The 66,952-nt window shown below is 47.6% G+C and overlaps 1 protein-coding gene across 1 annotated transcript; it reads left to right on the top strand.

The window, feature by feature from the left end:
• The first annotated feature begins 6,670 nt into the window (after positions 1–6,670).
• Positions 6,671–33,666, top strand: LOC135903626 (uncharacterized). Its single transcript, XM_065433932.1, has 4 exons — positions 6,671–6,953; positions 20,473–20,916; positions 21,933–22,254; positions 27,775–33,666. The coding sequence occupies exons 1-4, from the start codon at positions 6,875–6,877 to the stop codon at positions 27,818–27,820; spliced, it is 891 nt and encodes a 296-aa protein (XP_065290004.1). The 5' UTR covers positions 6,671–6,874; the 3' UTR covers positions 27,821–33,666.
• The last annotated feature ends 33,286 nt before the right edge of the window (positions 33,667–66,952 follow it).

Genomic DNA, 66,952 nt, shown 5'->3' with positions numbered 1-66,952 from the left:
GAGCTGTCTCACGTGAAATTATCCACATATCGCTGCTGCATGTCGTTGTCTTCAATAAATTGAAATTTTCAGAGTACAGAAGGCAAAAACACGGTCGTGAGCTTAATTGTTGATCACAGTCAGTAGTGCATATTTACAAGGCAAGCACGACAAGCATGCATGAAGCGCATGCCTGCAAGCACCCGCCGAAGTGCCATCCGACACTCGAGTTACTTCTCTTGGTGTACTTCGCTTTTGCATCACATTGCTTAGCTTCGAGATGAGTTCTTGAAGATCGGGAACAATTATGTCGCGGAATCGCGCCGTGCACCAGCTAGCGTTCATATTTCCGGCAAGGATTCAATACAACATTTGTTCTCAAAAATAAAAATATAGGGCATCGACCTCAACATGACGTTCACACACGTCAGACGTGCGTCATACTTATCTCTGAGGTATTCTTTATTTCAGCAGAGCATGTGTTTCCATATATAAAGCTCTCTGCCGTTGTCGCGGTGCGAAAAAAGAAAGTTAGCACCAGCATCAACGAGATGCTGGTGCCCACTTTCCGGCCATTGGAGCAGCCTTGGGCAAAGCAGAACCGCATATGAAACTTCTTCCTGTTACGAGACACCGGCACACTTCTGTGCGAAACGTTTCACCGGAAAAAACGCCACACAACACACGGCACAAACAACATGACCACAGTAGCTATACCTACAAAGCAGCACCATCGAAACGAATGCAGAAGTGAAAGTAGAAGCGAAATCAGAAGTTACGAAAGTCGCGATTGCAGCGCCACTAGTTTGCGTGACGACCACTTCGGTCTTCACGCAAACTAGTGGCGCACGGAGGAAGGAAACTAAGGAGAGGCCCTGACGTCACTCTTTGTGAAGCAAAAGTGAAGCTGGAAGTTGGCGTTGCTCATCGCAATGCTCCGCCTTTTGTGCCACCCTCCTCTCTTGTTTACATCTTTCGCGAAACCACGCCGCGCTGCGCGTGGTATCGCGCGCGGAGCGCGCGCGCTCGCGCAACATCCGGCAGAGCACGCTGCAGGTAACACAGCGCAACAAGACACGGTGTCTAACGCAAACCCGCCCACACAGCGCCTTTGCCACGGCACGAAACCTACCAGAGCAACACGTGTGAGCGCTCAAAAAATCAGAACAACGCCGCCATTGTGGCCCAAAAGGCGTGGCCATGCAGCAAAAAAATAAAAAGGCAGCAAAAAAATGAGAACCTATACGTCATTTCCGCCACACTTTTCTCCTAGCGCGCGGAGGGGGTAGGGCCTCTCCTTAGTTTCCTTCCTCCGTGTAGTGGCGTTACGACCGAACGCAGCCTAGAGTCACTGTGACTCTAACGCAGCCTGCCTTAGCAAGCGAACGCTCCATGAACGCAAGCCCTTTGCCAGTGATGGCCCAACACGTGATCACTTGCGTCAAGATCACGGAGCAAGAATCGCGGTTTGTGGAGACATTTGGTTCGCAGTAGCTATGCCAGTAGCTTTTATTTGGTGCGCGCTTGTTCGGCTGCCCTTTCGTGGCTCTACCTGCAGAGCGGTAACACTAAACTCAACCGCACACTTTGACGTGCGATCACATGGTGGACCTACAAGTTTGGCTTCAATCGCGTTGCAAGATGCATTCTACTAACTTTTTTCTTCCTCCATGGGTGGGATTGGCTTTGTTATTTTCCCGCCATGGTGCGTCGAAATAGCAATTTTCGTGTATTCTGTCTGCATCGTGTGCATTTCGCGAAGGTTCAAGCCACAGAGTTTCATATTAGTATTTATTTAGAAACTCTATGGTTCAAGCGTTCTTCGAGAATATTTTGCTGATCCAGTTGAAGCGGCGTTACTTAAGTTCGTTGCGAAACCCAAGCGTAGTCTGTTACGGAAAATCACACAGCCCACAAATGTTGCCAAGCAGTTTTTCACCGGTGTACGTTTTTGAGAGCCTTTGGATCTGGTGCTACGCATATGAGAGCAGTCGAAAGGTGCTTGCGTCAGTTTTTCGCCACGCTAATTTCCGTCCTTCGCCAATGCATTCATTATGTTCTTTGCTACGAAACACGCGCTGTTACGAGGAAGCTTTAGCTCAGGCCCAACTTCGACGCGGCCTATTCAAGTAAATGTAAAACGCAAAAACGTTTTTGTTGACTGATTTTAATGAAATTTGTCGCTTTTGAAAGAGAAAGTTAAATTCTAGTGACTGGGGGAGCGGAATTTCAATTTAGGGCCTGAATTTTCTTAAACAATTTCAAATATTCGAAAGTTTGAAAATGAAATAGAAGCACGAAGTTTACAAATTAATAGCTCTGCATCAAGAAAAGATATCGTGGTTCCGTAAACGTCATCCAGTAGATCATTGAATGCAGACAAATTTAATATGTCATCTTACATCTTACGCGAATTTGTTACGTTGCGTACAAGGGTTCCGCAAAAGCTGTATTTCCATATTACTGATTTTTTTTAAGATTAATATGTAACATATCAATTTTGTCCGCTTTACATGTACTACTAGATGCAATTCACATAACTGTGATATCATTTTTCATTGCTGAGTTACAGAATTTTAAGCTTGATAGTTTCGTTCTCCGAAAATTTTCGATTTTTGCGAATTTTTAATAAAAAATTGTGGACCTACATCAATAATTCGAAGCGAATAGTCACTATATTTTAAGTTTTTCTTTTAAGCGCAACAAACCTCGTCAAGTTTGGTGGAGCTGTTGCCTAGAAAAACGAATCCTCCTTTTACATTAGATAGGAGCAACCGAGCTAAAGCTTCCTCTTAAATTGCGACAACCTTAAGCTCGGGATACATGGAGCGGAAAACCGGCGTCCAGGCGGCGAAATATCTAAACTCCACGGTAGTCAACAAATGCTGAGCACGTGCATAATGTTACGACGTGGGAAGCTCAACTTGAACTTATTAGGCTTTTAATGATTGATTGAGTAAGTAATTAAATTACATAAGCAGCGATCTCTTGTACACTGACGTACTACGTATTAGTTTCTCGTGATTCAACCTTAATCAAAATACGATCCACCAATCGAAGCGCAGTTTAAACGCAGTCACGCAGTGTTGCAGCAATGGATGCAGCGTTGTAATAAACCAATGTATCACCACTTGAATGAAGTAATCAGTCGTCTCTGGCTGGAGCCAGCCTTTTGGCTTGAAAACATGTCGAAAACAAGTACCCTTGTGAAAACGTTGGTACACCCCTTGTTCGACTGCTGTTCACTTCAAGCCTCCATTTTCCTGTGGTCTTGTTTCTTGTTTCGACCATTTGAGATATTACTTGGAACCCAGATGAAGAAACTCATCACTAATGAGACAGTAGTGTGACCTTTATAAACTTTGCGACAAGTAATTGTACCTATGTTAACACTGCATGCATGTGCACATCTTGTACATCACCGACAGCTACTGCACCTGCGAATATTTCTCAGTCAGAGGATGGACTATACGCTATTGTGGACTGTACGTCAGTGGTAAATTCTGCATTGTCTTTCAATACTGAAAAGTTAGAAAACCTCATGACACCATGGGAGCTGTGGTATGATCCCCGATCTAATTTGGATTGCTTAATTAGAGCAGATGATTTGAATCTTAATTGAGAATAAAGCTTTCCATGGCAGTCCGTCCTTCACATTACATGCAACAGATTCTCGTGGAGTGACGAATAGTGGTCAAACCACGGATGTCACTGGTGAAGTCCTGACGGGAGGAGTTGTTTTCACCAGGCCCTGACGAAGACAATCAAGTCTCGTTGTCGAAACATTGGCTTCAGAGACATACCTTGTTCGGCTCCTGTTATTACACTAAAGTCGCCATTTTTGTGTGAGCCTGTCTTAAGTTGTTTAAATGCTCGTTGAGCAACAAAAATGTGTGCAAGTCATTATGACTGTATTGCGCGACGAAGAGTGCGAGTTAATTCTTTCGGGACAATAAGATGCACCCCAAAAGAGTGTAAACTTTTCTTCGGGTGTAAGTCTGCATAAAACTATTTTTTTTTGTCCTAGCATGGATGTAATCTGCAGAAGTGAACATAAGAAAAAAAAAGAGCTTTTAGTTTTGGAAATAACCAAGCTTTTAAGAACGCGATCATGGAGAAAACGTAACATATGTTAGAGTATGTTATTAAGTGTGGTCTATAAGACAGTGTGTGGATTACATAACCCACACACACACACAAAAAGCTTCATGACGAAAAGCGCAACACCTACTTTGGAAGCGCTATGTGAGATGAAACAAATAGTACGGATATATATATATGTGTGTGTGTGTGTGTGTGTGTGTGTGTGTGTGCGTGTTTTCATGGCACAATATTCACTCAACGCCTGAAGGAATGGTTGTTAGGCAGGCCGTACTATTTGTTTTATCTCACATAGCGCTTCCAAAGTAGATGTTGCGCTTTTCGTCATGAAGCTTTTCTTTTTCTTGACTGTTATCCTTAAGCCAGGAAACACATTGACCCATTTGCCCATCTATACCGCCAATGTCGATTACACTTAAGCACCTAAAACTACTATTACCTGCCATTCAATAACATTGCTTATGATTTTTGGTCATCGTAACTTTTCATATTTTGTTTCACCTTTCCGTTCCAAATGTTAGGGGAATTTTGACGGTTTGTCGGTTGGGGGGGGGGGGAGGCGGAGACATTGCATAAAGTGACGTAAACAGAAGACCTAATATCACGCGACATTAGGTACAGTCAGTGACCAAAGTTTGTGGACCATGGGCACAACAAAAGGGTTGAATATCTGTGCTCGGAGTGCATGGTGTGAAACTGGAAATGTAACGTGATGCTTTATATCATATGGCACCAGTTCGTTTCTAGCTCTGGACATTAATTATCAGATAATTCATTATTGTTTTGAATCCTGTGGTACGCAAGATTTTGTTCGCGACTGAATTTCCGCATCATTTGATGAAGCCTTGGTTTCACACGGCTCTACATTACCACTAATTCATAGCATTCAGTTATAACTGCTGAAAATGGGGAATCATGTTCAACACTTCTGTAAATAACAAACACTGCTGCTCATTCGGACTAGGCTATAAATATATATGAAGGAGTAACTTCATGATAAATACACGAATGAACGCAACAACATCGTAAGCATACTAGAAAGAAACATAACTACATGCTATTATCATGTTTAGAAAGGCTTTTGGGAAGTCGAAGATGCTGTCTGAAGTAATTTGCAGCATTCTTGCAATAGTGTCATTTTGTGACAAGCACAAGATCCTCTGGGCTTTTTTACATCAATCGCCATATTTCATTGTTGTAATTGCACATTATTTCACATTTTATTGCTGCGTTTACAAGTCAAAACATACCTGTTCTACTTCACCAAACAGTTAATATTAGCTGTTAGATTGTCTGAGCCTGTCGGGCTGTGGTATAATAGTTAGCGTGCATGAAAGCTTTAAATAATCAAAACTTTCTTTATGTGGTCACCTGAGGCATATGGATCGTTTGCTTTCACTTCTCTTTGTACACCCAAGTCACATGAAAAAGTTTATGCAGCTTGTATTGTGTGTATAGCGTTCATAATTTTTATTGATAGTCCAGTTTATTTAAAATATTCATTGTGATTTCATAATGTTTATTTTGCATCCAGTCATTACACTGCTGGACAAAGACACTGTCGACTTGTATGATCTTACCAGTGCGTGCAATGAAATGTCATTTTTCGAGAAATATGCCATGGTTATCTTTTCCAAACTATAGCTTTCTTTTGCAGTGATTGTAAAGGTTGTATTGTTACGAATGCGACATTTTTTTTTTGTTGCTAATTACAGCCTTCCGCAGTGTCAGCTTAGAAATTACGCTCATATTTTCAATTAACCTCAAGTGTTGCAGATATACAAAACTGTGTGGATTTGCCCTGTTTGTATACTGTATATTTGGGCTATATGGTTTACTTTGGCATGAAGGGAGCTTGTAATACTTTATTAGATGGCTTTATGCATAACTATTCTTGAAATTCTAAAATTCACGTCACTACATTACAGCTAATGTTTCCAGCTCTCCAAGCTACGAATCTCAATTTTTCTTGCTGCTGAGCACGAGAAAGCGGGTTTTATTTGCGATCATAAAATATATGTGATTGTTTTCCGTTGTGTCGTCAGAAATATAAGGGCACGCACAAGGTTAATTGAAATTCGAAGAACGCGCCATCGGCGAACGGGAATTGGAGAGAAATTCTTCGAACCAATAAACGAAGTGGTTCGCCGGTAGCAAAGGAGAGAGGGCTGGAGTAAAAATGTATGAATGAACGAGTCTCTACGGGAACTTCTTCAAAAGCGCTAGTTGCCACATCTGCGCGCCAACTCCGGTGCGTTTTGGGTTGAAAATTTTTGCCACTAGCAGGTGTATGCGCCCTCTATTAACGAAAAAAAAAACAAGCATGTTCAATTTATTTGTTCTTAACGCCCTCATGTATTGCTTTCTAGTTTATCTGTCTGCTCACAGATGGCGCGACAATCTGTAAGCATGAGAGTTTGCGTAGATAGTTGAGCGTTGTTTTTGAGCGTTGTAAGTTTGGTGTGACTCCACTTCTTTTCAATCGAAGGTCCGTCTGCATTCGTAGCCTCTGCGCAAGCGCGTCTCGGCGCTAAAGAAAACGAGTATCCACAAAAAACTTGCGCGAACTGCGAAGAAGTTGGCAACCCGCGCATACCCGCGCAGGTACTAAACTGCGCCCTGGCGAGCGGCGGCTCCAGTCTCGCAGTCGCAAAAGCAACATGGCAACGAGGTGATAGGAGTCGACGCGCGGCCTCGCAACACCGCAGATCGGGCACGAACATTCTGCGCGTCGCATCGTCGGGGAAACCGAAATGCGATCGGTCCAAACTTTAGTCCAACCATCGGCAACGCTATGGCTTGCGTCTCGGAGCTCGGACTGTGGGCGGGATTACTTCTGCTTCTTGGCTTTTCAACTTGGACGGACGCTCTTGGTGAGTTCGCCCCCCCCCCCCCCCCCCTACGACTCCCGTCCCGTTTTAACTTTTTCCTGTTTCGCCTTCTTTTTTGCTTCTTCCGTGCGTGGGCAGCTGACCTCCGCGCCGGCGTCCCGTCGGCGCCAGTCTCTCGAGTCATTAGCCTTACATCTGCGGACGGAAAATGTATCGGCGATCTTGATCTTTCGTCGCTGAATGCATCGTAGCGTACGGAGTTCGTGCCAAACAGGAAAACGCATGCCCCGGGCCGTGAGAACCTCTCTCGCGCCTGTCAGCTGCGCGCGGCGTTTTCTTTATTTACCACGCAGCGGCTGGCAGACGAGGGTCGCTACGCGTGACACGCGCTTGCTCTTCGTGAAATTTGATTTGCATACAAGACGCCTATCACTGCGAGAACTCTCCGCATGTTGCACAAACATAGGAGTAACATGATTGCTGTTTTGTTGGCTTGGTCTGGCGTACGTGCGCACAAAGCGCACAGATGCGCTGTTACGAACACGCCCGGAAAGCAATAAGCTTGGGGTTGAATATCGTTCTATTGCATCTAATGATATTAGTTGCGCGCGCCTCAAGTTAGTGATTTTTTTTTTACAATCGTGCCACTTCTCAATACTCGGGTCTGAAAGACATGCCCGTGCACGAAAGCAGTAAAATATAGCAAAACTTCAAAATTCATCCGACGTTCTTATGACCTTTTTCTTGAGCGTGATACCCGCAAGACTTGGCGAAGACGTTCGAGTCGTGTTTAAAAGTATTGGTCGGCTCATAGTATTGGCGGCCTAACTTCCGTTAAAAAACAAGGTTCGGACAACAGAGACGCGGAGCCGTGCTCGATTGATTAATCGCGGAACACGGCACGGCAGACGTTATTTTACGCTCTCGCGCGCTACGAGTTTCCGGCCGAGGGGGCCCCAGCTCCCTTGGGTAAAGACAACATGTTTGTTTACGCAGTTGATCGTCAGCTAAATTTCGCTGAACAGAATAAGCAAAAACGCCGGATCGCTCTGTGCTCAGAGCAATGACGGCGACGACAGGGACGCTTTTTTTTTTTTCGTTTTGTTTGCCTTCGATCATAGCACCTATACGGTCCCATGGACACTGTCCCCCTGGCAACCGTTGTATCATCAACGAGTAAGGCCAATATTGGATCTCGCTACTTAGAGATGGGAGAAGCGTACCGTGAACGACATGCTACCTCAATCAGTTTGACGCAGCGTTTCTGGGAGTTTTCTTTCTTTCTTTATTTTTCCCCGCGTTTTGGAAGTTGACGGTTATTTTTCTCGGCCGCGAAGTTAAAATCGCGATTTCCTTTAACGAAAGTCCCCCCGCGCTCCACGCCTTCTGCATCCACCCCCACCCCCTTTTTTATTATTTCGGTGGAGCGGGTTTATTTGGTTTATGAAATCGCACCCCTGACCTAATAGAGAAGCGTATGCTGGCGTGTAGTACCGGCCCGAGGGCCCCGGTTAACCAGCCTGGTAAGTGACAAACGAGAAAAAAAGAAAATGACTGGACTAACAATAAAGACCTGAATTTGTTGGTCCTGGACAATGTGCGATTATGGAGTAAAAATGATAACTGTTTACATATATGGAACGAAGCGATTGCGCAAGGGTTCCATAGTTCATAGTTCAGCATGCTGCTTTCATGGTTTGTATTGAAACGCAAGCCCCGTTTAGCGTTACAGTTTCATCGAATATTGACTTTTTTTATCCTGCGCTTGGAACACTCGTTGAAAGAACCGACAACCGTGCGGAATGTGTCTTTAGCGTATAGTAGATGATGGAAACACGGTAACTAACATTAATAACAAGCATAATTTTATCCCTTAATACGACAACCGTGCGGAATCTGTCTTGAGGTTACGGTGGTGATGGAAAGATCGCAAGTCACATTGATAACAAGCATAATTACATCCCTGAAGGTATTATATTTTTGAATCGGCAGTGAAACTCGGACAAAAGCGTCGGGGTGCGACATTAAGTGGCGAAACATGTCATCAGGCCTTTAAAACCGTGTCCATTTCTGAGTAAATGTACAGGCCTCAGTTGGTTTCGAATGCTACGTCTGTGAAGTCACAAAACTGTTTGTTTACTATTATTGGAAAGCATATATGTTTATCTGTGAATACGTAATCGGCACCTCCTAGCCTTACAGAGAAGTAGCGCTGCCTACGCGCAGGGAAGCGGATCCATTAATTGACGGGGCGCTGCCGTCTCGCAAGACGTGCATGACACCTGCACGTCTTGCTGCCGTCTCGCAGCGACGTGCAGGTGTCATGCACGCCAGCCGACAGCGAATTTTTGGAGCGATCACAACGTGACCCGCCGCCCACATCTCGAAGGCTGTGACGTCAAGATTGCCATGTTTTTATTCTCTTGCCGGCAGAAAGTTTTCCAAAGTACAAAAGCGTCCGTGACACCTCAACAGTAATAAAAAAAGTTGCTGCGGGAGTTTCTAGGCCGCAAACTCGGTGTTTGAATACACCAGCTATTCCGTTGGCTAATTTGCATCTGTTTCGAAGACTTCGCAGATAAAGAAGTTGCGCTTTTAATGACTCTGTACGTTTCCCGGATGAACTGTTGCGGCTAGGGGCTTTAGATAGTAGGCTTTCCATCGCGCTAAGAAGAGGGGAATGCTTGAAAATTCTTTGTCGGTCCCTTTAAAGAGGTACGTTGGTACGTCTTTTCAAAGTTTTAACCACACACTCCTCGTAATTAGGCAGGTAACGTGGCGACCGTGACGTGCGTCCGGCACGTGCAGCCCGTAAAAGCGTAACCTTGAAGATCTGTTTCTGTTAACTCGGAGGGAACCTTCGCTGGGGCGTGGATTTTAACACCACCCTATACGGTATTTCATTTTGATATATAGCTGGGGGGGGGGGAGGGAGTGGAGGGGTCTCGAAATGCCATCTCTGACATTACCGTGAAGTCATGACATGGGGAACCAGCGCTGGCCAGGAGGCGCTACGACAGTTTTGATGCATAACTAAAATATGCTGACACCGTCCGCTAGGGAGGCTACGAAGATGGCACGACATATTTAACGATAAGAGACGCGCGCCTGTATCAACGTTTGCATAGCCCGATGCGCCCAGCCAAGTTCTGTCCATGGCCATGCTCGCTGCGTTGTGCGCATGCGCTTCTACGTCCGAGCTCGTCGTTTCCCTGTCATGTTAGGAGCCGCGAAAAGTGTGCCCCAAGATGATCGGTGAATTTGCCGAGACGAAATCGCTGTATGTGCTACTGGAAACTGTGTCTACCGCTCGCTAGGCTGTGTATTACGGCGCTGCTGTTGGCACGCGAAGCTTCAGCGCTGGTTGCCCATTGAGCAAGATTTTCTTACGTTGCGTGTTAGTCTATGTAATACGATGAACGTTGCTCATAATGTATATAAAGTGCTGCGCTCGTTTCTTCTGGCTACGATCGCGTGTGGCAGTCGCAGCGATCGCAGGAACGAAGCGAGTCGGTGTATTATGACGTCATAACGAGCCCGCATCCTATATATGTATCTTTTACAGAGCAGTCTGCGCACCACGCAGCAGGTGCCACCATTGAACGCCTCCTGATTCGCCGGTTGCTCCATTGACGTCCCGCCGAGAGGCTGGGGATCGTTTACTACTATGGCACTGTGTAGTCAAAAAAAAAAAAAAAAAGAGGATGTGGTAGAGCAGAACGAAGATGTGCTCCGTCTCGAACTGCGCCAGCGACTTAAGCATGTGGTATGAGGCTGTTCGGGGGAACCTTATCCGCCTCGGCTGCAAAAAGTGATCGTTTGCGACCATTCGTCACGACCGTTTTTCCGCATTGCGGAGCACAAGCTCAGCCGCCAGCGTTTAAGTAGACATGCAGTTACCTGCAGCGATCGGCAACCGTTGCCGTCAGTGTACTGCCGGGCTAACAACACCCGCAGCAACAGCGCAGCCGCCGCGCCTGGCACAAATATCGCGGACTGTCGAAATTCGATACGCCTGCTGTAGTGAGCGCTGTGACATCCCCCATTCAAGCGCGACTAAGCAACTCGAGAAACTTCGCCTTCCATAACAGCGAAGCTGCAAACTTGAAATAATATATAGGCGGGCACAGCGCGAGCTTTCTTTCTGCGCCGCGAATCAAACAGCGGGCGAGGGATCGTTCAGCCGCTTGCAACATTTTTTGTCCACGTGTACGCGCGTGCATTTTAACATACACTGTAGATAGCCGGAAAAAAAACTGTTGTGGTCAGACGCTTATCTGGTCGGCGCTGACGACAGGAATTGCGCGGTCGGAAACAACCGCCGGGGTCGGAGCGGGTCGCAAACGCATTTTCTGCGCGCGTATACGCACGCCTATTCCAGAACGAAGTTGTTGCACAGTTAACGACAACAGGCGCACGGCCGTTAACAACCTTGCAAATCTACCGCTACAAAGACTAGAAAGTGAATGGTAAAGAGAAACATCAGGGGCCGCTGCATTCGTGGCTTGTAGCCGGTAGGCTTTCGCGCAATAAGACTGCAATGCGGGCATAACGAATAAATCAAATGTTTACTTACACTACCTCTGCAGCCATGACCTAAGTCTCGTTTAGTTTGCACGCTCACTGCTCACAGTGGGGGCCGAATAAGCGGCTGTCAGCCGTGCCTGCGGTCGCCGTGGCCGTCGTAAACAAGCGAGCAAAAGTCGATCGGAAGGCGTTCAATGGCGGGCGGTGTCACGTGATCAAATATGGCGGCGGACATGGGTATGGTGCTGTAAAAAAGTACCATAAGAGTTTCGTAGAAACAAACATTATGGTAAGTCTTTTAGGTAGCGTTTATTATGGGATCTAGACTCGGTTTGGGGCATAGATCGCCAAGCTCACTCTCGAGCATTCTAGAACGCCAGCATTCCAGAACGTTCCTCCACCAAGCCCGCCGCCTCGACTCGAGGAAGTGGATGGCAGCGCCGCACCTCAGTAGAAGTGCGTCACTACTCTAAATTGATGTTTCATGCAGATTATTCGTGAGCGTAACGTCTTTTTCAGTCGAGTGGCGGCGATGTGCTTAACTCGGTCGAGTGGAGGGAAGAGCTTCGAGTGAAGGATCGTTTGAGAATACGGGGATCATACTCCCCACTCGCTTCACAGGTGCGAGACAAAGTGTTAGGGAGTTACCAAGTGTGTGAGTGGACGCGAATATGTGAACGGGAGTGATCAGTGCCGGTTTTAACGCGGGTATGAGCAAGGGTCAGTGACGGTGAGTGTGAACGGACTCGAGTATGGACGTAAGTGAATGTCGGCGAGTGTGAGTGCACGTCAGTATGTGGGTGAGTGAGTGCCGGGGAGGGGGTGGGTGGGGAGCGCATGCACATCAGTGCTGGCGAGCACGTAGCCTGTACAAAAATATTGGTCAGCTAGTACGAGTGAGCATCGGATTTTCCTGCCGACGTACGTTTTGGGCCTTCATTAACTCAAGAAAACGACAAGTCGAAAATGTCGTGTCAAGTAAGTACAGGCCTCAAGCCTAGCGATAAGGCAACGACAATAAGACGGAGAAAAATATTTTGCAGCTGTACCGGATATGAAGAAGAAAGTCTTGCAGCTCACAGCACGCGGGTTTCTGACGCTGGTATCCGTACGGCAGTAGCCCAGCGTCAGCGACGTCCTGCTTCTGAACACGAGGTCACGTGTTCGATTCCCGCGGTCGTGAAGGCCGAATTTTGATGGGAGGGGAACGCCATAAAAACAAAAGTGATCAGAAGATAAGAAAAAAAATAAATGAAGAGCGCGAGTATAATGACGTTTCGGCGAAGGATAGACGCACCTGGTGGTCATATTTCATGATCCGGCCCGGCCTCACGGGGAACTTTCGACCGCGATCGGGCTCGATCGCGGTCGAAATTGCCCTGTGTGGCCACGGCCTGACACGGACCCTTGCGTTATGGTGCACCTAATAGCCCTCGTGCGTAGCTTGGGGACGTTAAGATAAGTCGATCAATCATTCAAGCCAATCTTGAAGCGGCTCCCACGTAGTGTGCACGCCCACGGGTTGCCGGAACTCGGGGAAAAAAAGAATACTTGTACTAGCTTTTCATTACTATTCTTTATTGTCTACGCGCCACTGATGTTCATATGTATGCCGTAAAATATTAAAGAAAGGTAACCATGATAATGCACAAGCAACGTGTTTCAACTAAATGTTTCAGCTAAAGCTACTGCGCGTCAATTAAATATTCGTAACAGAAGTCTTCAAATACTGATACGGTGTAACGGGTTTGCACGTGTTGCTGATGCTGGTACGTTTACTTATGCTTTCAGAGAGGCATCTGTCAAGCCTATATAGCCTTATACACTTAATACCTGCGGACAACTTTATGTGGCAATAAAGTGCGAATCTGGGCCGGTTTATACATGTTGCATTAAAGAAAAACGACTAATTGCACAAGAAGACACAACCACAAAGCAACGATGCGGACAAAGCGCTGTGGTAATCGCGGTAAAGCTACGGAGGCGGAGCTTCCGCACGTGTGTACTGCGCCAGGTATTCCGGCAGCGTTTGACAGCGCTTTTTGGTTTGTTGGAACAGACGTGTGGGGAATCGGCGTAGTCACCGCGGGTGACTATTTCGCATTTGCCCAAATTCGGAAAGCGGAAAGCAGAAAAAAGAAAGAAAGAAGGAACGTCGATACTCAGCACTCAGTAGTCTATGTTGTCTTATTTGGCTGTTCTAAATAATATGTTTGTACCTTCACTCTAACCAGCTTAAAATAACGCGGTTGAGAATGTGGGACTTTCTTCACGTGCTCTCTGCCTGCGTAGCTTTTCCTTTATAGTCTTAGGAATCTGTCCGCGACTGTAGTCTTCTGTGTAATGGTCTACGGCGTGTGTAACCGCCGTAACGTCACGCATGTAATACACACTCGAATGTATGGGGTGATCATTTTTAAGCTTCACAGAATTTTTAAAAATCGCAGGTGGCAGATAACATAATTCTTGTCTTTGAGCTGGATTGTTGGAAGAGGCCGACATTGCACGAGAAATCGAAATACATATTCAAGTAATTAACAGAAATCGACTAAATAACTGCTTAATTACGTTACGGCACATATTGCAATTTACGAATTGTAGCCGGTGATATTGCTAGACATATCCACTTGAATCTGCAGAATGACAACAGTTTTGACATATGATTTCCGAAAGTGTGGAACGAAATACGTGGTCGTTCCAGTTGCTTTCTTTCTTCAGTGCATATATAAACACGACTATAGACAGTGTACATTGTTCTTGGTACTAGACATCAAGAAACACGTCAACTCCTGGGAGCATTGGCACACAAACGTATTACGGATAAGCAAACTTGACGTAACAAAATACGGAACAAAACGAGCATTGTATTCGGGATTTTGCGGCAATCGAAGATTCGTCGCTTGTCGTCTCTTCGTGATTGAAAATCGAGCCGCACTTGTGCGCACTGAAGAACGAAAGAAGCATCGAAAAAAAAAATGGTAGAAAAAAAGAAAGAGCAGGCGTAACCTTGCGTTGGCATGAAAAGCAGCGAGAAACGCGGCTGGGACCAACGCCCACAGAGAAGCCCAACAAGTTGTGCCGGCCGCGTTAGGTTATAGGAACGTGTTCCGCGCGGCACGGCTTGCAATGACCTTCGGCTGTTTTGTTTTCTTTAGCGTGAACTCTCGTTCGTACTTTCTTTCGTCTGGCCCACATGCACGTTCCGCGATGCAAAATGTGCTGCGTCGCGGGGGAAGGCGCTGCCACTTTCCCAGGAGACCAGAGGCTGCGAAGAACTATATGGCGACGCCAAGCGGCCTTTTGCGTGGCGATTAAGAATGCGAACGTTCGGAGACGGAGAACTTGCGCGTCGCGAACACCTTTGAGTTGTGTACCCTCTTTCGGCTCGACACCTTGCTATATAGCCCGCTGAGTGAGCGATTCCTGTCACTGCGTAGCGAAATGAAGAACAGGGACCCCCTTAGCCACGGCTGTGTAGCATCCGCGAAACGCTTTATTGCGAAGCGTCCTTTGTTTACCCAATTAGCCGCTTTGGACGGGGTCTTGCTGACAGGATCGTCATCGGCGTCTTCGCGTCGTCTTCTTGATCTTACCGTTGTCAAACATATATACACTCGCGTTGTTCGTCTTATACAGCGACGTCTGGTACACATCTGGTAACATGTTGCGCTGCCAAGAACGAGGCTAGATAGCCTGCAAGAAGCTTTGCATAAACACATTGACTCCCACAGTGCGTCGTATCTGCATAATTAAAAAAAAAAAATTCTTTCAATGAAAGTAGCCCGTTACAATATGCACGCGATAAGCAAACGTATCGATGACGTGATGATTAGGTAGGTACATTTAGATACATATAGATAGATTGGTACAGATAGATAGATAGATAGATAGCGCTCGGAGATAAGGTTTGAGTACTTTCAGTTTTTCTTGTGCTCCGTTCTTGCTCTCCCCGCCCCTTCCCCGTCTGGAAGCAAAACATAAGTTTTTATTTCTTTGGGAGAAGCTCACAGTTGATCCACCTGTACATATGAAAAACCTTAATGCATCCTGACCTCGTTTTCTGATTTACTTGTTGTTAAATTAGTTTGATAGATCAGTAAGTTAATCAATCGCACTTTATTTCTGCCGTAAAACTGCATCACAGATAGACAGCCGGAAAATGAAACAATAGACAAATAAATAAACAAATAAATAAATAAATCGTTTTATTTTCGCCATACAAGGCGAAAAAGGGAGGAACGGTAAAAAAAAGTCGAGTACACTTGATATTTACCAGTTCATTGGAACTCGTCAGGTGATTCAGTCGTTCATCACAACAGCAGCAAAGTGTCGCTCGGTATTATTTTTTGCAAACTAACAGCATTAAAAACATCACTTTGTATAGGTGGTGATTAAACCAACCAGACAACGAATACAGAAAACAGTAGGAGAACGCGAACTTACGGCGTTACTGCGTTGTTAGGAACGACGAACCGCAGACCCGACCGACTGTGCCGCGCACTTGTGGTCGCGCTTGATCCAATTGTCCGACTGGCGGTCGGCTAATTATTCTTCGTATTCGATAATTCAGAGTAGTGTTCGGCCGCGTCTGCCGTGTTGTCTGGTCGGAAGCGAATTTCGTAGTCATAACACAACACACACACACACGTACGCGCCGTTGTCATGACGAACACGGAAGCAAACGTCGCGCAGGTTAAAGGGGCACTAAACAGGAACGTGAAGCTTCTGCAATAGCAAAATGCGTTAAAAGCAGACAATAAAACCAGAGAATGCATAGCGAAAGTTAACTATTACGTTTAGTTGAAATGTAGAAGTAATAATTGCTATCGCAATAACAAAAATAAAGTGAGGTTAAAGATGGCAGAAAGACAACTTGCCGCAGGTGCTGGCCGAACGCACTTTTCTCGTGCGCATTGTGTACGTCTATGACGTCTCGCCTTGGGGGTGTTAGCCAGCGCCATTCACGGCCATGGCGGCGGATGAGGCTTGCAGCGATGACTGGGCGAACGATGCGCACCGTGGCTTGATTGTGCGTGTGGGCGTCGACGTGTGGTTGCAAGTTGCAACAACAACAACAACAACAACAACAACAACAACAACAACAACAACAACAACAACAACAACAACAACAACAACGGGCTTCCTCGGTTCTCTTTATTCTTATTACTAATAGCAAAACGGTCGCTCTTACCATTAAGCAACATACAGGCGTCGACGCCGCCCTGAATTTTTCCGCGCTACCTCAATGGCGTCATAGATTTTGACAGTGTTTGCCCAGTTGTTTATTGCTGAATAGAGATTAAGCTGCATGTAAAAAAAGAGGAAGAAAGACTTAAGATAGCGCGTTTTAAGAATTACTCCGGCTCTGGAACGACCCAAATACGAGAAATTACTTTGCAATCCCGGAAGTCATGATAGAGAGTTCTTCATTAGGGGACGCAAGCAGCTTGCGTACGCAAGAACTAGGGCCCACGGTACTGCGCATGCTCAGTCCTATTGAGTGTCCCTAACACCGCTGAACGGTCCCTTCCGAGTCAACTCCTCGCGGGCAATCGAGCGCGTTGAGATGGTTAGCCAACGCCACCGCTTCCGTCACGCCGGGCTTGGCAGTGGAAATTTATCCAAGTAGCATGATGTCGTAAAGCAGAGTGCACAGACCTGCAATTTAGGAGGCGCAGGTTTAGATCGGTGTATAAGACATACGGCTTCCGAGCGTAGGTTCGAAACTCACTACCGCCAACGTTATAGTTTAGTTTAACATTTATTAAAAGTTATAGTTTTTTTAATACATTTATTTCTTTATAGCGATTACCGTGGTGAAGTTAGAGTGCAGGCGAGAGCTTGCGCGGATGACACAGGCTTACGAGAGCGAGGGTGACGTGGTGTCGCGAAGGCGCCCTCTCCCCTCACGCAACATCTGGCGCGGCAGCAGGCCTTCCCTTTCGTCCCCTCTGCTCCGTCGAGGCGAGCACGTGACGTGGCGCCGCAGCCAATGGGAATTTAGGTGCCGTTTCATTGCTGCAGACGCCGGCCTTTTCGCTCAGTGGGCTATTTGATGCTTTCGCATCAAAAAACGCTCGTGCACCATGCATTGAACGTTCGTTAAGGGTTCCTAGGCGGTTTACCACTACGGCGTAACTCATAATCTAATCGTGGGCATCGCACGTAAAACCCCAGAATATATATTTACTCTATCTTTAACTCTGTTTTGTTTAATTAGCCTAAGCACAAATAACGGCGGGACTTGAACTCGGAACGATACGTCTGCTATAAAGCGAAGCCTGTGTACAGATACGGCCGCGGTCATGAGTAATCGAATTGGCCTTTCGCTGAAGTGGCTCTGGCAATATCGACAAATTACTGGGTCCTCCTCGGAAAGTTGCAAGGGCTCCCCATTTTTGTGGTCCTCCGATCGTTTAGGTTTATTGGCGCCAACTCGTTGCTGACCGCAAACGAGGTTTGTTCACCGGCAGGGACAGTTTGCGAGCCATGCTCCGAGTCGATACTGGACGGGAACGGCCATTAAATCGGCGTGTAACTTTAGGCACGGCTTCCACGGTGTAGTTCGGAGCGTTGACCCGGAAATGCTATTAAGTAAATTCTACCACTGCGCGAGAAGTTCGTCGCTAGCCTGAAGGGGCGTTATCCGGTGTGCGAGTAATGAGTGGGTAACGACTGCTGCCTCTGGTCAATAAGAGGGGGTGTAACCTGAGGGGAGTGTGTACGCGGCCGGGGGTGAGGGTGAGGGGGGGGGTTGCTGAGGAGTCGCAATGGCCGTGGTTTTATTGGCCTCCACCCACGTGTAGCCAACGCGGTCTCATTCGAACGTTCTCGAGACTGCCGCATACTACAATCTACAAGCACAACCTGCGCACAGCACAAGTCGCACATGGCGCAGTGAGCTCACAAGTCATGTTAGCGCGAAGATTGTCGCTAAACTAAGCTGATTTATTGCTTCCGAGCTGGCGGATTAGTGTTTCTGGGCAGCGAAAAGCGCGTACGTTATGCTTTCCAGGTTGACGTTGGTTACGGTGAGACGTGTACAGTGAATTTTCTTTTGAACGTTAGTTGGCAGTACAAACGTGAGAGAACTTGTGAACGAAAGCTTCCTGCTTTTACTACTGCATTTTTTTTACGCGGGAGGGGTTTTCTTTCTTTGTTTGGTCGTTTACCGGCCGTAGAAGTGCCGAGTTGTGTTCTGAAATATCGCGAACAGGCTGATTTAGCGGTTTACTTCCACGTACCTCTAAAACGTTTCTTTCCAGTCTCCTTTCGCGGCCTGATTTTTAACAGGATACTGCAGTACTTTTCAAATTCACTGTAAAAAAACGTTCGCCATCTGTAGACAATGCTGCCATGAAAATAGCAAGCCAAACTTTATTCAGCTGCATGCGGCAGGAAGCCCACAATCTCGCACAAAGAATGGCTCGCTCACCCCTGCATGCAGCCTTTCGAGGAGCCTCTTATTATACCCCGCCTATGACGTCATATACTCGCGTGGCAGACCGTATACACGAGCCATGACCGCGAGTAAACTCCGAGCGAAAGCTCGCACACGCATCCACTTCCGCGGCCGGGGTGTGGGCATCGTCGGATACCGCCGTATTTTCGAATTCTGCAATGGCGGCGTTTGAGCCAATCAGAGAGGCCGTAGCATTCCTGTGGGCCTATCAGAGCTGACAAGATGGAGCGCGCGCGCGTGTTCCAGTCCGGGCATGGAACACATATTCAAGCGTTTGAGGGCGGTCGTTAACGCGTCCTACGCGTCTCGTCACCGCTCCTCTGTCGCTCTCCAGTAGCTTTGCCAGACACTAACCTTGAAGGTTTGCCATAAGTACACGAAGGAAGGAAGAAAAAGTAAGAAAGGGGAACTTGGCATGGACATAACTATCGGCGCCGCTTCAGCTGAGAGGAAACTTAGTGTTGAGAAAGATGGGAAGAGTAAACACTGGGCCGTCTATATCTCCTTCATTACTACGTATCAGTTTGATGCCAGTAGTGATGCAGGAGTCACAAGAGATGTGTAATACAGAAGAAGATCCGTAGTTAAAAACTGAATTGGGACCTTCTGTGCATGGCGACAAGGAGTAGTTAAGCATAACAGCAGTGACAGGGCGAAACTTGCAACTGTAACTTTCCGTAAAATGTTTTAACGTACAAATGATGAAAATAAAACGTATGACTTGAATGAATTGCTAGAAAGAAAAAAGAAACACTTCATAGGTACAAAAAGAAAGGAAAAAGAAATCAGTGGGAATGTATTCATTAGCTTCGTTTACATTAATTCGACGCTAGCGAGTCGAGTCAAAAGTCGAGTTGACCCAGCCGGACTCGACCCCTTTTACCCCAATGTTGCCAAGCGAGTTGGTCGAGTACTTCACCCCTTTTCATTTCATTTCATTTATTTACTCTCAAGGCCGTACAGGCATTACAGAGAGGAGTGGCAATAGAAAAAGAAAAGAAAAGATAGCTAATGAGGCAGCACATTGTTACAGATAGCCGACTTGAACACATCATGGTCTGTGATAGTGACGATGGATGCGGGAAGGCGATTCCAGTCTTGACTTGTTTTCGGGATGACGGCTTCGAGGTGTACATTGCTTTTACACTGAGGCACCCCAACCTTCATTCGATGATCAATACGGAATGACAAATGGCTCGGTGGCGCAAAAAAAGTGTCATTTTTAGCTCATTATTAGCGTAGTATATATTGTGAAACAGGCATAAGCGGGAAATTCGACGTCTAGTAGAAAGGAGAGGTAGTTCAAGCATTTGCTTCATGCGAGAACTTCATGCGAGAAACCCCTTGCAGGCATGTTGACCGAACTCGCCTCGGTGACAGCTCGGCCCGATCCACTAGCGTTTACATCAACCCGACGAGTCTGCCCAACCCGACTTTGTCGAGCTCACGTAAACGCAGCTATTGGAAAGTACTGCACTCACTTCAGTGTGCTTTCACTTTTGAGAAAAAAAAATTAAAAATCAACCGTTGCAGAAACCTATTTGGAAGTTCATTCCGCCCCTTCCCGTGCAGTGAAGACCAATGGGAGCGAGGCAGCCCAGCTGGCGGCGGCGGCCGCCGCGCAGTCGGCTGCGCAGCAGAGGGGCTCCCTGGTGGTGGGACTGAGCCGCGCCAGCGAGAGCTACGCCGAGATCGCCTGGCGCCTCGAGCAGCCCAGCTCCAAGGACCGCGGGCGCGGCGAAGAGGACGAAGACCCGACGTCCCGACTCTCGGCGTGCGAACTGGCGTACGGCCCCCTCGAGGACCCGTACCAGGTGGAGGTGATGTCCAACTTCATGCCCCGAGGCCCCACCTTCATCGTGGGTGGACTGCGGCACAACACCACGTACCACTTCCACATGGTCTGCTACTGCTGCCTCGCCGACCCGGCGGCGGCGGCGGCGCCAGACTCCAGCGGGAACTCCACGGCGAGCCCCGAGACCAAGCTCACCTCGAACGTGCTCAGGTTCACCACAGGTCAGTGGGAAGCAGCGTCTGCCGGTGCAGAGCTGCACGACAGTGTGAGGTGGCTAGCCGGGCGGCATAGACCATCGCTGTGCAGGCTCGGGAAGTAGACCTATCTACAGTGTACCCCTTCGACTTGTGTTTGCGATCAGGTTGGGTCGTATTCACGACTAGTTTGAGGCAATCTGTCGAATGAACGTGACGTACAAAGTATGGCAAAGCTTTGCGAACTTAGTCTCAGGGCTGTTAGGTAGCTTGCATATAAGATTTGCCCTGTACGCTATTGAAGAGAGAGTAAAGAAGGTGATGTGCCTCAGTTTCTTTAGTGCGGATAAAGCACGTTTGGCAAACTTGGTGTTTCTTGCGCCACAGGTATTTTGGCTGTGCGTTCTTCGCGTAGGCCAGTTTTGCCCACGTGTATACTTTTACGTCGAGATTTACCATTTAGGGGTGTTCCTCCATCAGGTCCCAAGCGTCTGCGAGCCCAACTTTACGGCTATGCCCTGTCAAAATATCTCGATCCCAAAATTTCGTGCATCTAATGTTTCACGTTTAATGTTTTCCAATTTAATGTTCCAGCTCGGTCCGATCTCTTTGTGTAACCGAATCGCCCCCCCCCCTCTCTTCTCAAACGACGCTACTAAGGTGGAGAGAGAGAGAAAAACTTTATTGGTTCTATCAAGCGGTTTAGCGGTGAGCCGTCTTGCGCTTGCTGCCTGGCTTCTCAGCACGGGTGTGCCCCTATTCCAGGGCTCCACTGAGCCTGGCCACTTCGCACGCGTGCTGCGCGATCGCCCTTTGGGCGGTGAGCTCGCTGCTGGTGAGCAGGCCCTCCCATTGCTCCGCACTCGGGTTTTTATGTTTATGGAATGTGTAGTTATGCTTACATTCCCATGTTATGTGGTAAAGAGTTGGTATTTCTCCGCACCATGGGCAGGAGTTTCTGTATTGTGTTGGGTACATTTTACTTAATATGTGTAGACTAAGGTGGAACTATACTTTCCGTTTGTCACCTCCTCGCTTTCCAGGTGTTTACGTCGGAGGCGCCGGCGACCAGCAGTCCCCGCACCAGCGGTCCTCGTCGTGGCCCAGCCAGCAGCAGTCGCGGGGCGGCAGCAGCAGCGAGGAGTGGCGCCAGCGGGACCCGTACCAGGGCTCCTACCACTCGGTGTACAAGCAGACCATACTGCGCGACGAAGAGAGCAGCAGTCGCGCCGTGCCTTCCTTCAACGTGCTCCTGGGCGCGCTCACCGGCATCGTCGGGTTCCTCATCATCAACGTCACCGTCGTGATCGCCGTGCGCCGTTGCTCGCACCGGCGCATGCGCAGGCGGAGGATCCTCGTGCTCGAGTGAGTCGGACCGCGTTCGAGGACGAACCCGTTCGATGCACTCGTACGTAGTCTATGGGTCTCGGGACTGTCGTCGTTCAACAGCTTCACCCTGAACTGGCAGTACTGGAATGTTGTTCAAGTTGATTTCAGAGCATTTTGGCGAAACGGTTCAGTACAATTCCTTACCAGTAGGGCATTTAAAACAATCGATCATCAAACACCCCCCCAACTATCTCAATTCGTGCCGTCAACCCATGGATATGATTGACCTTCACCCGCCCGCGCCTCCTGTCACGGACTTACGCCATAGAGCGACTCTCCTTTCCTTCTTTATTTAATTTTGTTTGCGTTCTCATCCCGCACTGATTGTATGTGCGAGAATTGCCAGCTCCCGCGGAATTTTGTTTCACCAACGGCAGAGCACTTCGGCTACGCACGTCACGACGTTGTTTGTGATGCAGTCGGACTGTAGCAGCAGCGCCACAGTGCCTGGCGCAGCCGCTGCGAACAGAGGCTCGGGCATTTCCTCGAACCTATGTGAAATCTCCGCGAAGCGCCTATCAAATTATATTTCAATTCCAGACGACTACGACTAGACGCTTCAGGCATCGCTTTTCTTTGCCCGTGCCTTGCGCTCTTCAGGGAGCTTCTAAGTCAGAGGGCTTGTTTGCGAACTCGGCGGTCACGTGACTGCTCATTTGTTCAGTTGGTTTCAGTTCAATTTCGAAGAATGTGGCCGCAGAGAGCCTCCGCAGTTCATATGTCAAATTGTCAAATCCAGGCCTCTGCGTAGATCAAGACACCGCGCGCCGATTTTCGAACTATGAACTCAGCCCTCGGTGACCAGCTGAGCGCTTATCGCGCTTGTGTAAGAAAAGGAAGGCCGAGGAAGGCCGCCGATAGAGAAACCGGTTGACACCGGCTCTTTGGAGAATATAACTTTCAGATTCGTTTGATGTCTGCGCCTTCGTAAATACTCTATTTGCCACCCGAGTGTTGCACATACGTGCGGGCCGCAAAACCTGCTCTAGAACATTATTTACGCAAAAGCAACGCTTGGATGAGGTGTACGCGTACGAAACCGGTGTAGCGCCAGCCAAGTGCACGCGTCTTCTCGCGCACTTTCATGCGCCAGCGAGCTCCTATACGCTGCGCCGCGCTCGGCTCTGAAAGTCGCGAATGCGTTTTCCTTGGAGCGCAGAGATCCACGTCTCCGTAAATTTCTCAACGGTATCCAGATCTCCGCCTCCTCATGGTAGATAGCCGTGTGTGTTTTTAAGTGACGCACAAAGCACGCATTGGAGCCCTGGCTCGTGGATTGGTTTACCGCCTCACAAAAACAACAAAAAATCGGATTTTTTTTCAGGCGTGCGTACATATTATCAGGACGCGCCCACGTAGCGTTTACCACGGCACCCAAGCGTGATCACGCAAGAGACCTTGCTGTTGCGTGCCTAGCTGTTAAAAAAAATGACCACCAACAACGACGACGAAAACAAAAACAAAAACAACAACAACAACAACCTACAATCAAAATTATGTGGGCTTTTGCTTTGGAAGAGAAAAAGTCGCATGCTTTTGACGGAAAGTGATACAGCCTCAACATGCTTCCGAGATTAAGCGCTAGTTGTTCCGTACGTTGCATGTCACAGTGTCGCGGTCACTGCGCCTTTCGTATCCAGACGTCGCACGCTATCGCGAATTGGATGATTAATTGCCGTGGGCCCCCGAACATCGAGTTCTGCTCTCCCGAGTGACTCACCGCTTTTCGGGTCCTTTCGTTTCGTTCTGGCTGATTGCGCTGGTCACGCGGTAAAACTTCACCGCGAAGTGCCGGCGAATCGCCGGGAGAAGGATTAATGCGATCGACGCCGTTCATGGGAGGGGGGGCGTTCAACGAAATCTCTTCGTCAGTGGCGCGGCGTGTATCACACCGTCCTTTAAGGAATGGTTCGTGTGTGTCAGAAGCTGGTGGCTCTGAGGGACCGCAGTGCTCCTTACCGTTCCTTTTTTCGTTGGTGTTGTTATCCCTTCTCTTTGGCTCGAGGCAGTTTGCAATTTGCGGTTTCCTGGAAGATGCGCAGGAAAGCGTGCGTTCAGTTCGTCGCGCATCACATTCTGGTTGGAGTGCATAACCGTTGATCGCTTACTTTCTCTGCGACAGACGCATCGAGCAGTTCCTCGTTTTTATGTTTTCCTCCCGACCAGCTTGGCTGCGTGCTGGGCCGTGCAGCTTGCTTGGACGCTGGTCCACAGGCTCGTGCTGGCCGTTTCGTGGGTTTCGCAACGCTTTGCGCTGTTTTGTTTGTTCTTTTAGTTCAACACCTCTGGCTAAAGTCTAGCTAAAAAAAAAAAAAAATGAACTTCTCCGAAGGCGTAAGGAAGAGAAATGGGCATCTCGGTTCCTCAGCGACGTTATCTGTAAACTTGTTTTCACCGGAAGGGTCATCTGAACTCGTTCGCTTCCGAGAAACTGGAAGTTCTTCTGTGACTTCCCGCGAACATTTAGTTTTCTTTTTATATTTTATCTTTCGCATCTGACCATTCTAGTCAATCGAATTCTGCGCTTCCCCTTATATTTCTTTTTTTCGATTGGCTGTTTATTGATGCGTACGTCCTGCTAAACTGACCCTTTGCTCTGGCCGTTTACATTTCGAAATCTGCCTTTCGTTTGCTTTTTATAGCGAGAGAGAGAGACAGACAGACAGACAGACAAAGAACTTTATTAATGGTCCTGAGGAACCGGCGTTAGGGTACCCCCCTTTTCAGGGAGTCCCCGTAGCCGTCGCGGGCCGCACCCACGTCGGGGTCGGAAGATCGTGGTCCTCCGCCCTGTCGCAGGCCCTCTGGACAGCCCGTAGTTGCTCTGAGAGGTCGCCGCTCTTAAGGGCTGCCTCCCAGTCGGTTAGAGTGGTTAGCGATGAGCTGCGTAACGCAGGGCATTGCCAGAGCATATGGGACAAGGAGCAGTACGCCTCCCCACAGTCTGGACAGTGGGGTTCTACGTTAGGCGCGAAGTGACTGAATCTGCCCCTGGAGGGAAATGACCCCGTCTGAAGCATGCGAAACGCCGACGATTGTGGTCTATTAAGTTTAGGGTGTGGTAGCGGAAAGGCCCGCCGAGCAAGTTGATAATGTGTCAAGACTTCGTGGAAGGTGAGAAGCGAATCCCTATACAGCCCTAAGTCGCCGCCCGTGAGTCCACCTGAACCGCCGCGGTGTGTAAGACCTCGCGCACAGTCATGGGCCAACTCATTGGCGTTAACAAGCTCAGAGTGTACATTGATTCCCATATGGGCTGGGAACCATTTGATGCTATGAAAACCAGCAGCCCCCTCGCTGCCGAGGATGGCCGCCGCCTCCTTTGAGATCGAGCCGGAGGCGAAAGCTCGGGCTGCCGATCTGGAGTCTGTAAATATATTGGAACGTAGAGGGTCCTTCAGTGCTATAGCTATAGCAACTTGCTCGGCTACTGTTGAAGAAACCTTCCGCACGGATGCTGAATTAATGAGAGTGCCATTACAGTCAACCGAAACTACGGCATAGTGATCAGAGCACTCGTACTGGGCGGCATCAACGAAACATGCCAAATTCGGAGTGGCAGCAGCCGCTTTTAACAGGGAACGAGCCCTGGCTACCCGGCGCCCTACATTGTATTGAGGGTGGACGTTACGTGGCATGGGATCTACCTTGAACGTATCTCGGACCATGGGTGATAGGGTCACGTTGCGCTCCGTGATTTCCTGGTGACCGCATCCAACGGATTCGAGGATGCGTCTCCCCGCTCGCGATGATGATAGTCGAATTATTTGAGCCACTCGTTGGGCCTCGATCACCTCTGATAGGGTGTTGTGCATGCCTAGTTGCATGAGACGCGCGGTGCTGGTAGTGAGTGGTAAACCCAGCACGCGCTTGATGCTTTTGCGCATGAGGGCGTCGATTTTGGCCTCATCCCCTTTAGACCAGCGCAACGCGGAGGCTACATAGTTAACGTGGCTCATCAGAAACGCGTGGTAGAGTCTGAGTAGATTGCTCTCGCTTAAACCCCCTCTGCGGTTCGAGACCCTGAGGATAAGCCGAAGCATATTCTCCGTCTTCGAAGTAATGCGGGCTATAGTCTGTGAGTTGAGAGAGAGAGAGAGAGAGAGAGAGAGAGAGAGAGAGAGAGAGGAAAGCGCCGCCGATTATTTCCGCCGATTTGCGATTCCTCGCAGCGTCTTCTTCGGCGAATTCTCTTCGCCCGTTCGGACAAATATTCCACGTTTTTTCGTTGAACCGACGCGTTTCTCGATTTCGCGGCTTCTCTTTTAAACACTCCGCTTGTATGCCTTGCGACTACGCCGCGCTTTTTGTCAAGATTCGCGCCCTATCTCCGCGCCTTCGATTTGCCCGTATCGCGGTCTTTCCCGCCTTCTCCACTGCGACGCCGTCGGAGCGTTTCGGTCTCCTTCGCTGCTGTTGCCGGATGTTTCGCCAGCTGTACCGGTTAGCGCACGCTACCAATCGTTTCTCTCCGGTATCTTCGTGCGGTCGGCTCTTGTGCACGTTGCGAGGAAAAAAGGGAAGTGAATGAGAGTCGTAGAGAGGCAGAAATGTCTCGTAGGTTGTGTCCCTTTGTACTTGAAAACTGACAAGAACGGCTGTTTCCTGCTAGTGAGAGATAGCAGTCATTCATTAGCTTCCGCGCATAAGTTTGCCGTATAGATATTTTTTTTTCAGGTTGGGATGTTGTTGAATGATAATTCGAGGGATGAGGTACATTAAATGTAGGTTCTTAGTATTTGTCGCTGTCTCTACGAAACCATGGATGCGATATTGCAGCTTAGTACTTGCCGTCTTATCTGCGGAGTGCCTGTTTTCGGCGGGACCCAGACGCGGGCTGTTTTCTAACACGTGGGACAGCGTTGGTGCATTGTGAACGCACCTTGGTTTAAGCGCCACGAGTGGGGCTACGTTGTTCATTTCCCATTCGTTAGCTTCGACACCATACGTGTGATGATTTCTTAGTATGATATTGGGTTTGATGCGAGAGCTGTCTGAAAAGTATGTGTATGGGTTTCCAACCCCGAGGGTGTATTTTGCAATAGTTTCTTTAAAACTATTTTTTCATTTTGCGTTATTTCGCTCTTCGGCATCAAAAATTTGCTACACGCCATTATGAAGCCCCGTCTCCTGCATGAAGTTTAAAACAGAGCGGAAACGTAGCCTGTGTATTTCGTTATCGAAATGCTTTATTGGGATAAAGCACATTATAGTAAGTGCGCTGCTATCGTTTCCTTTTGTTTTGTTTTGATGTGCTTTGCATTCAACCGCTTTCGCACAGTACAGATTTAGAACGGTAAATACTTTTGCACGTAACTTTTCTTCTAAAGGTTCGCGAGTACTAAAGCAACATGCTCTTAGCGTGCGTGCATTTTTTATTGTTTATTACTCTGTTTGCTTGTCCCTAGCAATTTCCTCGCGAACCTAATTGTGTTACTGACAGTACTCCTGTGCTCCCCTCTTCCCCCTTCCTTTCTCTTTCTCCTTCCCTTCTAGGGATCGAGACAATGAAGACTTCCCGTACCTCCGCCCGCTGGAATGAGGCGTGCGTGGCGTGACGTGACGTCACCGGAAGCGCCTTTCTGGTCTTCGAACCGCGACGGTCGTCTTCGCCGAGCGACCCTCGCCCGGCAGCCTTCGACAAACAAGCATCTATATCGGCGTCTGAACACATCGCAGAGGCATATCACAACTCGTTATCTCTCCATGTTAGACTTCTTCACGATAAGCGCTATGCACCGCCCGTTCGTATTCGGCTGTGTACGATCCCACGTGACCGTTGTCGACCTCCTTTTGACTCGTAGAGAGTCGTTAACGGACAGTTCACTTGAGATACCGCGGCACCGCCCTCAGTGCTGAACGCGTTGAGGACCCGTGACCAGGGGCTAGCAACAAGGATGTCCAGCTGCTGAGCGCGAGGTCGTGAGCTCGATCCCCGGCCGCGGCGGCCGCGTTTCGTTGTAGGAGGAAGGAAAAGAAAGGTTCCGTAAAATTTTGCGTTGAGGAATGACAGGGGTCAAAATTAATCTGGAACTTACCACGGCTCGGTTTCTATAGCGTTCACCCGCGCTGTAGAGTTTCTACCGGTCGGTATGACGTATTGCCACTTACGGAATGACGTATTACCACTTACGAAATGACGTAATACTGCAAAACGCAGAGATAAGCCACAGCGCAGGTAACGCCATCTTGTGGCCTTGAATTTAGCCAGAGAACTCATTACTATTACTTCTACTTACCTACTTCTGCTTAGGGATTGGATTAAGGACGTCTTTATCGATGATAATTAACGTGTTTGTTATTTTTTTGTTTCGGTGAGAACACGCATGCAATATGAAAACGTTCCTAACGCGTTGTAATTTAACAAAACGTCACAAGGTGTTGCCACCAACACTGTTCCTGTCGCCCTCTTCTCCGGTGTTCTGGCATCTTGTAAACGTTAGTGGCTTATGGACAGGCCGGAACTCTTATTGAACCTGGTAGCGGGAATGTTTATCAATGCTGCATTTCGATTTGTTTTGTCGGTGTCACGGTATCGCAGCCATCGACGTCATGTCGTCTGCCTGTACAACTCGTACGGGCGGCGGATATATTGAGTACAAAAAACTTGGTTTTGCGCAATTGTTTATCGCTTGGCTAACGCCAATATGGCGCGTCGAGTTCAACTATTTGCCGTTTTTGTTGTTTCGAGTTGTGACTGTTCGTAGTTGCTGGGAGTTGTGGATGAAATTTCTATTGCAATACAGTTTGACGCGAGTTGGAACACTTTGGGTATGAATTATGGCTGTTAAGTTGGATGAGCAAATGCACTGCATAATGGACGCTGTTTCGTCCATTGCGCAATCGACGAGACAGTTGGGCGTTCGCCATTTTGATGCGAGAAGCAGTAGTGCACCAAGATGTTGTTACAGACGTTGCAGAGCGACGGGTGGTGGAGATTTAAGTCGCAATCCTCGAGTGGTGGTGCCGATTATCGCATGATTGTTGTTTCCGTGCCTGTAAGATAACAACGAAGGGCTTTTAGAAAGGCGGATATCCACCCACGCACAGTTTTCCACGCAGACTGCTGGGTGGAGATTGAGTGAGCCGTACAGTTTTCAGGAGGACATTTGTGTGAATGACATTTTCGAGCGCTGTTTCGAGATGTCATTTTCTGGGAGTACAGGTGCTGGAAGGGCAGCCTACAGGGCAAGCAGAGCGCAGAGAGGTTCCAAGGAAGTCGACCTAATTCCATAAAGAAAGAAACATTTTGACTGAGAATAGCTCTGCAAGAAAGTTTTTGCTGGAGGGCGATTCTCACTGGGTCTTCAAAAAGCGTGACTTCAGCTATGTTTGCATGCATCCGATAAAGTGAAGTTGAATCGGCTTGTCGGGCTGAAATATGACCGTCTATTTCATGTAAACGCTAGCGGTTCGTACGAAGTGAGCGTCGAAGCGAGTTCTGTCAAGCCTGCAACACGCATGGCAAGATAACCGTATACGTGGTCGGGTCGGGGCTGGGTCAGCGCCGAGTTCTAGTAAACCAAACTTCTGAAGTCCGTGCACTTTGTGTGGCGACAATATCGGCGACGTCAGCGGCGCCGCTTAGTCATCTGTTGCGCAGTTGTACTATATTCCGCGTGTTTTATCTTGTCGAATGTAGTTTTAAGAAAGTTGAGAAAGATAGCTTGTTATTGATGACACAGTTTATGGAATTGTGCCGCGAGGTTGTGCTGTGTTGTTTTATTGCCGTTTGTTTGCCGGCCTCTGTAGTCAGTCGCGAAGCCGTGCCCGATATTGCAAGTCTGGTTTGGGGCCTTTTAAGTCAAGTGTAGCCGCGATGTATGCAATCGTTCGTAATATCCATGTGTTCGTGTTAAACGTCCATACTGCTTAATTTTGGGCTAAACAAGAGAGAGAGAAAGAAAAATAAAACTAATCCGTATATGCTAGAAGGCAGCTCTTTTTTCGTATTTAATACATTCTGACTTTAGAAATACTAGATTTAGTGTCACAAATTCTATGCTTTCTGTTTGTGCCATAATTTGTTTAATGTTACTCTACACGTGCTCGTCATGTTGCGTGGCGTCGGTATTTGATTTCGTAACCATTGCCAGTGCCATACGATCCCCAGGAGGAGGAGTACAGCGCTGTCAGCGTGGTCAATGTTGGCGCAATGTTGGGCTAACGTTTGCACAGTGGTGGGCACACACGGGCCCCGATTGCAGCGCTCCTAGGAATGGCTCCCACCTATATCAGATTCGTGTACTTAGGGCGTTTATTTATTTGGCTCCACATTGAGAAGTCGTTTGGTGTCGGTTAAGCGTCGCACGCCGCATTTGTTTAAACGTCTTGCGCCAGTGACCGTTTCATACTCCGGTCTGCTCCTTGATGCGGACAGGTGAAGGAATAGGGAAGCTCGCCGAGATATTGCAACTCTTAGGAGGATGTGTTCAACTTAGGCTAATGCGATAGCAGATACTTGGAGCAGTTAGACCGCTCATTTAGCAATGTGCTGGGTTTACGCGCACAAGTAGTAAACGTGCTAATGAATCGGAATACGCACTTGTGTCAACAGAAGCGGTGTGTTTTCCTCTCCCACACAGAACGAACCACCGTACTGCAAGAGCCTTGTCCGCATATACCGTTTCATCGAATCTCGACACGTCAGGTGTGTTGTCTTCGCACAACCGACGAGGTATCTCCGAATCGTTTGGGTAATGTCCTCACAAATTTACCCGCCGTGGTCGTTGTGCTGCTGAGCGAGAAGTCGCGGTGGCCTTGTTCCGATGGGGCGAATCGAATGCAAACACACCCTCGTGTGCCGTGCATTGTGTACATGTTAAAGGACCACAGGTAACCAAAATTAATTCGGAGCCCTCCAACACAAGCCTTCCTCGTAATCCAATTCACTCGTTTACATTGTTTCAGCGTATCGTGTCCAATGCGTTGGTCGCCCCGTAGTTCTTCCTACATGGTGTCTTTTCTCTTGACTCGCGGCCGTATTGTCTAGAATGTTTCGGTCACATGGCGCTGCGATCGACGTTTAGCTCTGCTACACGACGTCGCGAAAAAGGTAACAGAAACGCCTGCAACGCCACATTTTTTCCCTTTATTTTTTATTTTTAGGATCCTGCGTGTCATCACGACGAGACCAGTGAATGGTCTTGTCACCCGCACAATTCTTAACATAAAATTTACGTATGTTTTAGGTTGGTGGCGATTGAATGATACAACTTAATTAGCTACAAGTTTTTCGTCGAGATAACTTTAATGCTTGGCGACATTGTTGACGACACAGTTTGGCATTACTGCCTGTAGCCGCATAACGTAACGACGTTGCTGTCGTATAAGTATAGTCAGTTGTGAGTTATATCGTACAAGGCGAGCATGTCAAGGATGGCGTATTAGTATACCTCAATATTTCCCCTTGTCACATCGCAGCCGAGCTTATACTCCCGTGTTCAGAAGTGTTCATTTATTCTTTCATCATTTTTATATTTCTCTCGGAACTCGTATCTTGTAAATGTATTTTGTCTACTTAATACCTACTTAAGAGTTTGCCGCTCTTATTTGCGGTGCATATATTTTACATCCCTGCTTATTTATCTTTAATTATTATACGCGTGCGTACGTACGTGAACGTTTGTGTGTGCGTGTGTGTGGACCTATTGTAGTCTGTCATTGGTGTGAGCTGTCACGTTGGCGACCTCATCAGAGAGTTATATCGTGCTGTCAAACTATCGTCGTGAACCCCAGTTAGCCGAAGGACTCTTAGCCCACAAACTGTTTCTTCAATGTACTCATTGGTTTTCTCGTACAGTCGTTGTTCAGGGACCAAGTCCATCGCGGAAGAGTATATCATCTAGCGTATAGGGTGGTTCTTGGTTCGCAAAACTCGGCAACAATCGTGAAGTGTTGAGAGAACGTTGTAATTGGATGTTATTGGAACGAAGGCTTAATGAGAGACAGTGTAGAAGGGGTTCGAACGCGCTACCTCTTCGTGCTTCGCTCCGCTCTTCATCCCACGCGCTTTGTTGGCGGCACGAGAGGTGTCTCGTTTCTCGTTGAGCCTACTTCTGCCGCTCGTAGCCTGGCTTAATTGCGCATGGTTATACTTGAGATGCATGAATGGAGAGTTCATTCAGTTCCGTCTGAGCGCATGCAGCAAGGAGTCGTAACGAAAACCCCTTACGAGTTCGTGGGATAGAAAGCTTCGTCGTTCGGAAAGGAATCGTCCTGTTGAGAGATTCGAACCCAGGACCGCCGCCTGACCACGGCAGTCGCCATACCAGCTGAGCTAACCAGTGGCCTAGCGGCTTGCAGCTCGAGGACGAATACTTGAATGGTTGCTAGCCTCCCAGTCAGCTCAGTTGGTAGCTCGCGACTGTCCTGGTCATGTAGTGGTCCTGGGTTCGATCACCGGACCGGGTCGAGTCGTTCAGCTACGAAGCTTTCTTTGCGAGAAAGCATATGAACCCCTCTCGTGAGTATACATTGACGTCGCACGTTTTCACATGACTCTAGGTGTTTGTATCTTCGTCTCTTCAACACTAATGAGACTTACGAGTATGCCTCCGTTACGTTTCATCTTCTGTTAGTCATCACGTCGTTGATTGGGGCTTTGCGTTTGCTTGAACAATCAAAGAAAAAAAAGAAGTCGCACGCACTGCAGCTTTTGCCGTACTCACCTCACCGATGACTTGCACTCTGAAGCGTGTTCGAAGCACGCGCAATACTGGCAGTACCACCGCAAAGTAAAATCATTCTCGTTACCAGCGGCGCGCCGCGGTATGAACGCAGAATTGGTGCAGCACATCGATGGTTACGCCGGCTAACATCGACTCTACGAAACTCCCTTCGCATTATCACGCTAACTTCGCTCTTATTTTTATCTTGTTATTGCGTGGTATGTTGCGTTTCCATTTATATTATACCGAAGCGCGCTAACCCGACGAAGGCTATACACGAATAAAATTCGTCCTTGTGAAAACGTTTTTAAGTCGTATATTTATCGTTCGCCCGTTGTATTTTGCTCTGACATGTGAAATCTGAATGTCATCCGTATGTCATACCAAGTGGGAACGGGTAACTTAGTAGAGTCCAGCTTCCAATTGATGCGGATACTTAGGTACACCTCTTTTATATCGCTGTCTGCATGATGTGCTATGTCTGCGCATTAGATGTATAGAGAGGTGCCGGCAGTCTTTTTTAAATTGTCACTAAATAGAGATATTGCGCTAGACCGCTGGGTAACGCTTCTTAAATTGCAAATGGTCAGGGCTAAATAAAGTGAAAAATTCGTACGCCGTAAGTGACGTAACTCGAAAGAGGAGCGCCGACTTTTCCGTGACATAATTTAGAAATCGTATGCGTGAAGGTTGATGTTTCCCGTGTACTTGGATTTAGGTGCACGTTAAAGAACCTCAGGTGGTCAAAATTTCCGGAGTCCTCCACTACGGCGTGCCTCATAATCAGAAAGTGGTTTTGGCGCTTAAAACCCCATAACTTAAGGTTGATGTTTCTTAGTAATGTAATGGCCACCATTGTATTCTAGAGTATCTCGGAAAACGCAGCCTATAAAATCTTAATAAATAAAGCGCATTTTCTCTTGTTCTTTCTACTTAAAAAAAGGGAGAGGTTATATGGATAAATGTATTTCACTTGAATACATCTACAACGTTCCCTCTCAGTATGGCACGCGCTGTATTTGCCAACGAGGCTAACGTTTTCACATCCGCAAATGCACCACATGGGACTGGCACAATTTTTTGCATATCCTTCCTCTTTTCTTATTACAGCTGTCTCGGATGCAGCTAAGTGGTACATCGAGCTTACGTTTAAACACTTATCGTTCGCGCCATCAAAGTAATGCTGTGCTGCAGACTTTACAGACTTGTGCTTGTCGAATCTACGAGTCTCTTATTGTCATTTGTTGCCCAACTTCATACTTTCACGTGATCACTTGCAGAGGGATGACAGCGACGCACTACGAAGTTGAATGCAAGCGAACCTTACGGTTACTGCTTCTTTCAGGAACTTCCTTTGCGTAAGATTATCACAATGACTAAACGCTTTTAGCGCGGCCATCTTGTAATCGCTCCGTGATCGCATCAGTGTCCTGTTTTAGCTACTCTCTGAAATACCTAGCCTTAGATCGTCCGACGGGGGCTTTACCGTGTGCGCGTATTTTTTGCCTGTTGTGTGCGCAAAGCGATGCTGGTTTGCCGGAGCCTTGCGTCGGGCCCATCACTCTTTGAGCTATACATACTGTGTGAAGTGTAAGTCGCGACGTCTCACTTAGACCGTCGTGGCCTGTGTTCTCGCCGTAATTTGTGTGCTTTGTCGTCGCACGAAAATTGTGCTGAGTTATGGAAGGCAACGAGGTGGTGCCAAGTGTTCATCACAATGCGGAAAAAAAAAAGGAGACGCCTCGTTCGGCTGGTTATACGGCGTCTTCATCAGTCAAAACGTATGTCGACTCTGTTCATCTGATGCCACCCGTTTTCCAGTATCGTCTGCTGTGCGGTTGCCAACAGCAGACGACACAGGGCATGGCTCTGCCGTGCACAGGGAACGGATTGGCAGTGCGATATTACACGCACCTGTCTTAAAATTAGCTGAAGCGAGCCTTTCCTTCCATAAGTCCGCACGAATTTAGTGAGACCCATTGTATAGTTTATCCTTTACTTTTCTTTCTCGTATTTTAATCCTATCCTATCAACAAATTGGCACCGTGTTGTGAGCCACTTCTCCGGTGAATGCATGCCTCGTGTAGTACTTGTTTGTACGAAGTGGTCCAACATTCTAATATACAAGGACGAATGCATCACCGGTGTTACCCAACGACGCGTGCGTGTCGTCTTTACGTTGCGTATGGAATGTCTTCTTGCCAGTGCACCCGTGTGCCACAGAAACTGCATGATTGTGTAGCATGTGAAGCTTTTGCAAGAGTAAAATAGAGACTCTGTGAGGTGTCCCCAGTGGAATGACCGGAAATTCCGTTTTCCGTGATGGATTCTTTAGATGTGCGATAGCCTAATCCACTGATTGAGGTTGAAGTTAGCCTAGATGCTCACTGTAATAACCTCATGTGCTTTAAAAAAAATGTGCAAGCGAGCCCTTTTCCTTCCATTTAATAGCCGAGTTGCCGTTTGTGTATCTCCTTCGTATCACAAAGCTTTTGTTTTGTTGCCCGACTTTGTAATTGTTCGAGCCTGTGCATATCGTAGCCTGCTTAGAATGCCTGTTTGCTAGTGTGTCCACGCGCGTGCTTACGTATGGCAAGCGCTTCTTTGAGCATGTGACTATATTACTCGTTTTCAGTGTGTCGTGTATTGAAGCTTGACGAAGCGTCTAACACTTAGCTTGCAACTTCGATGGAACCGCAGTATCAGCATTGAGTATATGTTGAATTGTATCACGCCGTCTATGCTGCACCCAATGCTGAATTTGCGTGAAACACGCAGTACTGGCGATGGGTTGCGTAGCTTTGGTGAGCCTAGAACGTGCTGTTGAAAAGATATTGGGTACGAAATCGCCCTCAAGCCAGAATGCACTGACATCATCGAGAAGTGCCTACGGGTAGTCGGGACTGGTTGATTGGTCAGGACTACGAGTATACGAGAAACAACGTACTGTATTAGCAATAACAAACATGAAAACTCCTTGCAGCGTGATTTTAGACCCGCTGCAAATCGAGGCGTTGAATGAACCGGCAAAATGCAATGAAGGCGTTATAAAAACTACTCGTACAACTTCCTAAGTCAAGCATCAAGGCGATTCCTCAAATGTGCGGTTTGAGCGCTCGGGACCGTGAATCTCTTTCTGTTCTTGCACGCGCCACGTAGTTTGTTTATTTTAACTTGCTCTTTTTTATTTGTTTTATTTTGTGTGTGTATTTTCAAAATGCTTTCTTATTGTTGTGATCCCCCGTTCACAGTAACAGTCTGCTATCTCTAACCTCAGCATGGTACGTGTGATGTCCTCGTTTCTGTATGCAACATGCGACGGACTCTTGTGTCGCGCGCTATGGCAGGTATTTCATTTTTATGTTGGGAAAATGCACACGACACTGATGCATCACGTGAGGGCATTTGTTAAGTGCGAAACAGGAGTTTAACATTGAGCGCATGCATATCTAACTTAGTATAGCCTCACTCCAGTTTTATGCTGTGCGTGGTACCGTTTGTACGCTGTAACCGCGACTGCGGTAATTAGGCTAGCGTTAACTTACGCTCGGTACATATCCTGAATATAAGTAGTGTGTACATGTAACATTGTTATAGCTTTTTTTTATGGTCTGCTTAAGTAGCGACTGTAGTGCTGTAGATGGCGTCCTAATAGTTTTTTTTATTTACACTTTACTGAAATTCTCAAAATGTGTGCTGAATGAACCTCGTAACTTACCTGTTTTGGATGTGTGTTTGGGAAAGGCGAAGTAATATAGCACGAAAATAAATCTGCTGTACTTGAAGATTCTATATAAACGTCCGTAGAGGTTGTGCTTGATCGCGGCTGCTAGGTATCAACAACGGTTCGAGAGTTACCTGATCGTACGTGCACAAACGAGGTGCTGTCGAAAAGGCTAACTTTTGGACGAGAGGAATACCGAACTTCGAAAGTGCATCTATGTATCTGCTCCCTGTCCCACGTGAGAAACATACGTTTGTTGGCGTCATTTCGGACAACCAGGTAGTATACTGTTGTCAGTCTGCCTTAATCTCGAAAGATGCGTTGTTTGCCAAACTGTGTACGTTTCGAGTAGCGTTGAAGAGCGAAAATCATGAGTGTCGATTTGTACCATTATAGCTCGTACAGCAATACCTGTCCGTATTAAGACTTAGCGATCATGTCTAGTTTATTTGTGGTGATCCATGTTGTCAGACCAACAATCTGTTACCGTGTGCAGTCCAATTTAGGTTTGAAGATGTAGAAACATGTGGTCTTTAGCCTTCCTTGGTGTACTGAAACTACGCCCAACCGGGGCACACAAGGTGTTTTGGCGGAGAGTAACTTGTATCCGACTGTTTTCAAATCTACGCTGTTATCGTGGACACGCGCTAATTTGTACTAATAAAACGAATCCTGAACCAACTTCGGCGTCCGTTGTGGTCTTATGAAAACGTGCGCTGGCTTGCGTGCAGCCCTGAACCACGGAGTCTGTGAAGGCTTGGGATCGCCAATCGCCAATGTTTGGCAGATGTACCGTAGTTCGCGGTCTATAGTCAGCACACATACACTGTAAGTGTGTGTGTGTGTGTGTGTGTGTGTGAAGAGATATTTACAAAGTTTCGTGTTAAGGCTCGTGGCCCTCAAGAACGTCAGCAGCGCTTTCGTGGCGCGTAACGCACAGGTGTTGCTTTGCCATGGGCCACGAATGTGCCGTAGTGCCAAGTTCGAGTGCCGTTCAAGGGGCAGTGCCGCCTTGAAAGACTCTCTCTCTCTCTCTGGTGCGTAGCGGCAGCAATCGCACACACACACAATGTGTGTGTGTGTGCGTGTGTCTACTGTTGTGTTTATCACTGCATATATCATAATAATCACCCAGCGCCTATAGCATGTCAGACCAGGAGTAGCATGTCAGGCCAACAGCCAGGCTAAAATGTCCAGCATATCATTAAAGCTTGTTTCTCTCTGTAGACGCGAATAAATAAATAAATAAATAAATAAATAAATAAATAAATAAATAAATAAATAAATAAATAAATAAATAAATAAATGTAGAAGGATTGTGAAGCCGGCAGGCTGTAAATTTGCCATTGTAAGCTGCGTGCAAACGGACGAGCCCGACGAGGGAGAACACAGGAAAAAATAAGCAATCAATTTTTCTCGCAAGCCAGGCTCACTAATCAGGTGACGCTGTATTATCACGAGAAAATCAAAGCCCCTTTCTTAAAAAACGATGGTCGAACGCGAAGCTTTCCCCCAATGCAAACTTAATCAAAGTCGAAGTTCAAAGCCAAAGACCACGCAACGAACCCAAGAAATGCTGAGCGACCTGATGCTATGCGTATGTGATTTGATTGCTTGTTTAGGATTACGTTTTTTGAACGTTGAAGTTGAATGAAGACATTTCGTTAAGTTGCATAGCTTTTATTATGGATCATGTAGCCGTTCATTACACGCACACACTCGCACTTTCACGGACGTCTCTACACTTGCACAGTATTGCCTTGTGATCGTTGTGGTAGACGGTCAAAAGCTCATGCCATCGTAACGTGACACAGCCTGCTTGCAAACGCGAGATCAATGCAGGAACGGTGCTGCGTTGTGGGCCTTTGTAGCGTCTTCAGTTTAAACGAGTAGCGATCTAGCATGAAATTCTCGGTCCGTTTGCCGTGCTCTTTCGCCCCATCGATGTTAAAGTCACCCCACGGGAGGATCGGCGTACTATGCGGCTTTAAGGTCTTCATAGTTTCTGTCAGGAACGTTTCCGCGTCACAACGAGGCGTGTTTGGTCTGATGTACGCGCTGATGAATGGATGGATGGAAAAACTTTATTTTCGTCAGAACGCATGTGCGGACGATTCCGTGCTAGATGGCCATCAGCTCATGGCTGACGGCGACCTGGGTGGCCCACTCCACGGCCCTGGTCTGGACGACCGGGTCTGAGCTGGCCAACACGGCCTCCCACTGCTCGAGAGAAGGATCACGCATAATATCCGCCGGTGGCGGCGCTATGCTACAGCTCCATAATATGTGGTCATAGGTGGCCAGTTCCTGGCACCATTTGCATGCCGGCTGAACGTCCGGGTAGATTTTGTTTAACACGTATGGGTTACAGAAAGATCTCGTCTGCAATCTTCGCCAGACGCTTTCCTGCGCCTTCACCAATTGCTTGTCCGGTGGAGGGTAAATTCTCCGCTCAAGTTTGTAATGGTTAGTAATGTCGTGAAAGGACACCAGCCCATCTCTCGTGGACCTCCCTGGAACGTCCAACCATATTTCTTTAAGAAAGGGGCCTCGTAGTTTTTTTGTAGTTTTTCGTAGTTTTGTACGCGCTGAAGATCACAAGACCAGTAGGCATGTAGACTGCACAGGCGTCTCCCACATGGCTTCTGCATGCCGTTGCCGATACACGGGATCGTCCTTACGGGCACGATCGCGCTCGCGCTTACGTTCGCATACGACAAGCTCTGCCGTGCGCTGCACCCGCGGCCTACCCATGGTGACGGCTGGGAATGCATTGCATGAAGCGCGTAATGTAATGCAGATATATACAGTTCGCCTGGGTAGCGTGACGTCCAACCATATTTCTTTAAGAAAGGGGCCTCGTAGTTTTTTTTATCAGATCCTAAGACGAGCCCGTGTTCACGCGCACTTGCTGTCTCCGATAAGCAGGGAAGCTCGGTTAATCCCGACAGGGGTGGTATCGTGCCTAGCGTACGCAACTTTCGCTTCCAGTGAACTTTGCGCGCATGCGCTACTCTTGCTGTGCTTTACGCTTCGCGGGGTTATCAGGCACTGACCGGTCGGCCAGTCGACGCTGGCGCGGTAGTGCGAATGTAAACCGTAGTGTTTTACGCAGATGCGTAAGCAGGCTTTCCTGCAGTTCGTTTTTCAGCGATCACGGATGAATCGGTGAGAACATAGAAAGTTTCGCTTTAAAATGCTTACGCATTTAAAATGCAATCACCCCAGCTCAAGGGTGCACGCCGAACTAGACGATATCTCACTTCCACGAATTCGCTTTCGACAGGAACTAGCTAAGCAAAAAAACGTGAATCGCAGAGACGACATATCAACGCGATGACGTTACGCAAGCAAGCGCCGAGCTATCGAAAGCGAATCGCGTCGACGGTCTCGACGGCTTTCGTTTCGAGCACTCGCGGCCTGCCAGGTTCGCCGCGGGTTTCATGGTTTCGATATTGGCAAGGACTGCGAATTTCTACCCAAGCAAGGCAGATATCGTTTCCTTTTTCTCGATTCTGAGTGACAAGACCTGCGGGGACTTAGTTCGGCCCGCCGCCGATATTAGAACGATTTGGACTAGCCTCTCATGAATTACGGGCCTTGCATTTTCTCCAAGCATCGCCGCGGCGTCCACTTCACGCTCACACCTGTTTTCCAGCTACTCGGCGTCTATTGTTGTAGGACGTAACTTTGCACGTACAGTTTCGAGGCAGCGTTTGGAGACCACTGCATCCGCAAAAACAATTTCTTCAAGCACAGCTCGGCAACATGGAGAGAGGAAGAGAGAGAGAGAGAGAGAGAGAGAGAGAGAGAGAGAGGGAGAGATAAATCAGCTTTATTAAGCAGTCCTGCTGGGTTAGAAAGGGGAATGGAGGTGCCGGAAGGCTAGTCGAAACCGGGCCACCGAAGCAGGCATCGAATTCGCAAAGCCAGTAGTTCGTAAATCAGGATTCGAACGATGTACCAAACAAACTCCGTGGACTAGCATTGCGTGGCTCAGTGCCACCCTATGACGCTGCACACAAGGACGAAGCAGATAAGCTGCTGGCGGGGTGATTCGCTGCGAGTCAGCCGTGTCATCCTCGCCCCCGGAATTAGGTCCGTCGTGTGAATACAGCTGTAAGCGAACGCTGCCGTTGGCCGTCCACCTTCGCTGATAATTATCTCTGGCATCGGGGCTGGCTGGCATTTGCTGTTGCTAACAGTTCTAGCGTAAGATATTTGTTGTGATTACGAGCACCGATCTGTTTCGGCGGCAGCGACAATGCGAAAAGCTACGGTGCGAGAGGAACCTTGATTTCGCCGATGAATGCGGCCGAAGCGGCAACAAGTAGGTGCATTGGCAAGACGCCACTTGTCCCGCTGCCAGCTCATTTCTTTGCATCGCTTGGAAATACTTGACAGTTGCCGTGTCAGCCTAATCCAGGAGGCAATCCTTGGACCCCCAAAATGGTAAGGTGCATATCTTTTTATCTTTTGTCATGTTCATGTTTTTATCTTTTGTCATTCATGTTTTTGAGTAGCATTAAGTTGCATTATATTTCTGAGTGTGCACATCGGGTTAAAAGGCGGGGCATGCATCCACGAAGTAACCCCGCCGGGTTATTGGCTGGGCAGGCTTTCGCACAGGGTCGATAGCTGCGGTGATGGTGTTTGGGAGCCTCCCGAGCGCCTACTCTCGAAACCATTCTTTCTTTCTTGTTTTGTTTGCGTGTCTGATAGCTTTGCGTTCTATATCCTCGAAACAAATACGCGTCTCGTTCCGAGAGGTAGCTTTGAACATTAGAACAGGTAACTTCCCACACAGCGGCTTGTGCGCTGTGTGCAGACTTTTGGTGCGTTGCGATAATACTGACCTGAGCAAATGTAAGTTGGTACGCACCCCGCGCCTAGGCGTATAAGGCTTAGCCGGATCCGGCGAACAGGGGATCCTAGTGGCTGAGCTGACGCTGAATGCGTGGGCCTCTAAATCAGAACCTTGCGCGGCGGATACAACGCATCGCGTTTGTCCTGGAGTTTTCGTTCATAGCACCGCATGTCCGACCCAACTGGATGAAATACCCTGTTCGCGTATTCTTCTTCTTTTATGTCTCATTTCATATCTATCTTGCCATCTCTCTCTCTCTCTTTCTTTCTCTCTCTCTCTTTCTCTCTGTCTCTTATTTGCGAAAATTTGTTAAAGGACAAAGTTTCATCTTCTATACTGCAGTGTAAACGTTGCAGTGCCGCTCTTAGGGCAGACCGGGCCCCTGCGCCACTATAGATACCGCCATTCTCCAATAAGGCAACCTCCCGAAGCTGGATTTAATTTTACAGCCACACTTCATCAAAGGCGTCAAAATACTGTGTGTGTTCGCACGAGCAAGGTAGATGTTCGTTTTTTGTTCTTTTAATCACGCATGCGCAACGGATGTGTGTCCTTTTTTAAGGCCGGACGCGCGCGAGCTCAAAATTACCGCCGCGGAAATTGTCAGCCAGAATTGCATCCAAGTGACGGCGCACAATTTGCGCAAATACATTTCCCTGTGAGGCAAAAAAAAAAAAAAAGAAGGGAGGCTCAGCAGATTCGGAGCCGCGACGAGAACCGAGGAGTTCTGTTCCTCAAAACTTTCAGCGCATTCGGGAACTACAAACGCGGGTATGCTGAGCTTGAAAATCGGGACTCCACGAAAAGTGGGCAGCCACCACCAACGTTGTAACGGCAGGGCTTATGCTGACGGGAACTGCAGCGAAAAGTTCCGCAGAACAAACAAGTATATATAAAGTAGGCGTTGAAAACTGTCGTGCCTAAAACCAAGAAGCTCCAAATTGCGTGGCTTCGCGATATTGCACAGTTTTAACTCTGCGGCACAGCGGATGTTCCCATTTCCCAAATGACTGCGCTTTCGTCAACGGCCGACTGCGGTACACGTAGCCGTCTCGGAAGCACGTAACAGCGATTACACAGTTTTCTTTCGCCGCCGTGTCCTATTACACAGCTGATTCTCTGGTTTTCTATGCTGCCGAGACGCGTTCGGATAGTTTCGTTTTTCTTGCTGCGTCATTGCTCGGCAATTCATTTGCGGCCTGTCTCGCTCACTCCGTGGCCTATAGACGCGCACGTCAGCAGCCGACATGGAAAGAATGTCGCGCAAGTAAGGTTGTCTCAGACTGGCAGCGCAATCTGCAATACTTTAACGGAAATTTAGTGAAGCCCTGCCCTTTCAGCTGGGTAAGCTCCGTGCCGTTGTGCCCTCCGCCCAGTGATGGCATCGGGTACAAGGCTTCTAAGTATTAGGCAAGAGAAAAATAATGAAATGAAGGATTTCGGCGACAGAGCACACAACTGTTAGCAACAGCATCAGCAAGAACAAGTTCAGTCCACAAAATGGCGATATAGGAAGATCGTAAGAAAAAGCTACACTGTGAGAGGTGATTTAGTTTAAGGTTATGTAAGAGTATTTCTATCACAAAGTGAATTCACCGTGAAAATCATCTGTATTTTGCTCACTTTCTTATTGCATACTGTCGTACGTAGCGCTCATAATCGCGTTCGCTATAAGTTGTCCAAAAAGTCTACGCTGGAGCCTCGATGAAGCGAGGGGCGCAGATTGCTAAAGTTTTATCCACGTGCGCACACCGTTGCGAATTTGTGACGGCATCTTAAAAAATAAGATAGGCGTCCCATTTCCTGCCTGAAAAACACTTTCTCTTGGTCGGCTTGTCGTAACATGTTCGCCATGCAATCTATCACGTTAGCTGACTTCGGTTTGAACCCGATGCAAGCCCGGCCGCCGCATCGTCTCTCTAGACAGTTCCGTTTGCAGGCGTGGAAGTGATGCATGGTTGCAGGTCAGCGTTCGATTTTTCATATTTATGGCAAAATAAATTGCTCGCGGCATCTTCGGTGCCAAGTACAACACAAGAGTTGAGGATGCACAGCGGCTCTACTAAGTCAAGTTCACATAATGACAAGTTCATTTTCCTACATTAATAAAGGAAAGGGCCGCCGCATAAGAGCTGATACGTACAGCAGTTGGACCGGTTGGCTGCACTCCAAGGTTGGACAGCCGAGCACACCAAAATAATGTTATTGTAGCATCATTAAGTTACGCTAGGACAGCCGTCACAGTAGACTGCAACAAAAATAGCATATACTTGGATAAGCGCATATCAAGAACGCGGATATACCTTACAGATGTGGGCAGTAAGTCTGTTAAAATTTAAAGAGAGATGTACAGTGAAAACCCGGCAAGAAAGAACGTATTGCGTTCACCGTTTTCAGCATGCTTCCAGTGAACGACTACGTCCTCACTGCAGATCGAAAAATTCTGATAGAAATGTTCCACGGCGTTTTCCGCGTCAGCATCTCATGATTAGACACTCAGACCGGTAAGCTTTCCACTGCATAGAAAAAAAAAAAAACTTGCACGTGGCCTTATAGCTGGTGATTGAGCTATACGAAAAAAAGTAAATACGTGGCAATTTATTACTCTAATTAATATTACTTATTAGATAATATCTAAAGCTTCATTCTACTATCTTGAATTTTAATAGTCAACAACATCTTGTAATTATATTCTGCACGTTGGACACATTTATTGACAGTTCATAATTTGTTACTGAAGGGAAAAGAATGAAGACCTGTCTCTGTTCTGTTTCAGACATCGTTTTGTTTAGAGTTTGATGTAGGTAGTGGTGTGGCTACTCCAATTTTCTGTATTCTACTACAAGAGCTATAGAAGTAAATTAATAATAATGTAAAAATAGAAAGATAATGATGTAGAAATAGCAGTTTTTTGTATCTGATGGACAGAATTAAACATTTATATCGGGGCGAAATGCGAAAACACCCGTGTACTTAGATTTAGGTGCACGTTAAAGAACCCCAGGTGGTTGAAATTTCCGGAGTCCTCCACGACGGCGTGCCTCATCACCATAAAGTGGTTTTGGCCCGTAAAGCGTCATAATTTAGGAGATAATTAAATTATTATGACTGATTGTCTGAAACTCGGGATATCGGCACTAAAATTTTACGAAAACCGATGGATCGTGAAGGCAAAACACTGCGGCAGAACTCGTCTCACGATGGCTGTCGCTGATAATGCGTTTATCATTCAAGCAACGTAACGACTCACCGTATTGCTGAAGCAATGTTTATTTGAAATTTGTAGGGGTCGTTCCGAGACATCCGTCGCTTTGGCTGTATGCGATATGCACGGTCTTCGGAACCGGCCCGCTTTGTTTTTGCACTCGCTTGCCAAGGTCGCCGATGAGCGTGACGGCATGACGACCACGCAGTGAGGACGACGGAATTGCGAAAGAAATGACGTCATTTAATCGTGAATTGAATGACGAGGGCATATATAACTGCGATAGAATGATGAAGAGGGAATGGCGTCGGTGGATCGTTAGATAGATAGATAGATAGATAGATAGATAGATAGATAGATAGATTCTCGATATCTGAAGTAGGCAAAGAGTGCTAATTCCATTAAAAGGTCGGGCGTCGTGTTTACAGCGCTATGACTTGGCAAAACGGTTTTATAGTTCCGCATTTCTTATTTTTGAGTGAAGTGGGAGAGTCAGCGTGCGCATTATACATGTATGCGGGGTTTATGACCTTGTGTACACAGTCGCGACGAGCAACGTACACGTCGAGGGATGAAACACACGCGCCAGGGTTATTCCAAAGCTTTAGTCTTTCATTAAACGTGGTTTGGCAAAAACACGTCTGCCGTTGTCTACGCGGTTGTGCGTATTTGTCGAACTCGGAGGTTTCATTAAACCTCGCGTTTGCCGATGCTGTTCGCTCCGCTAAGGGCTTGCACATGTTTAGTTTTATTCGCACGCGTTGCACCAACGCCTCCTGGACAGCGAACAGGCGTGGACGTTTAGAGGCCTGACGTCACGTACTCGTGCAGACAGGTCATACATTCGAAGAGAAACGCCCAGCAAACCGCGGCAACATGGCTTAGCGGGCACACATTGTCTTCTCACTCCCTCCCTCGTTCTTTTTCTCTCGCCTTTTTCATGATGCGAGCTTAACTGGGGCGTAAGCCAGCGTGTATGACGTCGCGGCTTTAAGCTTCAAGGCATTTCGTTATTAAGAAGGCGTTGGTTACGCTTCGCGCGAGCGGTTGAACGCCACGCTTAGGGACGCGTTTCTCAAACGTTTACATTTGGGAACTCATAGTTGCATAATATTTTCCGCAGAATTCGTACGGAAACTGTAAAGGCTATGAGTAAAATCTTTTTTTTTTCTTGCGCGCGAGATTAGAGCAGGAAACGAAAGAAAGTATAAGAACGCACAATATTCTTTTCTTCCCGCTAGCTGAGTACATGAATGAACTTTAAAACAGCCAAGATACCTGCTTGGAGAATTAAACAAAGATCGGATGAAAGCGGGCGACATGTAAACAAGACGTGACGGGAATTCGAGAGGGAACTATGCATCTTGTGGGCGAATTTGGTGTCCGCGAGACCGCGTGGGCGATGGCTGATTCGGCAAGCGCCGCGTGTGGGTGCTCCCGAAAATAAATTCCACCATTCTACTTTATATTTCTTAAGCGACGACGCCCATTCTTTTTGATGCGAAAACATGCGGGACGTTCCCGTAGTAGTGCCACGCGTCGTTCCATCACCTTTGTGAAGGCGTTAGTTTTCACGGGATTAACACTGTTGTAAAGTTCTGGCTCGGCGCAAGACCGCCTACAATAGCTGAAGTTTCTTGAACGTTGTCGCCAATTGTGTGACCTAGGAGGCGTCTCCGGTCAGATCGGATGATGTTGTGCAGGGCTCAGTGACTTGAAACGCAGTAATCGGCCCGCATGACGGGCGGCACTTTTTGCGTCACCGGTGATCGCTGGGTGGTCGCTGGGTTACCAAATGCTTTCACAACGCATCACAAAGGCCCTCGCTTTCATCGTACGCCACAATGCGTCGGTTCGGTTTACCCAGCGCCAACCGGTGACGCGAAAAAGTGCTGCCCGTCATGCGGGTCGATTACCGCGTTCAAATTCTTTGAATCGCTCAGCTCTCACTGTGCGTGGGCACCAGCAGTAACTCTGGAATGTACGGGCAGGTATATATAAGTAGCGGACGCAGTCAACCCTCGGGAGTAGATTCGATGACTGCGCTTACCGCTGTAATGTAGCACAGGCAGCACGCCGAAAGAACAAACTGGTACTGGTACTATCGTCAAGCGTCAAGCCCGTCGGCGAGCGCAGCGACCCGCACGAATGCAGCTAAAGTAAGCTATTATCAGGCAGTCGTAACTGACAACTTTTGACTGAGCCTGTTGGTCTACGGTGAAATACGCATCGCGAACACGTCTCCACAAGTCAGACACACGTTGACAAGCAAACAACGCAACGTGCGTGTATAGTATATATCACCTCAACTTATGAGCGCGCCTTTCTGCACACTTACACGAGCTTCATTGCATTGCAATTGATAGCTGCGCGAACGCCCCCCTTTATCTGGCGGGCGCTGGGAAAGTGGTAATTATTGTTAATAATCACCTGAAAGAGAGAAGCCTTATTTTTTTGCTCGTGTCAAGTAGATAAAATCAATAAGGAATTTCATTTCCGTTGAATGCCGACGGTAATGACTGTCCACCACAATGCGTTTAGCATTGAATAAATATAGTGACACAACGTATTGTCACCGTCGAAACGAGTTATGTATGGGGCGTGCACTGCAGATTCCTCTTTCGCGCTTCTCCAAGAACACTCAACGCCATCTAGCGCCGACGCCGCATGGCGCGCTGGTGCGCTGCATGACGCGCCGGTGCGTGCGAACGCTGAGAAACGCGTCATGCGGCGACCGGGCTCCTCTCTCGCGCTTCTGTCCGGACACGCTGCGCCATCTACCGGCACCGCTGAGAGGTTCGCGCGCGGACTCCGAGACGAGAAGCATGGCGTGCCGCTGCCTGCGAACGCTGATAATTGTTCTCTCCCTTGCCACCACACACTAAGTGGTTCATACCCAGTGACCCAAGTTGCCGAGAGGTTCATTGAAGAGTGGCACATAACCGGTGCAATGATAGCGCAGCTCGCTAAAGCGTTGGCGTGAAAGGAGTTTATTGAAAGCGAAACATATACCAAGTGAATTTGTAGCGCATCAAGTTAATTTGTCAGGTTGATGATCTTGAGAAACCCTTGCGACGTGGGCTCGATTCCGCTAAGCACCGAATAAATTTAAGGAATATTTTTTTTGTCGCTGTAAAGCGGCACATTCCCAGTCGCACGTATTTAGTTACCAAAGTTGGCGTCAAAGACGTTCATTGAAGAGCCGCACACACCTACTGGCGCGTACCCAGTGCTTCAAGTCGGCGTCAAAGAGTTTCTTCGAACAGCGCTGCGAACCTGCCTCACATTGATGACCCATGTCGTCATGAAATCGCTTCGTTGAAGAGCAGCACGTATGTGCACCTTGGCATAAACTCAGTTACCCAAGTTGGTCCGATGTTTGGTTTCGAACCCTGTTACCTCAGCACAGCAGCCTGATGCGCTGACCATTCGACCACGAACTGACTACCCGTTGATTCAGGTAGGCGGGAAAACGGTTAGATACATCGATATATAGATATCACCCGGAAAGTGTGTGCAGTACCCAAAGAATGCGAATGCATTAAAACATTTTTTATTTAACAATGTTCCCTCACCTAGTCGCGCTTCAATCGCTGCTCCCATCATCCACCCTCGCTGCTGTCGGTGACAATTGGTTCTGAATCGATTTCTGCCCGAAGCTTCACGACCATTTGAATCGACCTCGCTGGAGACAGAAGAAGCATGCCCGTGCTCAACGTTGCTGCTCCCAGAGCACTCGGAGAAGCCACGAGATCGGAATGCAGCCTGATCTTAGTCGCGCACCCAGCTCGAAGGTGAGAATTAACACGGCAAGCTGGGTGATTTGGGCGGTGGGAGTGGTCTACGTCATTCCACTTTCATGCGGCAAAAATTGCTTTGGGCAGACACCAGGGCGCTGTCTTAACATCCGCCTTAGGGAGCACCAAGGTGCGATCAGGAATGAAACAGGTTCTAATCTGGCCGCGCATTGTAGAGTTTGCTTATGCAAACCTGCGTTTGAACAAATGGAAATAGTGTATAAAAATATGAATCAAATCAACCGCGAGATTGTGGAAGCCTATTTCATGCATGTAAACGCAGGCGCATGCGTCAGCCAGACTTCTATCACCCTGCACGATAAAGAAACTGATGTTTTTTCGAATGGCAAGATAGGCTAACACCCTCGTAAACGTCACTTCACACGTGTTTGCATTTTCTGTGTATTATAGTCCATTGTTTGAAAAAATAAATCAGCTGCGCTCGTATTGTGTCCGGGTTGTGCTGCCCACCCACAGGAACATGTTCGAAGGTGAGACCGCTTCTGAGCGCTCTCACCTGCATCACGGCGCTCTGAGTGGGGCTGTAGCGAGCGTGTTCCGAACGCTCGATTTAGACAGACCGAATGTGAAACGCGCTGCGAGAGCGCTCAGGATGCCTGACAAACGACCAGTCGAATGTACCGTAACTCCGAGTGTCAGCTGCTTCTTTGTTTCGGACGCTGTGCTCATCTTCGGTGTTCCCGACAGGAAAGCACCTTGCGCGGCATACAGCGATAGACAATGCCGGCCTGTCCTATCAAAATTGCATGGTTGAAAAGGCGACGTGTGATGAACGTCATCGCGAAATTTAGGCTTGATTGTCCGCTTGGGACTCGGAAGTTCAGTAACGAAGTTAATAGAGGGAAAGTCGAGGGGTGTATTAATGAAGAAAACCTTTCGGTTCGATGAAACTATGCATAATGGATCCCGGAAAACAACGAAGCGGTCAATCGCGAGGTGAGAAATAAAATACGAGATGATAAAAAAAAAGAATAAAGCAGTACAATAGTTACTGACAAGGGGACGTCGCTCATGCGCGCACAACTTCGTCTTCTCTGTCGATTAAAGAATGAAGCTCAAGAGATATCGAGGAAAGAGAGAGAGAGAAAAAAAAAGACGGAGCGACGACAGGTACTACTTTCTTGTCTGTCAAGTTTAACACGCAAGAGTTTGGCCGGAGGGTCTTCGTTTTTGGGCGTGATGAATGCTGCGCCGCGGTCCGACCGTGGTGTCCGATGCCGGCTTTATTACTCGTGCACCTGCGCCGTTGCCCACTTCGTACTTTTCGCGTAATAACCTGCCCCGGACGATGACGACGAGGAAGGGTCATCTCGCGAGTTTAGCGAAGCGTCGAGCGCCGGGTCATCCTTAATTGCGTTTGGCTGATCTGATGAGGCCGGTAACTCACCTCGACGCCGAGAAAGAGAGAGGAAAAAACAAAACGAACTATGCGAGGTTTTTTTTTCTTCTCAATTTCTAAGTGACCCTCGTTTGTTATTTGTTGCGTACTGCCTTTCTGTTTCCTAGCGGAGTTCGCGGAGTTTGAGTCACCCGGTGCTGAGCGAAGAAAATTTCGTGCAATCGGTCGATCTGGGAATCTGACCCCCATCGCACTCTGCCCCGAGTCCTCCGCTCTATTTACTAAGAAAGCAGTTCGTCAAGTCTGAGTAATGCGTTCTGTGGCGCTACTGCTTCTTTCAAAAAAAGGAAAACGGAAAAAGAAAAGAAAAAAGAATTTTCACCGAAAGTTCACCTCCGCCGACCAACAACGACAAAAAAGCCAATCGTGATGGTGACGCTACGAATCCGAACTTCGCTCCCGGCACACTTGTCTTAATATTTTGGGGTTTTACGTGCCAAAACCACTTTCTGATTATGAGGCACGCCGTAGTGGAGGACTCCGGAAATTTTGACCACCTGGGGTTCTTTAACGTGCACCTAAATCTAAGCACACGGGTGTTTTCGCATTTCGCCCCCATCGAAATGCGGCCGCCGTGGCCGGGATTCGATCTCGCGACCTTGTGCTCAGCAGCCCAACACCATAGCCACTGAGCAACCACGGCGGGTCACACTTGTCTTGTTGTCCGTGCCTTCTACCACGCCTGGACTTTCGACAAAACCTCTCTCGCAATATGATGGACCATACCGCATCGACGAACACACCTCCCGTCAACTATGTCATAGAGCCGCTTGCATCGACATGCGACAAGCGCCGCCGTGGACGCGATGTTGTTCACGTTCGCCGCCTGAAACTATTCTATGACCCGCTCGTCTCCACGTCGTAAGTCGCCAGGATGGCTCCGCTTTTCCACCGGGGGTAATTGTAATGAGAAAGACAAGCACAAGAACAAGGTCAGCCAGATCGTCTCTTCCATGCCTGCTGTGCAACCAGTGGGCTAGCCAGATCGCCAGTGCTTAGCACGAGTGTGAGCCGTTCGGGCAACCAGCTCTTCCTGCTCTGCGTCACCTGCCTTCCCGGTTACGAACAGACGTTACCATTGTTATCTGTTCAGTACACCCATTACAAAATAATAAATACTAAAGGAAAAACGTTGGCGGTAGTGCGCGATGGCAGCGCCTCCTAGATAGCAGGCCTGTGCACTCTGCTTTATGGCATCATGCTACTTGGACTGAAATTTTCATTTCCAAGCCAGGCTTGATGAAAAGGGGGACGTCAAAATCACCGCGGCTTATCCGGGAGCGTCCCGATTTATTTATATGGCAGTCGGGCAAGGTGGCATGTGGTCAAGGATCGAAGTGCACCGGTCTTGTGCTATCTAGGAGGCGTTGACCAAGCATCTCAACGCGCTCGCTTGCCCGCGAGGACATAACTCGAGCTACAAGGACATAACTAACTCATATAACTCGAAGGACAGCTCAGCGGCGTTCAATTGGGCATTAGTGCTTTCAAATTCACAACTCATAGGGAGTGCTTGGGTGTCTTCGGCCTTTTTTTTTTTGCCAAGCTTTCTTTGCGAACCCTCGCGCATTCTTCTGACCGGTGGCAGCTGGGTGCTGCTGCCGTCTTGCCCAATACTATTATTGGTATTGCCGAATTACGGGCCCATAACAGTGCGATGCTCGAACCATTAGGCCACAACCGCTTTTTAGAGCTCGGCTCTTAGGCGCCCGTTCCTGCGGCGAGCGTCGGTGTCCTATCTCGTAACCGAGCGAACGAGCACAGCGAAAGATGGGAGTGAACGCGGAGTGCAGTAGGGAATGAAAAAGCGGCGAGAGCGAAGAGAGCGCGCGAAGGAAAGCGGAGGAGGGTATGGCGAAAGCTTGAGAAGAAAAACGTAGTGCCGCACACCAGGGGCTTTGCGGCGACGATTTCATCGAGGTGGCGCTAGAGTAGCGCGCGTTGTCTGTCTGAAAACAAAGCGCTGTATGAGCGGACGTTGTGTGCGGCGGCTGCTGTGAATCGCGCCCATGCGTCACCTACGCGCTTCTTCTCGCGCTCTCTCGATTAGCGAGGCAATCGCTCCGTTTGCAACGTGCCGCACGAGACAGATTGTCCGCGCCGCCCAATATATTGCGACATGAAAACACGTATGCATCTGCGCTAAAATTTCGCATTAGGGTGTATCGTAATCGTCGGCTAATTTTTTGGCCTTGGTTACATTAGGCCACAATCGCACGTATACTTCTGTCGCGCCATCGTCCACTATAGCTCTTCGAGATAATCTCCGCAGCGTCACACTGCGTAGCATGGGTGTGCGGGAGCACATGCTCGCGCGCCGAGCTTCCTTTACGTCGAAGACGCAGGAATGAAATGGTCAAACTTATAGCGTTTGGTTAACCGATACACGAAAGCTTCGCTTCACTCAGATTTCCAAGATGTGCGTTGGCTCTGCATAAATCTTGATTAAATAATTTCTCGAGCTCTGAGTGCCAAAACCGCCATCTGGGTACGAGGCACACCGTAGTGGGGGCGGCTCTGGATCATTTTAGATCACCTAGGTTTCTTTGACGTGCACGTAAGTACACGTACGCGAGCGTTTCTGCATTACGCCCCCACCCGAATGCGGCCGCCGCGGCCAGGATCGGATCCGCCACCTCGATATCAGCAGCGCAGAGCCACCGTCACAGGGCTAGCGCAGCGAGCCACTAGCAACTGTGAAGGGGCCCCAGTCTAGCTAGGGACAGTCCTCCACAGACTACATCCTCGCTCGCACTGCCCGGACGGGCACTCCGGAAGAGATTAGGCGATCCTCAGGCGCCAGCAAACCTGGCGACACCGTCCGCTCCCCACGACATCCGGGCAACACCGTGAGCCTGCAGCTCCTAACACGGGGTCTCGGCAGCAGCAGCATGCGCGGCCGACGAACGACTGAAGCGTGGCGTTTCTTCGAGACGAGGAAAGGGTTTAATGGGGCGTCCGTAACGTCAGCGCAGCGTTGCCTCCGCGTCGAACCGGCGATAGAGCCCGAGTGCGCGCACAGTCGCGTTTCGCGTGCTCCGTTTCCTTTCTTCCTTTCTTTTGTAAACAAGCGCACTGGCGTGTTTTGTTACTTGCGCACTGTACTGGATCGCCTGAGAGTAAAATAGGGTCGTGTCGTTGAATGACATTGCTTAAAATTGAAGTGCCGTATGGCTACCGATGCAAGTTTTCTGGCCGAGTTCCCTTGCTCCGTTCTCAGAACGGCGGGGTAAGGGGAGTAATCTTGATTTTTCGAGCAGCCTCTAAGAAGTTTACTACAGGCACAGTAAATGTGTCTATATATTAAAAAAAAACAACTTACGAGTTTAAGCGTGGCATTGTGTAAGGATGCCGTTGCAATAAAATAAGAGAGAGAGAGAGAGAGAGAGAGAGAGAGAGAGAGAGAGAGAGAGAGAGAGAGAGAGAGAGAGAGAGAGAGAGAAATGTATATGCACGAGCAACAAAGACAGCATCGCGACGGCATAAGGTAAGAAGTATACTCTCGTCAGTCAAAGGTGAGCTGGGAACAAATGACCCATAGGGAAAGCTGAGGAACAGCTCGAAATAGCAAAATTATACTACAGGACAAATAAGTAAAAGGAAAAGTAGTAAAAGAAGTAAAAGGAAGTAAAGTAAAACGTCATAGTAAAAGCAAGAAAGAATAACGACTGCCTTGACATTACTCTTGAACGACTTGTATTGGCCGAGCCAGTTCACGCTGCTGAACTATATGCGACGCTATGCAACTACGTATTAGGAGGAGGAGGAAAATAAGGAAGGAAAGGTAGGGAGGTCAGCCGGACGCACGGTAGAAGGTACTATCAGTAGAGTATCAGCAGCTATAGTATACAACGCTATAACATTCACTATCGCGCGGAGAACGACACGCTACGACAGAAATCACGTTGCGGAGTGTTGAAGCGGGAGAGCGCACGCTATTTCTTTATTCTATCCCGCTGGTTTTGCCACGCCCAGCGTGGCAAACCCAGCGCTCACCATGGTGATTTGCCACGCCCATCATGATGATAATGGTTTATTGGCATCCCCTTTTAAACGGGGATAGAACAAATACTAAAAAGTCAACTAGCCTGCTTGAGTTAATCAGGTATAATGTACGTGCTTTTCATTCTAGCATTTTTGTATACATCTCATCATTGTTTATTTTTTTAAGCTTCTCTATATTTACCTTGTACCGCTACCTATGCCTGTACCGGATCCGGTCGTATCACTCTCTTCCTTCCTTTTCTTTTTTCAATTAGTACTAAAAAAGTATCATATTTATCTCGACTGCCGACCGGCTGGTGCTTCCCTTCAATTTAAACCCAAGCGCTTCTGTAAGGTGTACGTTACATACGGGTCCCACTGGGTGAAGACCTTCGCATTATAGCAGGATGTGCTGATTGGTGTCCGAATTTTCGCTGCAGCAGACAGGGGGCGCCTCTTGTAGCGAATATTTGCTCCGGTATGGTTTTGTCATTAGGCAACCAGCTTGAGCCTCAGATAGCAAGGCGCTGTCCTTTGTGTTATCGTACAGAATTTCTCTTCTAATTTATTTCTTCCCATTCTTCTAAATCTCCGCGTTCTTTTTCGTTTCCATTCTTTGCACCCAATTCGCTGTCTCTGTTTCTCTCATGTTCTCTTTGATGACTCGCGGTTGTCCATGTATATAAACTTTCAAGCGTGTCGCAGACATTTAACGCCCCCCGAACGCAAAGGCGCCAAACTGCCAATACGAGCTGCAGCTGTTAAAGACACAGTGCATCGTCAAGCCTCGAAGTCAGTGCAATGTGAGGCCGACACGAGGTGGTTTCTTCACGCTTAATTACGCTATGTAGTAATGCTTTATAGTGCTGCTGAAGCACATAAAGCGTTTTGTGAGAAATTAGTGGGCCTTTTCGTTGTTTACAGTTTCTTTATATGTGCGTTTTTGTGCTTAAACAACTTATTTCTTTCTAATTTTCTTTCGTATTACGTGTAGTATTACGTCACGACCCTCCCTTGTATGTCTCCTATACTAGTTTTACTAATGGAATGGTTTGTAACGAGGTAAATGAAGAAGATCAGCGCACAAGGCGCATAGCAACGAATGGGCAAATAATATAACGCACGACAGAAAAAGAAAAGCGTGTTACTTGACGAGGCATATAAACCCCACAAAGCATACACGTTCAGGCTTCAATGGAATGTTTAAAAAAATCTTACCTCTCCTTTGCTTACTTCTACTGGAATTTTCTTGCAGTAATGCAAAGTAAAATTGAAGGAGCACAAAGAAAGGTTATGTATGATGTGCAAGGCGATGAATAAGGTCGGTATAATTCACCGCACACTTGTTTAGCCATATTGTTTGCAAGTCACTAGATGATATGCGACAATTTATGGAGTCTTGTAGCTTTGTCAAATTTTTTACCAGTTGGTCTGGCGTGTTAGTGCGAAGATACGAAATTTACACATGCTGTGACAACATCAACGTTTATTGGTTCAACGCTCCGTTTCATTATTGCGTTATACATTCGTAATATTCCACACATTGTGCTTGCTTAATTGACAGGGGCATTTTTTTTAGATATTGGAAATCACGGGATACCGACACCACAGAGACACATCCTTACGATGTAGGCTCGAACGCAAGCCTCTTTTAGCCATATATAATACATTTTTTGAATGCGGTTTACCGGTGCTTTGATTTTGTTGCAGCGTGATGTAAAAAAAAAATAGAAAAAAACTAGTGGAACCTGACACTCTCATGCGAAGTAAAATGGTAGAAAGTCTCCATAAAAAATAAAATAAAAGGGTAATTTTTCGCCCGAATGTGAGCCCCGGGACCATGCAACAAACATACCGCGCGTTTGTCGCGTGAATAATGTGTGGTCAGGTTGCAAGGGCTCAGTGGTACCGCAACGTCGTTGGCCTCCTTAAATTTCCCGCTGGTTGTTCAAAAGGCGAATCCCGAGAATTATGTTTATGACGCGTCGGGTTTTAATGGCCGGCCGAACGCATGAGAATGCGTTGGACCATCGCTACAGCGCATCATTCAACTTGACGCAGCGTGTGGTGTAGCACGGGGATAAAGTTCTGCGAACTTGAGTGCGATACACGGCGAATTAAAAGCGATTGCATTTTTTCTCTGTCAGGCTAGCGCTAAAGACGGGCACTGCATGGTGGACGAATAAGCGAACAACAGAGAAACGGCGTATCGTTGTAACGGGAGACAGCGAGACTTGATTTATTTACCTCTTTATCGCGGCCGGAGTTGAGTTCGCCATTGTGTGTAATATGGATGCAATGTGGTCTCCACTTCACAAAGAGGAACATCAAATTTTTTGCGTTTAGTCGGGTGCAATTTATTACTAAAGCTCACAGCAACAAGACCCCGTCTTGTTCTTATAGCTTCTTTTAGACACAATTTACTGACTCCGTTACTAAAGAGAACTATTTCAAAATTTGAGGCATAGGCTTGTTTTATTTATAGCCTAATTGGAGCTCATTAGACATATAATGTTACACCAAAAAGGCGTCTTTTACACGGCAAATTATTAATTCCTCCTTCTGGCGGTAGTTGCAGTGTTGCGCTGTAGATAACTGCTATAACTGTGGTGAACACTTGTTATCGCAACGCGTGGTGGTGGTTACAGTGAATAACGTAGGCTCATATTACTTTCTTCAAGGCAGTCGGACTGCGTTATGGTGGTCCAGGAATTACATTAACCATATCGGTACGTTTTAAGTTGAAGCACTTATTTGCAGCAGGAAGCGCAACAAATAGCGCGTTGTATTCGTATCTGTGTAGTGCTTTGACCATTACTGGAGCTTAGTCATTCGCATGAACGTCTCTTTCATGGATGAACTTATTAAATACGAAAAAGATTTATGACTATAACTGCGAATAAGTGAATAACGCGTAGTGATTTGAAACTGTAGAAAGAAGTCATGTTGTAAAGCTGGCTTCTTCTTGCTAAGGATAAATTTGAGGCAGAGCATCCTTTACAGGCAGATATACCATAATGGCAAAGGCCCAGTGAAACTGGTCATTGCTTTTACTGAGCTTTCTGTTGCTCCCTGTTTGCCACATAACAGAGGGAAAAAGGCGGAAAGCATTTTTATCCGGACTTTGTTGAACTTACGCTGGCGCCGACTCATGACTCTTCGATGAAAACACAATGATGTTATGAAGTCACTTCCCGACTTACAATGATTTCAGGTTCTTTCCCTGGAATGAGCACCATTGAACACTCGAGAGGACCAACCGAGGTCTTTCTGTATATCTTCATTGTTGAATATGAGGACGTTACGTCGGACGAAAAAGGGTGTTTCCCGTGCCAGGTGTTTATGGACACACTCCTTCGCCGTCCCTGCCCACGAAAATTACACGATATCTGAAATAGCCTAATGTTACTTAGCCAATTCGATTCAGAACGTAAGGTTTTCATAAATGGACAGAAGTGTTCATGGTCTTGCACACGAGCACAAGTGACATTTATTTCTTGCGAGAGCGCTATACATTTCAGAAGAAGGTGTTTCGGCTGCTAAAGTTACTTCACTGCTCAAGTTCCGACACTTCGCCGGATACCAGCGATGTGCAGTCCTCTTTTCTTTATCCGCGCGTTTGTGCGCTGGTTTTCTTGATGCAACCTTACTTGACCTGATCCGGCTTAACACAAGCTGACCAAGCTTAATCTAGTCATTATTTCAGTCATTACCGCGAAGGATGGAGGCAGTGGGCGAAATTACACGGATGATAACCTGAATGACCAGTGCAAGCTAAGTCAAGGTAAAGGCGAGTACGAAAAAAAAAAGATATTGCGGGAAAAAAAGAGCGCAGGAAGCAAAGTCTATACATTCCGCGAATGAGTGCTTTCCATATACCGAGTATCAGTTCTCAATAGGGCCCACTAATAAGCTCAGTCTGACTACTACTGGTTTCTACCATTGCATTGATCTTGTCGGAACGGGAAACAAGATACCGGGTTTTGCCAGCTGAGGACGCAGCTTCGTTATTTTTTCACCATGTAGGAGAAACGCTCGGAAACATACGAGCACTATATTTATGCTATTGCTGTTTTTTTTTTCGTGCCTACCTGCCTGGCATACACGTACGGCTTCGCCGCGCGCCGGTGGTTCTGACGTGTTTTTCTCCCGCGCCGTGTATTCGGCCTGCGAGGCGGTGCTCTGGCCCTAATGCGAATGGGGGGTAGAGGGCGTGGCAGGTATTTAGCTTCGAGGCCGCACGACGACGAGGCCTTCACGCGAGCCGCGATCACGCCATGCGTCCCGAATGACCCGAACGCCAGGACAATGCCGTCCGCTTGGCGACCCCCGGCGATCGTGCCGAAGCAACGGTGAGAGCTGGGGCTGCGTGCGGAGCATTGTGTCCCCAACAACGTGGAAAGCTAGTGGCCGACTTCTCGCTCGAACCCGAAATAACTCGAAAAGCTTCGGAAACTAAAAAAAGGAAAAAGAATGTTCGGTGATTACGATACTCCCTAATGCGAAGTTTGAGCGCACTTGCATGCGTATTTTCATTTCGCGATATATTGAGGCGAGGAATTAGAGACCGAAATCACCGCACCAACTGGCAGTGGGCCAGTACCGTCAGCGCCTTCCCGGAGGGAGGGGCAGTATGGGAATGCTAGCATGATGAGCGGCATCAGAGCCAGCTGTGGAAGACGACGAGCGCGCGAGCAGTGACTCGAGCGTGTTTGCGCGGTTACGCCAAGGGAAGCCGAAGCTCTACCCAGGAACGGGCGCTTAAGAGGCGCGCCCGAAAAAAATTGCGGTGGATCCAATGCTCATGTATAAATGAAAGGGACACTGAATCAGTTTAGATCGATGAAGTATTTCTGAGCACCTCTAATTTCGTTGATTTCATGGTTGTAGGTTGACCATTAGAACACAAAATGACGGTCAGAGTATCAGTTCCGAATGTCGCCCTGAAACCCCAGTTCCAGAACATCACTGTGACGTCACGGATTGCAAAGTATATTTTTTTTCTCATTTCGACCGTTGCGGTTCAGTAAAAGTAATACACTAACGCAGGTCAAACAATTTCAGTCTTTAGTGTCTCTTTAACGTTGAGCGAACTATGCACTATGCACTATACACCATCAACTATGATGTGCAAATACGCACATGATGCGTTGCAATTTTATGCTTGCACCGTCGCGGAAGTTTTGCGTCGTTTGCCTTCCCGGTAACGCGGACGTAACTGTTCGTGTTTTGCACCTCGTTTTGCAGCGTAGTGAATATGTGCCTGCCCGGCAGGAGGGCAGGACGCGAATAGCTCCCACCGCGGGACCCAGGGGACGACGTCGGGGCGGCAAAGGTATCATGACAAAGGGTTGACGACAGTGCAACTGCTACGACAAAACGCCCGATGGAACGACCACGAGGGCATGACGGCGACTTTTTCATGACGACGCGATCCTGACGAAGATTGAATGATGACGACGCTATGACTGACGGCTAGAAGACTGCTTAATGACAGCGCACTGACAGCAATAGAGTAAACATGGCGGAAAGGTGGCTATGACCATGCCAACGAAAGTGATGATCACAGTGTCATGAAGGAAGTGGAATCGCGACGACGGAATGAGGACGATAGCGCGACAACGACGACATGTTGCTGTTGGAGCTCGCGTCGGCGCTCGCATGCATCACCTACCGGAGCGGGCGGCCTTAATTCGCGAGATATCCGGCGTTTGTTTTCGCCATGTCCGATAATGGCAAATGGAGCCACCTAATTCGCACTACATTCGCTGTTTGTTTGCACTTTGTCTGGTGGCTTTTCGAGCGGCACAACCGCCGGGATTGGCCCACATTTTGGCGCCTCCTTGCGGGTGACGTTGCTTTGACTCCGACTAAAGGGAACAAACGCTTCGCGTATAAAACGAGGACATAACGTTGTGCAGAAGAACGCAGCTGATATGTGGTGCTGACGTGTGCAGCGTTCGGTTACGCAATTTCACCATAAGCTGCACAAAAATATGTACAACTCATTACGACTAAACATAGCAGACAAGTGCGAAGACTTCGGAGGAAAAGGCATTGGTCAATTGGAAAAATACGGGTGACAACAAAACGCGCCAGAGCAGGCATTGTTAAAGTGTTTGCAAGAATAACACTAATTCATTACAGCGTGAACATGAAATACTTTATTTGCGCAATTATTATTACATGCCAGCGTGAATTGAACTGCATCGTGCTTGCCTGCGTAGTGCCCCATCTGGTTTTTCCAAATGCCGTAATAGCTTTAGGAATCGCTCCGCATAGCGTCCTTAACTGCTATATCTCATCGAGAATGGCATTGGTGTCTGGGCCGCTTGGTCCACCCTTAATATGCATCGTAAGCGATGACGCCATCTGCAACGCATAAATATCGTTAGAATGCGCGCTCTCGTTGCGAATGAGCGGCGGCAGAACGGCGTCGTTTAACCCGCCAGCGCTGCGCGGATCTTTTGGGCGGGTCCCTTCTGGGCGCGCCTGCCTCGTAGGCTCGGTATACGGTATACGCGTTGCACACTGGAGACCGCCTATTCCAACACCGCACACTGTGGAACTCTCCTTAATGTAAGCACCCTGAACGCCGGCTTCTGTTATGACGTTCTGTTCTTAACTGTAGTTCACTGGTTGGAATCCCAGCATCAGCGGCTGCATAAGCGAGGGGCTCGGAACGTAAAAAAGAAATTGCCGTGCATTGTGATTTAAATGGATTGTTGATTGGTTGTTGCGCTATAATGTTCCAAAAGAACAGACATGCTATGATAGATTTCGTAAGTTTTACTCTTGGGCTAGTTGGTTTGACATAGTACTGTGTTTCACACAAGACAAGATGAAAGGCAAGACGTTTCTGTTGCCTCGTCTTAGCGCCATATGACAGACACAGCAGTGGAGGGTTGCGGATTAAGTTTCACCACATAGGTGTGTTTTCTCCTTTCCTTTTATTTTTAACGTGCACTACCTCTCCCCCTCCCCTCCCACACTTCCCTTTAGGGTGCGGCAGTCACTGTTGGGCGCTCAAACCTATGCCCTCGTTCTTGTATTGAGATTTTGGTGCATTATAAAAACGTGACGTTGGTAAAAAATATACCAGAATTCTGCGCTACGGTATCTTTCATGACTGAGCTGTAGCTTTCAGGTAAGTAAGTTAACACTGGTCCCAACGGCGAGCTTCCTGCGCTCTCGGTGACAGAAGAAAGCCTGCCCTTTCGATCACTATAGTAAACTGCTGGCAGTGAAAAGTTCGCAATAGTACTAACACTAGCGACCATGGTGACGCTATTTCGTGTCGGAAACGCGACCATTTCAAAGACACATCTGAAAACTCTCAGTGATGGCCATAGACGTGTTAGGATGGTGCGTGTCGATTTTTTTTGAAGGTGCCACAAATACAGCTCGAGATGCCTCCGTGGACACTTCTCTGGAGCCTGTTACAGTGTGGCGAGGTGAAGTGCAAATTTCACCAACTTTGTACAATATATCAATATTTCAATTCCAATTCAGTTTACTAATGAGCCAATAAACTTTTTGTTCGGCATTGAAACAATTTTGTCGACCGAAGTGATGTTTTGGAATGGTTCCTCATAGCGTGGCCTTCTGATAATGTAGACATACTCTTCCTTCCGGAGTGGTTTACACTACGGGGTTCTACAGTAGAGGGCAGGCAGCTGGGCAGAGATCTTTTGTCTCGGGTGCAGCACCATTAGGGACTGGGCTTGGTTCAAAATGTGCCCCTATTTGCATGGGTGGTCAGTGACCCCTGGAATATCTGCGAAGGGGAAACGACGCCCATTATTGATGGGCGGTCAAATGTGCTTAGTTTGGAGTGTGTTGGTTTATTGTTGTATAGCCGTTATTACCCAATAGTTTTAGTTGTGTATACGATATATATTTGCGCATTTGGCTGTCTGTCCCAGACTAGAGCTACTAGTTTGGCTACGACTGGCGTTTTCAGATGAAATGCCTGGTTTTTCATATCCAACGCTGGAGAGGGACGAATAAGACTACATGTGTCAGAAAAAATGTATTTTTGACTGAAAAAATCAATTTTCAAGAAAACTAAACGGTAATGAAGATCCCCATATCGCAAGTGCAATTTCGCTATAGATTAGGACCAGTAAAATAATGGTTCCCGGTGTGCTGCGGTCGAGATGCTTTAGTAACTGAACTGAACGCATAGGAAGCGCAATAAGATCGTACAATTCATGTAGTCAAAGTGGGGTAATGGTCCGACCATTTACGACACCCTCCTTTCATTTTACTGAATGGGGAAAGGATTTTGAGCGGGTTATTAGCTTGATAAAATGCTTAATGGAAATTTTTGTACCAGGGTCGATAATTTGGACAACGAATTTCATTTGCACGTGTGTAAATGTGGGTGTCAATTGATATGCTATTGACTTACGCTAGTGATGACAGCCTCGCATTTTGTTGTATCCTAAATATTGTCATTAAGTATATAAGTATGACATTAAGTACAGAGGGTGCGGCAAAAGTTTTCGCAATCAAATAAAAACCCATAAATGTGATTGCGATGCACTGTAACAAAATCACTTTTATGTTAACTTAATGTGCTACATGTTATGCATACACAAATCCAAACCCGCTTTTCGAAACGTCCACATTTTGCATGAATGCAAGCCTTGGGTCGCTGTATGTATGGCGCCATGGATGTAGTCTACATTTAATTCAATCCATGCTTTTTGTGATGTCCAGTGACAAGCAGCCATATTATGGTGAGGAGTGGAGCAGACTGTTCTTTTTAATGCAGACCAGACTGAATAGTCAAGCGGTTTTAGATCCGGGCTGTTTGACGCCAATTATAAAGCCGAAATGCAGCCAGAGAAGTTTTTCACGCACCATTGTTGCACCGCCTTCGCCTCGTGGGCCGGAGCAAGATTCTGCTGATACGTCCACTGGCGGTTTCCGAAGTGTAATTCAGCCCGAAGCAGGACCTGCTGCTTCAGCGCATCTACCAGATAACTCGCACTGTTCCCTTTGGCACCCTGTTTTAAGAAAACCAACGGCATCTTTCCATCAAAAGTGATTGCCCCCAAAACCATCTCTGATTGAGGGTGACAATTTCTTGAGACAGTCCTCCCACTGACGTCGGCTTCTTTTGAGGCTTTCTGTCAATACCTTATTGTTTGGTGGTTTAAAAACTTCGTGATATTGAAGACTGCCTTCTTTGTGAAGAGAATGCTTCACTCGTGTGCCATGTTGCCGAAGTGTTTGAGCAGTTCTTGCATCTTATGATCCTGGCTTTCTTCATGTGCTCTGTGAGTCTATGAACTTTCTGAACCTTGCGTTTGTGTAACTTCTCTCTCACAATTCTTCGAACAAAGCGTTCAAAAATTCATTTGGTTTGGGTCATTTGACTTTTTAGAACTGATTTATAGAGAGTGCGGGAATTTTCGCTCCGTCCAGTATTTTTAAAATGGTTGCTTTACGGCGTTATGCGCCAGAAGCCAAAATAACATTGGCAACATTGGCGCATATTATAACGCCAAAACAACATTGACGTTATGAGGTGCGCCACAGGGGAGCGCTTGAGATGGACTTTGGCCGCCTTGGTTCTGTTAACATGCACCCAAATATAAGCAGACAAGCGTTTTTGCGTTTCTAGCTGATCGCAACGTGGACGCCGTGACCGGGAGCCGAACCCGCAGCCTGTTCCCCAGCAGTAACCATAACCACTGACTCACAGTGACAAGCAGTGATATTCAAGTGTTCTTGTTGTCTGCATAACATTCAGTGTTACGTTTTTAGCGCTACATTGGGCCCCATATTGGCCATTGCAATCTCCTTATATATTTTTTTTATTTTATCTCAATAGTTCACATAGTTGTATGGCACACAGAGTTTCCAAAGGACAATGAGAGCACGTTCGGTGTGTCATTAATTATTAGACATCTTTCACTTCACTTCAATTTCACTTCAGAATCTTGCTAAATTTCAGCATATGAGCTTGAAAGACCGAGAAAACACCTAGCCTCACGTCAAAAAAAAAAAAAAATGTTTGATTACTCTTAAAAAAATAAAAAATAAATATGTCCTTACAGTCATTTCAAGGTACTATCATTTACAAAAATGTAGCAAACTTATGACCACCGCGCCATACTTTTCCTTGAACTTACAGAAACTACTAACAGAAGAAGCGTGAAATCAAAACAGTATTTCTATAAGGGGAATCGGGGGAATATAAGGGGAATTTATAGCGATATATAAATCAGATGTCGCGGTTTCCCTTGCATACTAAATGCTTCTTAACATGGGCCTTCACGCAGAAAAAAAGGAGAAAGGAAAAGATGGATGGTAGTGGAGGGGGGAGGGTCGATAATTTGGGAATAGATTTAAATAATTTACCCAACTCGTACAAAAGTCGGAAAATTTTCACACATATTTGACCTCGCAGTGGGCGTAACTAGGCTGATGCTGATGATGATGATGATGAGTGTCGGCATGGTTGAGCTGAGCCTCTGATGCTTCTTGCCTTCACTTAATCCAAAAAACCATCAATCATTGTTCCTCCTTGAGGCGCAAGAACTTTCCAGACCAAACGTCGTTTCTTCAAAGCAGCTTGTTACGCAAGCTTGAAGTGACGCGCTATATCATTAGTGCCATAAAGAGTGAAGTATCACTTCACAGCCTTGTTAGGCTAATAACTCTTGCAACTGAACTCTCCTGGAACTTTAAAATTGAGGGCACTCAATATTGCCTTGGCTACAACGCATCGCTTATTAGAGGCCTCTATACTTTGTGACCGAGAGTTTCTACTACTGACGTTAACATAAAACCTCGGAACGAGGTAATGGCATCGAAGGAGCGCAGTACTGAAGAACGAAGCGCCCATGCTTTTCTAGCCGAACATTGTGACTAAGTGTAATGCATCTCTCAGCTAGAGCAGAAAGAGATAGAGAAATAGATAGATAGAGAGAGACAGAGAGACACAGAAAGAGAGAAGGCATGAACGTTATTCTTCGGAAGCTGCCAAACAAAGCAAGGGAACAAACACTCCAGCTGTAAGCCGGAATCACTATCAGGAAAGACGACTTGAGGAAGTTTTAGTGATGTTTGGCAGCAAGTAGAGGCGTTGTGGCTTGAGGAGAACAAATACATAGCGCGCGCACACACTAACAAAATACACGCGCACAAATTCAAAAGAAAATAACTGAAGAAAAGAGATAAGAGCAACGCTTTATGGGCGAATGTGTGAAAGTCTTGTAGCGCTACCAACTGGCGCTACTCGGATTGTTGTGCCGTTGACGCTGGCGCCAGCGTTCCCTAGCTTCCAATTAGGGGATAGCTGGGTGCACAGTAGAAGTACCCTCTTCTTTGCAGAAGCGTAACCGCCCCCCCCCCCTTCTGCCTCCCTCCTCCCCCTGTGAACTCCGCGCTGCCACTGAGTTCGAGAGGGCTGCAAGTCTTCGAAGCAGGGTACGCTCCGTCGTGCTAAAACCACGCAGTGTGTGTTCACTGTAGAGCGCCGCACACGCCTGGCCTAAATTCACCCAGTAGTCTGCACGTGAAAAGGTTGAGGATAGTCGGCTATATAACTGTGTACTAAACCGAGTTACGCATTTAAGGGTCCAAAATTACGCTCTGAAGATTGTCAATGTATCGTCTTGTGGTTTACAGCACTGCGGGAATGTAGAAGGGTGTAAGGCCTGCCAACGCTCAGGGAAGAAGGCAAAATATGTCTGGTGACACCCGTGTGACTGAACCTGTGTCTACTGGGTTTAGCAATAATACCTGAGTGGCTGCGCCGGCGATGTATTGTGGCTAAAATTTTCTGTTCTTATATCTCGCATGCTGCAGATTGGAGGATGCGATTCATGCGTTTTAACGGAAAGACGCTCGTGCGATTGTTATTAAACAACTGTTTGTCGCCAATTCGTTATTTCAAGGTGTAAAATACTCGGCCCTCTCGTATAGCATGGGGAGGCAGGACTAATATGCACCCTTAGGGCGCCGACACGAGTTTCGAGTGCATTGAGGCGAGTGTAAATATCAAGCACCAACTTATCACCTATTAGAGTGTAACGAAAAGTTAGTGCACACTGTATTCGATGCCTGGGATCGCCTTCTAGTCATATGACTGCCAGTAAATCACAAAAACCATTCTTCCGCGCCAAGAACATTGTCGGTTCAGTATCTGGACCCGCATCCACAAGAAGTTCTAGTTTATTTTAGAACTTACGAACAAAACGCTTTGCGAATTCAGTCCCGCCCTGACACCATTGTCCGACGCCATCGTCTGCGGCGCTGCACGCTTTTAGTGTAACACCGGAGTATAAGTGCCCTCTCGCGCGCTTGCTTTGAAGATCTCTGGGGCAGGCGGGTCGGCATGAGCGGCTCCAGTGAGTTTTTCAGGGCAACACGTGCCAGCAGCGGTGCGCCACCGGTGCTCTTTTGTTCGAGCCGCTCGTGTAGCGGAAGTAAGTGCGCATGCCTCTGTTGGCTAACGCACTTCTGCTCGGCGTAGTTCCTAACGCTTTTCTGGCGCGTCGTTCGTACGCGTTTCCTAACTGCTTGTTTGCGTCGACATACGGAGCGCGTAGAATGACAATATGCCAGGGTGACTCTTTCCCGATTTTCTGATATTGCGTGCTTTTCTTCTTGTCTTTCTGTACAGGGTACTCGAAAGCTTGACGAACATTGCAGACGATTGGGAAAATAGAGACGAAGGTTCACGTCCGCTTGGTGCTCGAAACTTATACGGCATCACCTTTGTCCTGTGGCCGAAAAGTTTGAGAGGCTACGCACATGTTCTCCTGCAATGGCATTAATAAATGAATAATAGGCAATATACAGGCCTTTGTCAAAAATATTCAAGCGGCTTCGCAACTTCGCCATATCTGTAGTTCGGTTGTATGGTGCAGTTATAGTGGCGCTCATGGCACTGCATACTTGCCGGTGGTGAGTACGAGAGTTGTTTTCATTACCCAGCAGGGCGCTGAAACTTACGGCATACTATAGGCACTCATTCAAACAGCCGG

Source organism: Dermacentor albipictus, chromosome 9, assembly GCF_038994185.2.
Source record: "Dermacentor albipictus isolate Rhodes 1998 colony chromosome 9, USDA_Dalb.pri_finalv2, whole genome shotgun sequence".
In the NCBI taxonomy this organism is placed as follows: Eukaryota; Metazoa; Arthropoda; class Arachnida; order Ixodida; family Ixodidae; genus Dermacentor; species Dermacentor albipictus.
This window is presented reverse-complemented; position numbering and strand designations above follow the sequence as displayed.

What these genes read in the sequence shown, in the direction of transcription:
- LOC135903626 (XM_065433932.1), top strand. Translation starts at nt 6,875, where the DNA reads ATGGCTTGCGTCTCGGAGCTCGGACTGTGGGCGGGATTACTTCTGCTT. An exon ending in AACTTGGACGGACGCTCTTG is followed by an intron (nt 6,954 to 20,472) that starts GTGAGTTCGCCC and finishes CTTCCCGTGCAG; the next exon opens with TGAAGACCAATGGGAGCGAG. An exon ending in CGGAGGATCCTCGTGCTCGA is followed by an intron (nt 22,255 to 27,774) that starts GTGAGTCGGACC and finishes CTTCCCTTCTAG; the next exon opens with GGATCGAGACAATGAAGACT.